This window comes from Momordica charantia, assembly GCF_013281855.1.
Source record: "Momordica charantia cultivar OHB3-1 chromosome 5 unlocalized genomic scaffold, Mcharantia_2.0 BLBB01000005.1, whole genome shotgun sequence".
NCBI classification, from domain to species: Eukaryota; Viridiplantae; Streptophyta; class Magnoliopsida; order Cucurbitales; family Cucurbitaceae; genus Momordica; species Momordica charantia.
The window spans coordinates 14,177,283-14,248,550 of NW_028275163.1; the positions used below are offsets into that span (position 1 = coordinate 14,177,283).

The 71,268-nt window shown below is 40.6% G+C and overlaps 3 protein-coding genes, 1 long non-coding RNA gene and 1 other non-coding gene across 8 annotated transcripts in view; 3 read left to right on the plus strand and 2 right to left on the minus strand.

Annotated features, from left to right (window-relative positions):
• Positions 1–4,734, minus strand: part of LOC111025645 (uncharacterized) — a 6,026-nt gene extending 1,292 nt beyond the window's left edge. Inside the window, exons 1-6 of one of the 4 annotated variants that reach the window (XR_015790708.1) lie at positions 4,551–4,734; positions 3,404–3,620; positions 3,125–3,324; positions 2,005–2,459; positions 92–333; positions 1–5 (exon numbers count right to left, since the gene is read on the minus strand). The exon at positions 1–5 is cut by the window's left edge and continues 968 nt beyond it. This is a non-coding gene — a long non-coding RNA (uncharacterized LOC111025645). Of the gene's footprint in view, positions 6–91; positions 334–1,892; positions 2,460–3,124; positions 3,325–3,403; positions 3,621–4,550 lie in introns of those variants that run through there. The other 3 variants (XR_015790707.1, XR_015790709.1, XR_015790706.1) reach the window with 3 other exon arrangements.
• A 1,292-nt stretch (positions 4,735–6,026) lies between these two features.
• LOC111025644 (protein GAST1) lies at positions 6,027–7,031 on the plus strand. Its single transcript, XM_022303534.2, has 4 exons — positions 6,027–6,185; positions 6,310–6,369; positions 6,480–6,513; positions 6,627–7,031. The coding sequence occupies exons 1-4, from the start codon at positions 6,111–6,113 to the stop codon at positions 6,806–6,808; spliced, it is 351 nt and encodes a 116-aa protein (XP_022159226.1). The 5' UTR covers positions 6,027–6,110; the 3' UTR covers positions 6,809–7,031.
• A 17,843-nt stretch (positions 7,032–24,874) lies between these two features.
• Positions 24,875–37,543, plus strand: LOC148211388 (uncharacterized). Its single transcript, XM_088124400.1, has 9 exons — positions 24,875–25,045; positions 25,850–26,134; positions 29,709–29,827; positions 33,163–33,871; positions 33,908–34,297; positions 34,694–34,946; positions 35,376–36,024; positions 36,160–37,007; positions 37,065–37,543. Exons 1-9 carry the CDS (start codon positions 24,875–24,877, stop codon positions 37,310–37,312), a joined length of 3,672 nt encoding a protein of 1,223 aa, XP_087980526.1. The 3' UTR covers positions 37,313–37,543.
• Positions 37,544–43,472: 5,929 nt separating this feature from the next.
• On the plus strand, positions 43,473–48,690 carry LOC148211389 (uncharacterized). Its single transcript, XM_088124401.1, has 7 exons — positions 43,473–43,543; positions 44,308–45,016; positions 45,053–45,442; positions 45,841–46,093; positions 46,523–47,171; positions 47,307–48,154; positions 48,212–48,690. Exons 1-7 carry the CDS (start codon positions 43,473–43,475, stop codon positions 48,457–48,459), a joined length of 3,168 nt encoding a protein of 1,055 aa, XP_087980527.1. The 3' UTR covers positions 48,460–48,690.
• Positions 48,691–56,616: 7,926 nt separating this feature from the next.
• LOC148211390 (small nucleolar RNA R71) lies at positions 56,617–56,723 on the minus strand. The gene has a single exon (XR_015791165.1). It is a non-coding gene; the product is annotated as a small nucleolar RNA R71 (small nucleolar RNA).
• Positions 56,724–71,268: the final 14,545 nt, after the last annotated feature.

Consider the following 71,268-nt stretch of genomic DNA (forward strand, 5'->3'; position numbering starts at 1 on the left):
GATTCCTGCAGCAAACGAGATCATGTTTCGGGTTAGAAACCACTTAGAAACATTTAAATTTAATCGAAACTTCATTTAGTTGAGTCGTTACCTACTAACTCACACTAAAACCACTTGAGTTAAGAGTGAGTTAAAGCCGAAGAGGTTCAAGCTTCCAAATCCGAGTTCGAATGGCTTAGGGCTTGCTGGTCCGATGCTAAAAAGCGATAGGTAACGCCAATTTTGGTTTGAATAGGAGTGGGTCAACGCCGTACCAATGCCGAAGAGGTTGGGTATCACAAATCTAGCTTCGTTTGGGTGTGGGTCAATGCCAAAAGTCGCCAAAGGGGACGCCTGAAATCAAAACGTGTCGCTGCTGTCAGAGGTCATCGGAGGAGCCAGTGTCATCGGAGAAGAATAAAAAGAAAGGGGTGGCGGTGGGTGGTGGCTAGGGGAGGGGGAAGGAGAAAGAGATGTGGTTTATGGATTCTTTTAGTTTTGTTTTATTTTTTACTTCTTTTCCTTTTTCTTTTCACAAAAAGAATTAAACTAAAAAATAATTACAATGTCAGGAAGGGCTTTATGATCCCATAAATAGGTTTTCTTTTCCTAATCCTTTTCCAATTTGGAGAACCCATAATAAACATCCTAAAAGGATTTATGAACTAATTAAAGGAATATATTAATTTAATTTTAAACCCAATAATAAAATTAAAAAAGAGAAAATTAAATTTCCAAAACTTTGAATTAAGATTTAATTAAAAATCTCTTTCCAAAATTTCAAAATTTAATTTATCTTAACTAAAAGAATTAAACTTAAATTCTAATTTACCAAAAAATTAGAACTCCAATGAGAAGATCCAAGAATTTAAATTATTAGCTTAAGGAAAAATCCAAAGGCTCTATTTAAATCATAAAATAAAAATAACCCAAAAACTCGGTGGCCTTACAGTTAGTCACCCTTGATATTGTAATTTCATTTATGAGTTGGCCCAATTGGAGTATCTGACTTGTTTTGGAATAGTTTGTTTTTATTTTTGGACATTGGTCACAGGAAAGTATGTACGTTTATAATAGGCTTCATTGGGATTGGCATTAAGCATTAGGCATTAGAGTTTAGGATCATTGGCCTTGTGATTTTGTCGTACAAACTATTGATTATGCATTTGAACTTTTGCTTCAGGTGAATTCTACAGTTGTCGCCGCCTCACTGTTTGTTTATGAATCTCTAATTCAATGTCTTGATTTTTGTCATTTTCCTTTTTTACTTAATCTCTCAACCGAAAATATTTGTCCTTTCATTTTATCTTTCGTGTATGGTCGATTTCATTATTTACTTATCGATTTTGTAGGTTGAGATTTTGGTGAAATGCTATTGTTAGTTAATTCAGGAGGGATTTTGAATAATGAGACTAACGTGATTGATGACGCAATCAGTAAAGTAGTGGGTCCTCGTCGTGATTATGTAAGATACTAAGGCTGAATTGCCAGCAGAGGTACGAGAAACCTAGCAAGGTCCCCCATCCATTTGACCCTAATTGTGCAGGGGCAAGATTATACTTGCCTATAAATTTTCGGGTTAAAGGGTGGATGGGTAATCTAACCCCAAATTTGAACGTATTTGAGTAAAATCCCATGTATCCTAAGGGGAATTCTTAACGGTTTCACCCTTCGATGGCTGATGCATCTTGACATTATTCAGAACATTCTACCTGAATCTAAGTTGGTTAAGGAATAGTTCGGTACACTTAGATTCCACACTCGAGGGTTCTCTTGATGAGGATGACACAGCCCCACCCGATGGTTCATCACTACGAAATGAGACATCGATAATACTATTCCTAGCCATTCTACAGGTTCAGAACTTTGGGAAGTTAAAAAGAGGATTGTGCAGAGAGTATAACAGACCTGAGTTGTAGAAAAATGATGGTAAAAGATAGTAAGGAGGAGTTCCTCTTCGGGGAGATTAGTTACACACGAACATACAAGAAGAAGAAGACATTTAAATGAAAGAAGGCGACATACCAAGACCGCATGATCTAAGGCACAATAACAGCCCGATTGAAGTGGAAAGAGTTTAGATGTTCGAAACAACGATAGCCGTCAGATATGCGGCACAGCCAATGACGTATATGTGCTAGAAGAATAATCGTCGCCCCTTTAGACTTCCCCCACCAGTGCTCACAGCAAACACCATTACCCACTGAATGTGCCACATGTCCCAATGTGTCACAATCTCAAGGTTCCACGTGGCGAACAACGATTGCCCTTTATGAAGTTGGGAAATAAATTTCGGAACTCGCGAAGTGGGGCTGATGTTATAAGGGGAAAAACGGACTACCACGTGTCACGACCTGTTGACATCAACAAATCTGCAAGAGATATAGTAGGTCAACCTCGTCCCATCGTTACCGCCATCAGCGCTCAGGAAGGGGGGACTTGACTAAGCGTGGTTAGCTCCCATCGCCGGTGTCTGGCAACTGAAATATATGGAAAGAGTCTCAGACTTCCTTGTCGACTAATTCACATCTACTAACCTATAAGATGATTTGGTAATCCGTTACCTAGATGATTTGGTAATCCGTTACATAGGTATGTTTAGTCCCTTTTGAATATACTATACACATTCTCTAACCAATATTGGTTTAGACATTGAAGTGTTCATCTTTGTCTTGCAGGTCACATGACTCTCACGAAAAGGATAAACCTTATTGCTTTAACACACCTTTCTTTCCACGAACAATAAACATTTGATAAGCACTATATGATTGATAGATTATATCATTAACGGTAAAGTACACTTTTGGTCCCTAATTTTATTTTGAAGGTAGATTTCCATTTAGTTTTTAAATTTTAAAAAACGACACTTGGATCTAACTTATAGAAAAATGGTGGTAAAAGATCCATGGTCTTAACATTCACTAATGGAATGCTGATGTGACATTTTTTTTCTAATTACGTGTGACTTTTTCCCATATTTTATTCCTTTCTCTCTCTTCCCTTATTTTCCCACCATCTGTCTTCCCTCTTCATCCTTATCGGCCTGGTCGCCTGCATCTTTATTTCGTTTTTTCCTTTTTTAATTATGTGTGATTTTTTTCCATTTTTTCTTTTTTTTTCCTCTCTCTTCTTCTATTATCAGTACCTGGGGATGGGTAGATGGTGAAACCAAGCTTGGATTTCTTCCTGTAATCTACCGACAAGTGCTCTAACAACAACGAACCCACAGCAAAACCAATACCACCACCAACAGCATTAAATACTAGAAACCCTTGTATCCCAGTGCAGTTATCAGCCAATTTTCTTACTCGGTCAAGACAGAGATCTACAATTTCCTTTCCAACTCTAAAATAACAAAAATATGTCAAATTAAGTTAACCAAAATAAATTGGAAATTAAGGATCCAATAAGTAACATCCATCACCTGTATAGTCTCTTCGAGCAAAATTATTGGCAGCATCTTCTGGTCCGGATATCAATTGCTCGGGATGAAAGATTTGTCGGTAGGCTCCGGTTCTAACTTCATCATTCACAGTTGGTCCAAATGAACAACTATAGCCGCATACACATGCTTGCTCGACCCGGCGGTCTCGCTAGGGAACATATTAAGAGCGTCGTGTGCAACACCTTTGGATGTATCACTGGAAAAAGAAAACAAAAATTTTCATTTAATAGTTAATCAGCCCAACAAGGAGCAAAATTTTGTAATGCAATTAATTTCGACTCCTAACGAAAGAAAAGAAAACTCTAACAAGAATTACCGCCTTGGATGGACGGTTTACAAACATACAAGTCTTTTGCTTACAAACAAATTGCAGTCAAATACGTGATATCCAATTAGTCATCGAATTGGTTTGGAATAATGCCCCTAAGATAGTAAAAATTGCAGATAGAAACTGTTGGAGAAATATGCATAGAAAACTTAAAGGAACACAAAGTTAAAAATCCGAATCCAATGTAGCGTTGTTTCTTTAAGATAATTTTGTTCCCTCTACGGTGCCCAAGGTTTCATGAACAATTGTCTCCCAGGATAGGACGGATATATCAACCTGTGAATGCAATACTTCACACATAGGACTTAACGAACTCACAGTATTTAAGTATTCGTACAGACGAGAAAGGAGAGAATTTTGAGGGATCAGTTTTCTGTTTTGCAAAACTGAGAAGAACCGCGTATTTATAGACTATTTGTGACCATTCAAATAGTCATATCTTTTCATATAAAATTACATCTTTTGATAGAAGGACATAACCTTTACAAAAACGCACCAGTTCATGAAAAATTGTAATTCTTCAATTTTAACAAAAATAATTTTTATTCAAAAAATTCCAAGAGAAAGAAGTCTATCAGCACCTCTAAGCAATTAGTCTCGGATCTCGAAGTAGGGTCGATAACGTTCAGATGCAATGCAAAGCGGCACACGATATACCCAAATTCAATGGATAAAAGACGAGAAAAACAAAAAGAAAGCAGGTAGGACAGAAGAATCGGAAGCGAGTAAAAGAGGAGGAATGAGATACATAATAGTAGAGAATTAAATGGGGATGGATAAACATTACGGGCATCATACCGTCGGGTTGGATGCCATGTTCGAGGCAATAGGGCTCCCAGCAAGAATTGTCGTGAACCAGGTGGAGAAGGATAAAGAGGAAAGAGAAAGGGAGAGAATATGGGAAGAGAGAAAAAAACGGATACAAAAATGACACATAATTAAAAATAATATAAAAATAATAGATGTTAACTCTAAGAATATAAAATTAATATATGTTAACTCATAAATACCAGGTCAGTAGTACTGGTAGTGTGACTAAGGGATTGTTAACACTAGGGACCTTTTACAACAATTTTTTAAATGTTAGAGACCAAAGCGTCACTATTTGAAATTTAGGGACTAAATAGAAATATAACTTCAAACTCAGAGACTAAAATTGTATTTTACCATATCATTAATACATATAAGTGAGAAACATTTATCAATGTTATAGTATATAGTAATAATACACTATATTAAAGACGTTTATCAATAATATTGTCTACTACTAATAGGCTAAGAGACGTAAATGAACCACGAGGCTAAAAACTAAACAAACTGTGTCTAAACATGCGAAACATATTTAAAAATTGTCATACATGCAAAATAAGAATTCCATAGCTATATCATTTTAATATTAAATATCTTAATAATCGTTGATGTTAAAAATGGTGCAAGTCTAATACAAAGTTGGTGAATATTGTTTTGACACAAAATGTCACGAGAAAGCAACTTGATAGATTTGTAGAGAGCAGACAAAAGAAAGAGAGAGCAATTGAAGGGGCCGTTCACGGGAAGAAATCGCCACTCGCAGCTTGGCTGAGGTCTGCCGATCACTCGCCCTCTCTCTCACACACATTTGCTTATTGCCGGACAAAAACTGATCACGAGATCCCTCAAATACACTCACAAACATCTCTCTTCTCTCTCTTTAGTGGTTTGTTTTGTGTTAGTTTTATGCGTTGGGAATTAGAAAGATGAAAGAAAACATGTGGGTGCACATGCATGTAAGCTGTGGGGGCCTCTCTCCATCGTTTTCAGGCAAACGGAAACCCTTCTTCTTTCACACATGGATGATGTCAATCCCAAACCAACTATTTCAACTACTTAGATCAAGTTTGGCAAACATATATTTTTATTTTTTTTACCTTAATGATTCCATATTGAAAACACGACGCACGACGCGTAACAATGGTTTACAATATAGATGGACCTCATAATTTATTTTATATATTTATTTTAAAGTACATTTATTTAAATTTCAAAACAAATTTGTTAATTTTTAAAATTCCACTTAGATTTTAAAAATGTTTTCAAAATATAGATATAACAAAACAGCAAAAAAATAAGATAAAATTTACAATATCTTATTTGGTGTACAAAAATTCATTCAAGATATTACACTTTATTTTTTAAATGAATCCCATGCACAAGACAAGCTATTATCCTCTGATTCTCAACCGCACAATCTTTTCCGGCCTTCCCTTCTGCCATCCAATATTTAATATATATATATAATTATTCACACTCTTGCTAAATCATCAACACCATTTCTCTCTCCCTCTCTCTCTAGTGGAGCTCCCTGCAGCAGTTATTGCAATGGCGAGGAAGCAAACAATGATGATTTTCTTTCTAGTTATGTTCCTCAATTGGGTTCTCTTAGTACAAAATCATGTAAGCAACTTTCTCCCGACCCACATTCACTACTACCAATTTTTAAACTCCAAACTCATAATCTTAACTTGAAATGGTTATGATGGAATCAAATTGATGGCTTTTGGTTTTGGTGTTGTTCTAGGCCATCAGTGAGGCTCCAACACCACAGCCGCAACCCATTGGCAATCATCCCGGTCCCATGGTACCATCCATTTATTCTTTTTTATTTTATATATTATTATATATTTCAACTTCCCATTCAATTTCAAAACTAAACTGTTCTTTTTATTTTTATATTTTTCCAATTTTCAGCCCGGAGTCACTGAAGGCAGCCTTCAACCTCAAGGTAAAAATTAAAAAAAATCTAGAAGCACTTTTTTTAGATTTAAAAATTTATCCAAGGTTTTGAAAGCGTTTCTTAGAGGTGGATGAGGAAAGAAAGAACTTGTTAATGTGCAGAGTGTGGGCCTCGATGCACAGATAGATGCTCGAAGACAGCGTTCAAGAAGCCATGCATGTTCTTCTGTCAAAAGTGCTGTGCCAAATGCTTGTGTGTGCCTTTTGGGACGTATGGCAACAAGCAGTCTTGCCCTTGCTACAATGACTGGAAGACTAAAAGAGGAGGCCCGAAATGCCCTTGAATTTCACACCCGTCTCTGTTTTCCTAGTTTCAAAATTCAACTACCATTATTAATTGGTTGTAAATTGCTGATCATTCTAATTTATGTGTAATTATTATATTAATTGCATCTTCCATGGATGCCACTTAAAACTTAATTCTAGCTGCAGTTAGTATCTCTAGCTATTTGTCAGTTTGGACAAGGAATGTAAAATTAAGAGTAAATATGGTTGGTTGAGATTTAATCTTGGTTTACACTCAACCTCATCTCAAGATCAATGATCATGTTTCCTTATTTTAAATAAACATTGAAAGTGGAGATTTAAATCTCTGACCTTTTCGTCGATAATATATGTTTGGACATTTAAGTTGCAGTCACATTAATAAGTAGATTTCAATTAATCAAAAGGCCAATATAGGTATCCATTATTTACATATTAGCTAATGTGACAAATGCATGCGTCACTACAAATATGTGAGACTTAGTTACGATAAGTTACTTTGGCAGGTTGAAGATTACTCTTAGGGGCAACTTGATATATGGCAAAAAAAGTTAGGAAAATAAGCAAAATAGCAACAAGATTTGAGTTTTTCAAATATAGCATTTTTTTTTGCAAAAAAAAAACGGAGGCCCATGTTCTAAATTACAAATATACACTTCAGGACCGAACCAACAATAAATTACTTCCGATTGACTTCTGATATACTAATGATTGACAAATATACTCCTCATATATATGTGATATATGTTTGATATACATATGGTATGAACTTGATTTACGTCTTATATAACTATGATATCTACTACTATAGGTGACATAGAATTGATTGAGTTCTGATATACTATTGATTTACTTATGATATAACTATGATTGACAGATATACTCCTAATATATATGTGATATATGTTTCATATATATTTGATATGAAATTGATTTACTTCTGATATAACTATGATATATACTACTATAGGTGATATAGAACTGATTGACTTTTGATATACTATTGATTTACTTATGATATAACTATGATTGACATATATACTTCTGATATATATGTGATATATGTTTGATATACATATGATATCCAATTGATTTACTTCTAATATAACTATGATATCTACTACTATAGGTGATATAGAACTGATTGACTTCTGATATACTATTAATTCACTTCTGATATAACTATGATTGACATATATACTCTTGATATATATGTGATATATGTTCGATATACATATGATATGAAATTGATTTACTTCTGATATAACTATGATATCTACCAATTATTTCGAACATATTACCTCTAATATATGTTTTTTGATATACTAATAATATATGAAATAGTTTTTTTTAGATAAAAGCAATGGTACAAACACGAAAAATGAAATAAAAAAACATCGTCGAAAATGTTGATGTCGTTCATCCCAAAAGACAATATAAACCAACGCCAAAAGTGTTCACTAGTAGAAAGTTGGCCTTCAATGACAGTTAAATTCTGTCATTAACATATTTCATGACAATTATCTAATTGTCATCTATTAAGACATCAAGAAAGAGGAGAAGATGACAGATTTGAAAAATTGTCATCAATGCATTTACAACTACAGTTATACTTTGTCACAAATAGATCTTCCATCACAATTAATAAATGTCATAAAAACTCATTTAATTACAGTTTATAACTATCACTAAAATAATGAAAGATTTTATTCTCCTGTCAATAAAAACTTAATGATGACAATTTATAAATGTCATGAAATATTTTTTAACGACTGCTGATAAACGTCAAGAAAAGCGTAACCGACTATTTATAATTATCACGAAAACTTTTATAGTGATAGTTTTAACGGTCAATATTGGTAGTTTTAACTGCCATAAAATTCTTAATATTGACAATTTTTAACTGTCATTAAAATATTTATAGACAATTTTAACTATCACGAAAATTTTATACATGACAATTAATTAATTCTGGCAGTTTTGTTTTTGTCACAATTTGTTTTTAATAAAGGTTTGTAATGTCAATAAAAGTTTATATATGACAATTTCATAACAGCCATGAAATACATTTTAATAACACTGTACATGTTTAAAAGAAATTCTCTATATCTGTAAATTATAAAATGTAACAAAGTTGCATATAATAAGATCAAAGTCTGATCAAATTTGTACATTATAATATTTTATACAAATACTAAGTCTATGACTACAATAAAAGAATGTCCAACGAACTATATTCACATTATATCAACCTCGTACATGCCGAAAGTACGTCAAAACTCTTCCCTATACATTCTCATTTCTAAAAATGTTGCTCCTGCAAGCTATTCCTTCAACAAAATAACGAACAATTAAGAAAATATTAATATTAACTCTCACATTTTCCTAAAGATTAAATGAAACTTCCGCTTTCCTAGACTGTTGGAATTTATGCTTATGGAACTTATGCTTCTTCTTTTATAGAATTTTAAGAATGACATTGTTAATCTATTTTTGGTTTATGCTACTGGTTCATTTTGATGTTTAAACCTTTAAGTTTTTCGTTGAAGGACTTTGCTGCTGATTTGATGTTGATGTTGATACCCAAGAATGATATTTAAACCTTTTAAGAATGACATTGTTGCTAATTTCAATTTTGATCTTTAACACTTTAAATAAAACTTAATTGTACTATTGATATATGTACGATGTATACTTGATATATCACTGATATATTATTGATATACAGAAAAACCCTAAGTTTCTCTTTACCTCTAATTTCTAATTGATTTCTCATTCACAGTAATTTCGAAAATCACCATTGACGTTCACATTGACGTTCCTTTCAAGTTTTCTTTCTCATTTTCAGTAAATATCAAATTTTTTTCTCATTTTCCATGCATGCCAATATCTACTAATTTCTAATTAATAAAAAAAATACAAGACAAAGGGTTAAAGCAGGTAAAATAGTAATTTACTATTATACAACTGATATAGAACTGATTGACTTCTGATATACTATTGGTTTACTTCTGATATACTAATGTTGTCAGATATACTCCTAATATATATGTGATATATGTTTGATATATAATAACGAATCGATAACTGAAAAGGGTAATTTGGGAATACTGAAAATTTTAAAATCAGGATTTTCAAAAAAACGCTATATCTGAAAATATAAAAAAAGCATGCTATTTTGTTAAATATAGAAAACTTATCTGCTACCCATTACAAATCTCCTTACTTTTATTATAAATAATTTTGGAGGAGAGAAAAGAACTATTAGAATCCCCTCAAGATGATTTTTTATTCTCCTGTGTAGAACAACGTTAATTTGGTTGGGTGTGAGAAGAAACTAATTACAACATTGCCAAAAATAAGACATTTCAAATGGGATTGAATAAGTTAAAAAAAAAAGATGAAGAATAGGATTAAATAGATTGAATACCACTTGTTTATGCAAGAATATGCACAACAACGTATTCCAGATTGCAGCTCGAACTCGGCTTCCGGACCGACCTGAACACTTGCGCGGACCTGCACAAAAAGGTGAGCACTCCGACGATCAAGTCAGTATGGGTTGGATTCTCAGTTTAGTTCGAGGTCCGAAATCATCGTACCTGATCGTGGAGTGAAGTCCTCTACTTATGGGCGGTAGTCCCGCTAATCTCGCGACAGTTACACCCAGTAATCTCGGGACCGACGGTTACGCCCGATAATCACGCCGCTGATAGTAGTTCACATCGGCCCCTACCGAGCTTCCCGGCAGGTCAGACCTGGGCCAGGTTCACCTCGGCCCTCATACTTAGCACTTATCGACGTTAGTGGCGGCCATCTCGGCTACCCGAGCTGGGATGACTCATGAGTCATCTTGGAGCACCAATAGGGGTCCTCCACGTGTCCAGGGTATTTTCTTCCCCAAACATTGGCCCCCTCTCTGCCTGGTCCGATCTCGACCTGGCAGAGAAGTTCATTCGATTTGCTTTGGACGCGTGGCGACTTCCTATTCGTGGGAAAACATAACCGCTGCGGAAGATTTATCGTCGGAAAATTCAAATATTCCGACGCTTCGGATCTTTAGGGAGGATCCTAGCCGTTCGTTGATTACACGTGTACGGCGGGGAAATTGTTCTGACGGGCTATAAATGCCCCCAATCCTTCAGGTCATACCTTACGTTCCCTGAATTCTTGGAGTTCGATCTGAAGGCAGCTCAAACCCTTGGTAGGTCGGTCCCTTCCCTCACTTTCTCTTTCGAACGTAGTTGTCATGTCGTCCTCTTTTAGCAGCAACTTAGGATCCGATGAGGACCTAGCTCGTAGGTTAGAGTCCGAGCTCGAGGAGATAGAAAACTTTAGATTCTCCGATGACGGGGAGGACAGTGACGCCTCCACTTCAGGTCAGGGTTTGGAATACCCTTCTAGGATACCTGAGCACTACCTCGGATCCCTTCGGAGGGGGTTTGCTATCCCTGAGAACATCCTCCTCAGGCTTCTGGAGGAGGGGGAGAGAGCTGACAATCCTCCAGAGGGATGGGTCACTCTTTACTTCAAAATGTTTGAGTACGGCCTCAGACTTCCCCTTCACCCTTTTGTCCAAGAATTTCTCTTCCGGACTGGGTTGGCTCCGGCTCAAGTGGCCCCCAATGGGTGGGGTGTCATTTTCGCTTTGGCCATCCTTTTTTGGCTACGAGCTCCGGGGTGAGGGATCAGGTGTCCCGCATCTCAGCTGCAAGTTTGGACCGCTGCCTAAGGAGGGCGTCCAAATTTGTGAGCGACCCTGGGTCCGTTCTGCAGAGGACCATCGACTACGCCGCCGAGGTAAGACTTGCGTCCCCATTTTTTGCTTAATTTCGCCTAACAGGTAGCTCGGTCTAACCTTTTCCTTGTACCGTCTCTCAGGCGTTCGTTGCTTCCATTCAATCGGCTTTGGCTGTAAAGGCCGAGCTGGATGGGAGGGAAGTTTTGGCAGCGAGGGAGAAAGAGGAGTTCTCTGCTGCCTTGGAGGCTGCTTCCTCCACCATGAAGGATGAGCTGCTGAAGGCTCACTCTGAGGTGGAGATTTTGAAGGCCGAGGTGGAGTCCCAGGCCGAGCTGCTGAAGAAGGAAGAGGACAGGCGCAAGGCCCAACTCCGAGCTGCCCACGCTATCACCAGGGGCTTGGAGAAGGAGAAGTTCCAGCTCCTGAAAGAGAAGGACGACATGCTCCAGGCGCTTGAAGCGAAGGATAAGGAGCTGGAGCATGCGACTGCCGAGCTGGAGACGGCGAAGGAGCGCCTCAGCAATGGAGTACTACTGGAGGAATCGTTTAGGCAACATCCTGACTTCGATGGATTTGCCAAAGACTTGTCTGACGCGGGCTTCAAGTTCCTCATGAAGGGCATTGCTTCCGACATGCCCGACCTTCAGATCGATCTCAACGGTCTGAAAAGGAGGTATGCCGAGAAGTGGGCGTCTGGGCCTGGCGGCACCCCTGGCCCCCAAGCGTTGGTGGATCAGTATGTCAGAGATCTGGACTCTGACTACTCCGATCTTGAAGAGGACCAGGTCGGCACCACATAGGAGGGCGCTCCTCAGGCGGACTCTTAGGCGACCATCCTTCATGAGGCTTTTCTCTGTCTCTCTTCTCTTCCTTTTATTGTTTGTAAGCGTCAGGGCAGAGCTGCAAGGTCTATAAGCCTTGGCTCTGCTCTCCATTAATGAAGAAGCTTTGTTCGAATTTATCTTGGTGTCGGCAACATCTTTCATTTCTTTGCTCTTTCCTTGAACTGCAGCTAATGTCACCTCGCACCTCTTGCTTTTGAGGTCGCGCCTTCAATTAAAATAATTGAAAGTTTGAATTTGAATCTCTTAATGTTCAATGCATTGCACCAACTCTGGATCTGTTAACATCTCACCCTTAACTTAAAAAAAAGGTAAAAAGGCTAAAATCTTAAGTCCGTAGCTATTCTTCATATCGCACCTCGTACCCTCAAGTTCGGAGGCTTGATCATTTTGAACTTTTCACATTGCCCCTTTGCCTTGAAGAAGGTTTGAATTTTAAGTTCGTCAGTGGTTTGGCATCGCACCTTGTACCCTTAGGCTTCAGAGGATTGAATTTGAACCAACTGCTGGAATGTGATCGCGTGGGAGTCTGTGGCCCCCATTTAATTTCTGGTCGAACTCGGAAGCATGAAATTAAATCATCACATTTATTCCGATCATAATTCTTTTGGAACAGTCTTTACAGAGTCATTGAAAATCCTTTTGGCATTTTAAGGATAATAGCGCTTCAGGTGCTCCGCGTTCCACGGGTGCGCGAGGACGTCTCCTTTCAGGTCGGCCAATATGTACGTCCCAGGTCGGACGATGCCCTTGATCTCAAACGGGCCCTCCCAGGCCAGATCAAGGGCACCTACATGCGTTTGGACCCTCCTTAAGACCAGATGTCCGACCTGAAAGGCCCGAGGTCGAACGCGGGCATTGTAATGTCTGGCCATTCTGCCCTGATATTCCGCCAGGCGTAGCTGGGCCATTGCTCTTCGTTCTTCCAACAAGTCGAGGTTGAGGAGCAGCTCTTCCTCATTTGTCGTAGGTTCGTAATGCTCTACTCTGTCAGATGGCATGCCGATCTCAACCGGGACTACAGCTTCGGAGCCGAAGGCCAGGGAGAACGGGGTCTCACCCGTCGACTCTCGTTGGGTGGTCCGGTACGACCATAGAACCTCTGGTAGCTCCTCGGCCCACCTACCTTTCTTGGAGTCCAGTCTAAGTTTGATGCCTCGCTTGATGATCTTGTTGACTGCCTCCACCTGCCCATTTGCTTGCGGATGTGCGGGGGACGAGCTGAGATGACTTATGCTAAGTTTACTGCAAAAGTCTTTGAACTTGGCGTTGTCAAACTGCTTCCCATTGTCTATCACTATGGCCTGCGGTATACCAAAGCGACATATGATATTCGTCCATACGAAGGACGTGACTCTGGATTCCGTTATGTGGGAGAGCGCCTCGGCCTCGGCCCACTTGGTGAAGTAATCCACAGCAACCACAGCGAACTTGGTCTGGCCCTTGCCCAAAGGGAAAGGACCAATGATATCTACCCCCCATTGCACGAATGGCCACGGGGCCGAGATGGGGGTGAGCAGCTCGGGAGGTTGGTGGATTATGGTTCCGTAGCGTTGGCAATTGTCGCAAGTTCTAACGAACTTCTTGGCGTCCTGGCTGAGGGTCGGCCAATAGTATCCTTGTCGGATCACTTTGGCTGACAGCGACCAGGCGCCTGAGTGATTGCCGCACACTCCTTCGTGGATCTCTCTGAGGACGTACAGGCCCTCTTCAGGGGTTAGGCATCTCAATAGAGGCAGGGAAAAGCCACGTCGGTACAATGCACCATCTCGGACGACGAACCGAGCTGCCCGCCGTGCCAACTTTCTGCGCTCCTTGGGATCTTGTGGTGAGTTGCCCCTAATGAAGTCCGCGATCGGGTCCATCCATGAAGATTCTGGAGCGCCGATCTCCATCAGATCTGGCTCTGAGATCGAGGGATTATCTAAGATCTCGACGGGGACCGACCTGGCCAGGCCGGTCTCGTACGCCGATGCTAACTTGGCCAAGGCGTCAGCATTAGAATTTTCTGCTCGCGGAATCCGGCTTACATCGTAAGTTCGAAACTGGGCGAGGTACGATCTGACCTTGCCCAAATATTTCTCCATCCGGGTGTCTTTGGCTTGGTACTCGTCCTTGATCTGGCTCACAACCAGCTGGGAGTCACTGAAGACCTTAACACAAGAGGCCCCCAATGCTCTAGCGATTCGTAGGCCGGCAATAAATGCTTCATACTCAGCCTCGTTGTTAGAAGTCCGGAAGCCGAACCGCAAGGCATGCTCAAATCGCTCGCCCCCTGGTCCGAGCAAGAGGACCCCGGCTCCACACCCCTTCTCATTGGAGGATCCGTCGACATAGATTGTCCAAGGTAGGTTGGACTCGCTCAGCTCGGAAGGTGGTGTGAGCTCGGCTATGAAATCTGCCGCAGCTTGTCCTTTCAACGCAGTTCTGGGTTCGAACTGGATGTCGTACTCACTTAACTCTATTTCCCACTTCATTAGGCGTCTAGAAGCTTCCGGCTTATGGAAGATGCTTTTTAGGGGCAAGTTAGTGAGCACCACCACCGTATGGGCTTGGAAGTATGGTCTGAGCCGTCGGGCCGAGGTGACCAAAGCGAGAGCCAACTTCTCCATCTGAGGGTATCTAGTCTCGGCTTCGGTCATAGCCTTGCTTGTGTAGTAGACCGGGTTTTGCCGCGCTTCCTCTTGCCTGATTAGGACCGAGCTGACGGCACTATCAGACACTGCTAAGTACAATTGGAGCTTGTCCCCCAGCATGGGCTTGGCGAGCAAAGGTGCCGAACAGAGGTAGCTCTTCAATTGCTGAAACGCTTGCTCGCACTCCGCTGTCCATTCAAACGACCCTTTCTTTCGTAGGATTTTGAAGAAAGGAAGGCACTTATCTGTCGATCTTGAAACAAACCGGCTCAGGGCCGCAATCCTGCCATTGAGACACTGAAGCTGCTTCAGCGTCTTCGGTGCCTCCATCTCGGTCACGGCTTTAATCTTTTCGGGGTTGGCCTCGATTCCCCGGTTATTCACCATGAAGCCGAGGAATTTTCCCGAAGAGACTCCAAAGGCACACTTAGTGGGGTTGAGCCTCATTTGATATGCCCTCAGAACCTCGAAGGCTTCGGTCAGATCGGAGAGATGCGATTTAGACTGCTTGCTCTTGACAAGCATGTCGTCCACATACACTTCCATATTCCGGCCGATCTGCTTGGCGAACATTTTGTTCACTATTCTCTGGTAGGTCGCTCCTGCGTTCTTTAACCCGAAGGGCATGACCTTGTAGCAGTACAGACCTTGGTCTGTTATGAAAGCGGTATGACCTTCATCTGGGACATGCATCTTGATTTGGTTGTATCCAGAGTAGGCGTCCATGAAGGTGAGCAGTTCGTGCCTGGCTGTGGCGTCCACGAGCTGATCAATCCTCGGCAGTGGGAAGCAATCTTTCGGGCATGCCTTATTTAAGTTCGTAAAATCTACGCACATTCTCCACTTGCCGTTAGATTTTTTAACTAATACAACATTGGAGAGCCACTCGGGATACGAAATTTCTCTTATGTATTCAGCTTTCAAAAGTTTGTTAACTTCCTCAATAATTACATCACTCCTCTCCTTGTTTATAGGTCTTCTCTTTTGTTTCACAGGTCGGAATGATGGATCTATGCTGAGGTGATGCGTCATAATTCGCGGGTCAATGCCAGGCATGTCCTCATAGGACCACGCAAAGACGTCCGAGTTGGATCTGAGGAAGTGGATTAGCTCCTCCCTGTCGGTGGCCCCCAGCTTGGTTCCTATGCTTACCTGCTTCGCGGGACTAAGCAGAGGAACAAGCTCGAGCTCCTCAGTGGGTGCGGCAAACTCCTTCCTCGGCAGGTCGGCCTGGAACTCGAGCGCCCCATCCCTACCGGCGAGCGTTTCGAGGGCGCAGACCGATGAGCCCTTGAGTGCGGAGGCATAACACTCCCTCGAAGCGGCCTGTTCTCCTCGGACCGTGCCCACGCCATTGGGGGTGGGATACTTCAAAACTTGATGCAGTGTTGAGGGAATGGCCCGAAATGAGTGGACGACGGGTCTCCCAAAGATGGCGTTATAGGCCGATCTACCGTCAATTACCACGAACTCGGCCATTTGAGTGACCCGAGTTCGGTCCTGCCCCAGCGTGACCGGCAAGTCGATGCAACCCTCTGGGATGACCGATTCTCCAGAGAACCCAACCAGCGGTGTCGGGCTTCTCTTCAATTGCGACCTCGTCCATCCCAAGGCGAGGTAGGTCGGTAAGGACATGATGTTAGTGGATGCGCCCCCGTCTACCAACACTCTCCTGACCACCACATGATCAATCAGGGGAGCAATCACAAGTGCATCATTGTGGGGCAGGTGGACCTCCTCCAAGTCTGCACCGTCGAAGGTGATTGGGCAGGTCGGCCCCTGCTCCCCGATGATGCACACCTCGCGCCTGGCTGTACGGGCTAACTCCTTTCTTTTATGTCCGGACTGACCCCCACTTGGCCCTCCAAAAATGGTATTGATGACCGCAGGTCGGTCAGTGCGCCGGGGCGGCGTCCTTGAGCGCTTTCGCTCTTCCTTTTTCTCTGCCGAGCTAGCCCTGGGCTTTCCCACAAATTTCTTGAAGTAGCCATCTTGAATTAGATCCTCAATTTGGCACTTCAACTCCCAGCAGTCTGGCGTGTTATGTCCGTGCTCTCGGTGGAAGCGGCAATACTTGTCCTTGCTGCGCCTCTCCGAGGCTCCCCGAAGCTTCTCAGGACGCTTGAGTAGTTTTTCCATTCCAGATTCCTCGATGTTCGTTAGGATCTCGAAAATTGGAATCGTGGTCAGGGTGAAGCGTTCGTAAGGTCGGCTCCTGGTAGGTCCACTCTCCACCCTTCGATACTCTGCTCGGCCGCTGGAAAAGGATCCCTTGTCCTTGGACTTGGGATCTGCCCTTTCTACATCTTTTCCACTTCTGCCCCGGCCGATCTTTCGTTCAGGTCGGCCGGTTTTGGTTCGGAGGAGCTCCTGTCCATCGATGACTTTCTTCGCCTTCTGAAGCACCTCGGCGAAGGTGGCCGGGGCCTCCTCTCCGAGTTTCACTGTGAGGGCTTTGTCGGCTAGGCCGGTGAGGAAATAGCACATGGCCGAGTCATCGGAGCAGTGTGCGACCTTCAACTGCTCCTCCTGGAATCTGGTGACATATTCCCGCAGCGTCTCACCCTCCTTCTGCCTGATGGTGGCGAGATGTGTTGCTGTCTTTTTGTCATAGTGCCGAGAAGAGAACTGGGCGAGGAACTCCCTTCTCAGCTGAGAGTAGGTCGAGATCGACCTGGCTGGCAGTCTCCGATACCACAATCGCGCGCTGCCAGTAAGCGCGATCTGAAAGGCACGGCATTTGATTGCGTCTGATGCCGCTTGGAAGTCCATGAGGCCTTCAAAGGCCTCAACATAGTCCTTGGGGTCCTTCGTCCCATCATAAGGCTTCACGGTAGGAGCTTTGAACTTCGGAGGGATTGGTGCTTCCAAAACGTCCGAGGTGAAAGGCGATTCTCCCAAGTCGCCATCGTTCAGTGAATCGTCTTTCTGCTCACATTTGGCCTTTAAGGCCTCCACCTGAGCGTCGAGCTCCCTCCTCAGCTGGTCGAACTCCTCCCTTGTGATTATCCCTGCGGGATTGTGAGAGGATTCAGCCTGCTGGTTGGAGCTCCTGTGTGAGCGGGATGGTGACTGCCCTTTTCGGAGAGACGAGCCTCTCTTTCTGTTGAGATGCTCACGGAGGTCTCCCCTCTGGCGAGTGTACCCCTCGCTCTCGTTGTCTTCGGAACGTTCCCCCTCGGCTGGGCCGAGGTGGGAACCCCTTTGCTCGCGTACGTCCACGCACGTTACTCGATTTTCAGATCGGGACCCTGCGCTTGCAGCTAGCATCATTTCGTTATACATTTCCTCCATGGAGCGCATTTGTGTGCGCATTGCCTCCATCTCTCTCTGGAGCGCATCAAAGTTCTCGCTCGTTGGAGCCGGGGCTGGACCCCGGGCGCCCTTCTTAGAGGTCCCACCTCGGCCACGGGTGGCCTTGGACGTCCTCGGGTGTGCAGGCGGTAGGGCAGGCGCGGTGATCCGTGCCGACCTGCGGAGGGGTTCCGTCGCTAGGCCGTCGTGACCTTGCCCCTCTACCGCTGCTGCTCCGACCTCGCTCTGGTGGGCATCGCTGGCAGCCAGAGTCCTTCGGTCTGTCGTATTAGTCGAGTTCGCTGGTTGAACCATGTTCGCTCGCGTGTTGGTTTTAAAGGAATTGGGATGACTTAGATTGTCGTCCCCACAGACGACGCCAAATGTTTATGCAAGAATATGCACAACAACGTATTCCAGATTGCAGCTCGAACTCGGCTTTCGGACTGACCTGAACACTTGCGCGGACCTGCACAAAAAGGTGAGCACTCCGACGATCAAGTCAGTATGGGTCGGATTCCCAGTTTAGTTCGAAGTCCGAAATCATCGTACCTAATCGTGGAGTGAAGTCCTCTACTTATGGGCAGTAGTCCCGCTAATCTCGCGACGGTTACACCCGGTAATCTCGGGACCGACGGTTACGCCTGATAATCACGCCGCTGATAGTAGTTCACATCGGCCCCTACCGAGCTTCCCGGCAGGTCGGACTTGGGCCAGGTTCACCTCGGCCCTCATACTTAGCACTTATCGACGTTAGTGGCGGCCATCTCGGCTACACGAGCTGGGATGACTCATGAGTCATCTTGGAGCACCAATAGGGGTCCTCCACATGTCCAGGGTATTTTCTTCCCCAAACACCACTTTTTCATTTGAAGGATAGTATGACTTTTTAGGAGTGAACAGTCTTTATTACCCTCCTAAAAATTTCCCCCGAGTTGAAACCCTCCCCCTCCCTCCCTTAAATTTGAAAAATCTCTCATGCACGAAGACACCTTTATTTCGGCAATTGAGCTTCCATTTATTCCGACGACTAAAAGCTTCCATTTATTCAAGCGATTGAGGCGATCACAGTGAGTGTTAAATTCAGACGAGTAAGGTGGAAAACTCCGGTGGACACAGCAGGCACTTGACACAACTTTTCAATGTTAACCTACTTTGCTTTAGGGAATGATGGAATCTGCAAAATCTCTTCCTCGCCCGACAGGCGAACTACATTGAACTCCAGTGGACAAGCAATAGTGACGATCTCTATTTAAGTACGTTCTTACTCAGGAACTTAACCGCGACCATTATTTTAGTTTTTTCGACTGTTCTTTCTTTGTTCTTCGTTTTAATTTTAATTTTGTTATTCTTCTAAGCTTTTTTTCTTCTGAATTTTTTTGTTGGTTGTTTGATTTTGCCATTGCAAGATATTGCAAGGAAAAGGAAAAAACATAATGTAAAATAGGGATTTGCCTTCCATATTTTTGTTTTACTTTGACTATTTTGGTTTATTTGGAACATAATTGCTACTATTAGGTGCATTATAATTTGTATTTTGGTGTCTGGACGAGCAGTCTGACCTTGGATTCACTAGGCTTGAAACCAAAGAACTCGACGTCGGTGCGGTGTCCCACCTAGTACACTTCGACGCTCAAGTTAGTAATCGGAGTATAAATAAAAATAAGACACGAGATATTAGAGACAAGTTTTTCACTCACCTGGTGAAGATGATTGCCTTCCTTTTATAGCCTCGAAGGACCGACCAGGAAGGACGATGGTTGGCGGTGGCATGGACGTTGCACGCTGTATGGTAGGATAGAAAGGAGCGTGTTCCTAACAGCGGCAAGGTAGTCCACTATCTGCGCCTTCTGGACATGTCGCCCAGGGCCGAAAGGAATGCGTCAGTCGTACCGACAGTACGCGCCGCCAGTTGTGGCAACGTACGGAACGTAACCATGTACAGTCCTTCATCCCCCCATGAGCAGATGCGTTCTCTGCTCAGCGACATCCTTTCTTAGAAGGTGGTTCTCAGTGGGCCTGCACTTAAGGAAGGACGAACGCATGTCCTGTTCGAATGCTACCCATAACAGTTAGCCTTTTTTTGGTTCCAAGTCACTTTGTAGATTAGTGGGCTGGGCCCAAAAGCGTTTGGGGTCGGATAGGGCGCGTGGGCGTTCCCTTCATATCTCAACGAATCGATTGGTGGGGCCCACAAGTTATTGTGACTGTCTGATCATTCGTCAGCGTGTATGACCGTTTCGATGGGAAGACACGTGCCCGCCACTGTTTCGCGGGCGATCACGTCCCTATTGTGGTTTTTCCAAGCGGTGAAGTCAACGACCATGATCTCCTAGGCCGTTGCGATCCAAAACAGCGCTCAAATATCTTTTTAAATCCATCTGCAGGCGGGGTGATGATTACCCCTCTCCTTTTTTGCGCCTTTGCCTTTTTGCTTCATTTCTAGATTGATTGCTTCCATGGCTCGCTGTCTGTTCGTCCACCACGTTTTGTCACTGGCCACCGAACAAGACCTTTCGAATCTCCGCACCACTTATCGCATCCCCAACTATGTCCTCATGCACCTCCCATTTGCAGATGAAATAATAGACCCCTCCGCTGGGCTGGGTGAGTTTCTACCCGCAGATGTTCTGGAATGGGGTCAGACTTCCCCTCTCCCTTTTTCGCCCAGGCGTTCATGGTTTTCGTCGATGTGGCTCCAGCTCAACTGGCCCTCAATGCTGGGGCGCTTTGATGGCATTGGTCATCCTGTGGCCGGAATTGGACGGGGGAGGGGGGCAAAGAGATGACTCTCTCACTACTGTCCACCATAACAATGATGAAGTCTATAAGAGGCTTCCCCTGGTTCTTCAGCTTGAACTCTCGCTGACGAATGCTTTTCAACGCTCTGAGCTCAAACAAGAACTGAAAGAATCACTGGTTTCTCGTCAGAGGGCAGTGGTTAGTTGGCGATAGCCCGGTGGTCGGACGTGTGTTCGGTTGCTTCAGGGAGCACAATATGTTCTAAAAAAAATACTCTTTTCTTTCTTCTCGGCTGTTATGGCCTTTTGAGCATCTGGTTTCTTTGGTATTATTCCCAGGTTGGACCCCTCCCATCGCCTCTTGGACAGACAACGTTTTGAAGAAAATCCTTGCTATCCCGTGGACTCAAAGAGTCCCTACTCTTATTAGTTGAATGAGAGGTTAGCCGACCATCGCTTGATTGGGAATCCGAATGGCCCAACTAAAGACAATGATGAGTGTCCTGCTTCCCTGGTAGTTCTGACAGGTAGGGATGCTGACTCTTCTCCTTCTTGGTGTTTGGCCATAGTTTTTTACAGATTGATTTTTTTATTTTGCAGATCTTATGAAGCCACCGTCAGTCTTAACCACAAGATGCGAACTCGTAATTCGACCTCTTATTCAGATTGGCCAGGTTTATCTAGGCGGAATGGTCAGCAGCGGAAGCACTGCTTCGACCAACGCTGCGGCTCTTGTCTCTCCAGGCTCATATGCCAAGGTTAATGGGGGAGCCCTTCAGTGGAGATAGTTCTTCGACTGTGGACCAGGTCCCCCCGCTTAAACGTGGTCGTCTGGTAACGTTGGGCGATGCTTCGCCTTCATCTGACCCTCTACCCACGGAGGAACCAACTTTTCGGATTTTGGAGTTGTCGAACCTAGTTCGAGCGATGCAACTTTCCAAGAGCCTTCTACCAACAAGGAGTTACCACTGATGGTAAAGGACGTTCTGGGTTCGAGCAGAAGGGTGACAAGTTCTGAGGATGCAGTGTCGGACGCAGACGAAACCCGCGACGGTCCCGCCTCTAAGAACCCTCGATCGTGTTGGGTGTGTTGCCCTAAACTCGTAGTTTGTATTTATGTAGAAATAAATGTATATTCAATAAATTTTTATTCAATAAATTTGTTGTTGAATTCATAGCATTGCATTCTCTGAAATCCAATAAAGTAAACATCCAAGGTTATTATCATGTAACCAAGGTAGTATATATACTGGGTATATATTTGATATACCGCTGATATACGAGGTATATATTTGATATACCCCTGATATATAAGTGGACAATGTCCCGAGAATAACCTAAAGGGAGTATATGGATAAGGCTGGATAACTTTTCCTGGAAACACTATGGATACGACTCACTTTGTAAATGTTACAGACGACTCGATCCATGTCGTTCGTGTGGAGACATACGAGTGGGGGTAGCCTATACAATGAGTTTGTATATGACCAGACTGCGAAATAGCTAATCTTTAGATGTAACGCCGTTGACTAACAGATTGCTATTTCATAGGATGACCAGACAACTCATTCTTAATCCTAAGTGAGTTATGGACTCCTGCCCGTGAGGGCTCGACCTTTGATCTGTATGGGTGAGAGTGGCCCGAGTTGTCGACTCAATATTCCTACCATCTTCGGGACGAGACCGCGTGGGGACTTGAGAACATAACTTCACAAGATGAAATTCACTCCTCCCCGACCTGAGGGAGTAAATGAGTGTTCTCTTAAATGCTTACTCCGAGACTTGAACAAGGGGCCCCACCCTCTCACTGGCCCGAGAAGAACTTCTGGTTATTGGTCGGACCATAACTGAGTTGTTCATTAGAGGAGCAGTGGTACTTAACGAGCAAGATGTAACACATGGGTAAAACGATAATTTGACCCATCTGTGATTACGAACATTCATGAAGGATTGACTTGTCATTAATGGTCGTATATCCGTGGACAAGAAAACTTTATGTAGTGAGAAGAGTACATCTACGGTCTTTAGTAGAGTGACCTGCAATTAACGAATGTTGATTAACTCGGTTAATGAGTTTGATTGATTAATCTCGTATCGTTGGAGCTTCTGATCTGTAGGTCCATTAGGTTCCCTTGCTAGCTCATAACAGATAAAACGAGGATCAAGTTTGATTTGAATATGTAGGAGATTCATATATATTCAAATCAAAGTTTTTGGAAGAATTTGAACTGTTCAAATTGTTCAAGGGAATATATGTATATTGATACATTATAATATATAGTTAATTCTAAATTAAAACTATATATTATGAGAGATATTATTTGAATCTCATTCAAATAAAAATTAATATGAATAGGATTCATATTAAAGCTATAGGTTAAAAATAATATGCATAAGATGTACATTACGACTACAGGTTATACGAGAGATGCATTTGAATAAGATTCAAATATATGGGTTTAATTAAATATGTGATATTTAATTAAATTTTAAATAATTAATTTTTAATTATTTATTTAATTAATATTAGATTTAATTAATTATTAATTAGATTGATAAATAATAATTAAATTTATTTTATTAATAATTAATTAATTAATTAATAATTATTATATTAATTATTAATTAAAAACTCCCCTGTAAAATTGTAGGATAGTGGGAAGTTGTGACGGGGGAGTTACCCCACGTCACATTTGCTTAAACTGTACATAATAGTTCTGTACAGAGGTTATTCCCCTGTAAGAGCAAGGATACTCTCTCAATAAAGCTCTCTCTCTCAATTCTCCCTTAAGTTCCAAGCCGATTGCTCCCACAAGTATGATCTCGGTACCCAGAGGATAGCACGGAAGACCATTTGGTGGTGTTCGTTGGTTAATCCATTGAAGAAAAGTTCTTCAAATGTAAACAACTTTTCCCCTGTATTTCATCTTTGAACCTTTGATTTTGTTTCTCAAAATTAATGAACAAAGATCCGCTTCCGCTCCAGGATTCACATCCATCAGATCGGTGGTTCCTTCTCGTCTACGCGAGAAGGATGTCACGTAGTCTTGCTTCAATGCCTCGAAGGAGACGACCTTTCTGAACCCTTATCTGCTCGTGGGTGATATCCGAGTATCCGACCAGGAGATGGCTTAACGCTGCTTCGACCATGGGCTCGTTCCTCGACCTTTCCATGTCGTGTAGGAGTGCCGAGATGGGGCTTTTGACGTAGTTGAAGTGAGACATTCTTATCTTCCTTTTTTTTTTATAATTATTCATGTTCCAACCTAATGCCCTCTATAGGTTACTTCGGCCAGTTAGCCGGTCGTTTTCATGCCCTATCCCTAGCCCTGTGGGATGAGCTGGCGACTAGGGGGGTTTGGGAGTAGGAGCATCAAGCAGAGGTACAGTGCCTCCAAGCTTTGCTGAGTGCAGCTGACTGATCCACCCTTACTCACGTTGAGGCCGAACAACTTCAGGCGGAGAAACGCATTGCCCAAGAGGATGCATCCTGGGCAGAGCAGAGAGCTACTGGCTAGTGTATTGAGTTAGACCACGTCCAACGCCGAGTAGCTTCTGTTGAGGCCCACATTGGTGAGTTGGAGGAGGATGTCCGATCTCGCATGGCTGAAGCGATTGAGGCAGAGTCTCATGCTTAGAAGGCTGAAGTAGCACGTATGAAGGCCAAAGAGGACCTTTAGATGGAACGAGTGGAGGCGACCTCTCGGGATAGTCGGATCTCAAACTTGGAGGAGCGTCTTAATGAAAATGAGGATAAATTGCTTAAAGCCGAAGAGGGGTAAGCACTAGTGGCGGCCGATTTGTCTTTGAGCAAAGAGGCTGAAAAGACAGTATGGATTCCCTACACCAAGAATCCGACAAGGTTTTTAGCCTCGAAGTTGCTCTAACTGAAACTAAGGTCATCTTTCACGACATGGAGCTTCTAGAATCTCACTTTCATGGGACGGAGGGCTTCCGGGCTTTCAAGCAAGAGCTTCAACGTACAGGGCTCGACTTTGCCCAGGTTCGCTTGCAAGATCGATGTCCTGAAGAATGAGGACGCGTTCTTGATGCCTTCGAGTGCTTCTGGCTGATGCCTGATAGTTGTGAGTATGAGGAACATATCCAGCACCTTCTTTCTCAGGGGTACAACTACCTTGAGGCTTTGGATGCAGTGACTCTTCTATTTGTGGCTCCTTCTCCTTCTTCACCCTACTAGGATTGTTGTCTTTCGCTTTCTTCTACTATTTATATTTTCCTTTTGTGTGTGGGGCCTTATGTCTGTTACTTTTAATCTCTACTTGTTTTTGCTATGAAATATAAGACCAACTTTATTTGATATCACTACTATCTTGCGATGTCTCCAATGGTCCCTTCCCTCAAGTGATTTTCCTACCCTCCTTGGAAGGGAAGTCACTGTTTCTTCTTGGAGACTTACACAGTGTGTTTGCTGAATGGTTGCAAATATGTCAGAGTGGGAGCCTTATTCGACGACTCCACTCGGGAAAATGCCTTTGAACATTAGTTCTCCATAGGCCTACTCACGGTCGAGTGGTGCCAAGTGGGCTATCCGAACTCGGGAGGAGCCTTGGAACCTAAAGTGTTCCTGGAAAGGCAGGAATTCATCCCAGTGGGAGCCCTATTCGACTGCTCCACTTGAGAACTGCCTTGGAACATCAATTTTCTAGAGGCCTGCTGGCGGCCGGGTGGTGCCACGTGGGCTATTCGAATTAGGAGCTAGCCGTGGAACTTATAGTATTCCTGGAATGGCAGGAATGAATCCGAGTAGGAGCCCTATTCGATTGCTCCACTTGGGAAACTGCCTTAGAACATCAATTTTCTAGAGGCCTGCTTGCAGCCGAGTGGTGCCACGTGGGCTATCAGGACTCAGGCTCAGTTGTGGAACTTAGACGGTTCTTGGAAAAGCATGAATGCGTCCGAGTGGGAGCCCTATTCTTCTGCTACACTTGAGAAAATGCCTTGGAACATCAGTTCTCCAGAGGCTTGCTTGCAGCTGAGTGGTGCCACGTGGGTTATCCGAACTCGGGGGCAGCCTTGGAAGTTAGAGGTGTTCCGTCAGGCTTGCGGTAGCATGGTGCTCCACATTGATTTCGTACGTACCAGTGTACTTATTACCGTATATGGGGAGGCAAAGGATCGTCCTTGGGCTCCGTTCCCACAATCGTCACCGTCTTTGAATACCTTTTGTCATTATGTTGCGTGCACTTCGAGGCGTCCCTAGTAGGGCCATGATAACTCTAAAATAGAGAGTGGTTTATGAGCCAAACTAAGGGCATTTGCGTGTGTAAATGTGAGATTAAAGTTAATTAAGCTGTAAGAATGTGAGAATTTCCTGAAAGAACCTTGAATGCATGGTTAGGTATAGATTCATCCAAATTCTCGAGTGAATGCTAAACTATGGATGTTTGATATAGGAAAGAGCATGGTGCATTCGGAGCAGTTGAGGCGCTAGCAAGTTAACGCAGTGTTGCAAAAGCTGAGATAGGAAATGTTGAAATTAAGAGCATGCAAGTGCTTTGGAGGCTACAAAGTGAAGGCTACATCAGTAACTCGATTAAGCAACCTTTTTATTACCGCGTCCGTACAACGTCCGTACAGTATATGCATAAGGTTTCGCGAGTGCCCTAAATTAAAGACTTGGTACATAAGGAAAAAGACACAGAAGCGGCAAAGAGGGGAGGACAGACAGATTGACTGAAGGGATGTGAATCCCGGAGCGGAAGTGTACCGTTGTTCGTGAAATTTGGGAAACAAAATCCAAATGTGCAAGATGAAAATACAGAGGGAAACCATTACCTTTGAAGAACGTTTCTTCAACTTTTTCCCAACGAACACCACCCAAAAATCTTCCTTGCTATCCTCTTGGGTTTCGAGAACCGTGCTTGTGGGAGAACCTCGTTTGGAATGAGAGGGAGTATAGAGAGAGCTTGAGAGAGATGGGAGTTCTCTTTTTTTTCTATTCTGTTGTTCTGTTTTTGTAGAACGTTTCTATAAATATTTCCCAGAAAAAACAGTGATGTGGGGAGTTACCCCACGTCACTTAACTCCCCACTCCCCTACAATAATGCAAGGGAGTTAATAATTAATATTAATTAATTAATATTAATATAATTAATATATTAAATAATTATTAATCAAATTAATAATTAATTAATTAAATGTAATATTAAATAATTAACAATTAATTATTTAACATTTAATTAAATATCTCGTATTTAATTAAACCATATTCTCTCTTGTATAACCTATAGATTTAATGTACATCTTATGTGCATTAATTTTTAACCTATAGTTTTAATATGAATCATATTCATATTAATTTTATTTGAATCTCATTCAAATAATTTCTCTCATAATATATAGTTTTAATTTAAATTAACTATATATTATAATGTACCAATATACATATAATCCCTTAAGAAATTTGAATATTTCAAATTCTTCCAAAAACTTGATCCTCGTTTTACCCGTTATGAGCTAGCAAGAGGACCTAATGGACCTACAGATCCGAAGCTCTATCAATACGAGATTAATCGGTCAAACTCATTGACTGAGTTAATCAACATTCGTTAATTACGGGTCACTCCACTAAAGACCCGCAGTTGCACTCTTCTCACTGTAGAATGTTTTCGTGTCCATGGATATACGACCATTAATGACGAGTCAATCCTTCACGAGTGCTCGTAACTCAAGTTGGATCAAACTACCGTTTAACCCCTGAGTTACATCTTTCTCCTTAAATACCACTGCTCCTCTAATGAACAACCCGGTTATGGTCCGACCAATAACCGGAAGTTCCTCTTGGGCCAATGAGAGGGTGGGGCCCCTTGTTCAAGTCCCGGAGTCAGTATTTAAGAGAGCACTCATCTACTCCCTTAATGTAACCACCCAGAAATCTCGCGCACCTCTAGGTCACATGAACTACCCAACTAATCAGTTTTAGCCCCGATTACAACTTGCCAACTTCCTTTGAACATAAACTTATAAAATCAAGCTACAAACCTCATCAAATTAACGATAAACCAATCTCAAAAAATGCAACAACGTTCGTGAACTACTTCACGAGGCAAGTTTATTATTCAATCTAAATGATTCTAAGCAAATGGGATAAAGCTCAAATAGGCACCTAACCCGAGGCATAACTAACAACAAGGAAAAATCTCCCAATTAGTCAAAGGTACATAATCCGTTTATTGGCCACAACATAAGGCCCTAACAAAAGAATTAGACTAAATAAGAAAAACTAAGCAGCCTATAGTCCTCATTTGTCAGGTCTCCCCCGTCCCATCAACAAGGGCACCCTCGAGTCCTTCACCTGAAACAATCATTGTAGAAGAGGGGGGTGAGTATATAAAATATACTCTGTAAGTAGCCCTCATCAAGCACACACACACATCACGCTCAAAAACCATAAAGAAAACATACATCGTCATGCTCAAAACATAAGGGAAACATACATCGTCATGCTCTATCATTACAGTATGCGAACAACTATAGACATGCTCCACAATGACATCATACATTCAATCATAAATGTGTTCTATATAACCCGATGCTAACCACAATCGTAAACAAATCAACTACAGTTCACATGGCGCCCTAGCGCTTCAGACAACTCTAAGTTCATCTCATCCATCCAAGGTTTCCAAGACTGTTCTGTTGGTAGTGTCGGCCCTTGACCATTTATACCCAGAGCCCCGACACTAGTGCATCGACTGATGTGAACCAAGGAAGCACCATTGTCATGCCTCAAGGACCCATAACGAGATCAAGAGCCAAGAAGCTACAACAAGCTTTACTTTCTCATGTTCAATACTTGGTGAGCTCGGCTAGGGATGATCAAGAGAGAGATGGAACTTTTCAAGTCAATATCTTCCAAGTAGAGCTTAAGGGAGGCGTTGCATTAAATGAACTCTAAGTTCATTTAAAGGAGCTGAAGTTGAAGTGGAGTTTAACTCAAGTTGCATTCAATAAAGCCAAGTTCGATTCAAGGAACTCAAGTTGCATTAAATGAACTTAAGTGCACCTCAAGCTTCATTTATTGCAAGTCATCCATCAATTAATGGAACTACACTTCAAACTACTTCAAGTGAAGCTTCATTTATAATTGGGAGGTTACAAAGACTTTGAAGGGTGATCAAGACTTCAATTCTCGGATTTAAACCTCTTTTTATTATATTTTCAGTTTTAAACATTTCATTTATATGTTTTAAGTTACATTTTAGCTAGTGGATGTTAGGCCATCATGTAATTGGGAGTTACAACCTTTCAAATGCCTTTAGGTTACTTTTAGGGTTGTTTTGGAGGCTATAAATAGCCTAGCTTGTTACCTTTGAAAGACAGATTTTGATGATTGAATGAAGTTGCTATTTTGCTTCAAAAAGCCTAGAGCTTGTTTTTCTTTGCAATTCTTAAGTGTTAGATTTGCATGCTAGAATCATTCAAGTAGTCTTGATCAAGCTATTTGTGGAGTGGTTCGAATTTTGAGTTTAGAAACAAGTTTTCTCTACTCTTGATATTGATCATCAAGGTAAATCCGTTCTAACTTCTTCCTTGGGTCGACATCATCTCGATTTGGGGTTTTAGCATTTGTGATCTAGGGGTTTGCATAACCATAAGGGTTCTTAGATCCAATTGGCTATTGTTTTCTTATCATTTGGTATCAGAGCTTAGATCGAGGGCGAGGCCGAGGAAGAGGCTACCATAATCTCCAACGGAGAGCTCCACGGGAGGGTGCTCAAGTTGACCGAAACTTGGGCAATATCAAATTGAAGCTTCCAAAGTTCTATTGTCCAATCCATTTGTCAATATAAGTCAAATCTTATAGCATTGTTGCATAAGGACCCTTAGTATCAAGCTCACATATTTTATCCTAGTCTTTCTACTTTTCTAAGATTTTTGCAGGAAGTTCCAACTTTTCAATTCAAGCATGATCGAATACAAGAAACAAAGGAAGCTATAAATGAGCCAAGAAGAGTTATCCTATAATCTTCTCATGATCTTGAGATTGTCTTACAAGGTAAGTATAAAATAGATCTTGATTTTGAAGATACTAACTTGCTTCCTTATTGTGTAGGTAACCATGAACAAAAGAAACCTAAAGTGAAAGGCATTGTGGAAAAGTATTTGTCTAAGAAGTCGCATAAAGAATTCCATGGCCGAGAACGCAGAATTGTATGTTGGAGAATGCAAATGCAAAGTACCAAGTGGAGGAAAAATAAATCCGAGCACATTTTCAACAAACCAAGTGATTGGGTTTGGAAGCACTTTTGGAAGGAACGAAGAATTTGTCCAAGTCCAAACATAAGAAGACTAAGAAGGATGATATTACATGAAGACTTCAAGATTGCACTTCAAGGAAGTCAAAAAGTGGTGTTAACTCAAAGAAGGCAAACAAGAAAGGGCCATAGAAATTTTCAAGAAGAAAGAAGTGACATGTCCAACGAAGAAAATCATAAATCTTCAAGCTCCAATATACAACTCACAAGGTAAGGAACAAGTTGTTAAGGCTTATCATTGGACTAACTTGATTCGTTTTGATGAAGGAAATGAAAACCTTGATTTGAGGACAAATCCTTTTAAAGAAAGGGGGGATGATACGAATCCATTTGTGACCAATTACATATATCAAAGGAGCAATTATTACAAGAAAGGCAAGGAAGATTCAAGAGGCTTTCACACTGCACCTTCAAAAGCTTGTTAATGCACAAGAACCAACAAAGAGTTTTGAGCCCGAATTTATTCATAATGTTACTTCAATGAGTCAAGAAGAGAATGGAGCAAAGATGGCACGGGAAAAGTTGTCTATTTTGAGAGATGGCACGGAGAACAAAAAAGTGTGCAGATTCGTGAACAGGTGCCTTTGCAGATTGCACCTCTTTGGAGTTTGTGAAGTCAAAAGTTGTCAAACCATATCCAAATGTGAAGCGCCTCCTACAGCACATAGATAAGACCATTTGAAGCATGACTACGTTTTCTGATCCGCATTTAAGTGTCTAGAATGATGTGCAATCAAGTTTTAATTTGCATGTCTTATTTTCTACAATTTGCATTAAGTAGTATTTTGAAAAACTTTTGGTGTTCTTATGTTGAACGACCATTTGACCTATTTAAAGGCTTGTAATGCTCTTGTTATGGATAACTTAAGATTAAAACATATTGAAATTCAAGAACTTTTGTTCCTTAACACTTTTGGTGTTGCTTCTTTCAAATCTTGCTTTAGGTTTGATGTTAAACCGATTCATTGGATTAGTCTCGATCAAGCTAATTCTGGAGTGAGTTGTCTTAGGATCTAGGAGTGACCATCGTAGATTCTAAGTCCGATCTAAGAGTGATTCATCTTCTAACCTTACTCTTGGTTGGAATCATTCGGTAAGTTAGTCGTTTTTGTGAATGTTTGCAAGGATCCTAGAAGGACCTCTAGCTTTGTAAACACGAGCAACCTTGGCGCTTATCATTTGGTATCAGAGCATTGGTCGACATCCTTTGGCCGGTTCTAGAGGTGAAATATCTTTACTTTATTTAATTTTATTTTTCTGTTATTTTCCTTTTTCGAAAGTAGTTTCTTACAAAGTGTAACAAGACATAACTTGTCTTGAAATTCTTGTATTTTGCTCTCGGATCATTAGCAAAAAAAAATTAGAAGCAAAAGAAAAAAAAAGGAAAAAAAAAACAGAACCAAAAGAAAGAAAAAACAGTAGCAAAAAGAAACAAAAACAGTAGCAAAAAGAAAGAAAACCGTAGAAAAAAAAAGAAAGCATTCGAAGATCCGAGGCACACGAAATGTTCTTTTCATTATGTTGTGTTTTGTTTAAATTATCAAGTTGTTTATCCTAAGATTGAGTTTCTGTAGTCTTAGTTTGTGAGAGTTGATCATTGAATTAGTTATATCAAGCTTTAAGCAAGATTGCACCAAAATTTAAGCCAACCCTTATATCTTTGACCTAGTACCAAAAGCCTACCCTTGAGTGATAAACACGAGTGTCCTTGAGTGAAATCTTGGTGAGAAGAGTGGTAAGGTTCTTATTATCATTATTATTGTTTCTAACAAAATGGCACAGGATGGAGTACCACAAGTACCGCAAGATCCTAACATGGTGATTCTTCAAGCAATTCAAGGAATGATGGAAATGATGATGGAAGATAGACAAGAAAGGAGAGCGCAACAACAAAGAGAAGAACGAGCCATACAAGAAGATGATGCGTTTGACCTTGCTGAACAAGAAAGACAAGTTGGAGGAAGAAGAAATGGGAGAGGAAGAGGACGAAATAACTTTGCCAACGTCATGCAACCTAGAAGATTGGAAAGATTAAATGAAAATAGGGATGGCGGAGTTAAACTAAAAATTCCACCATTTAGTGGAACGGCGGACCCCGATGCTTACTTGCGATGGGAAAGGAAGATAGAACGTGTATTTCATTGCTCTACATATAGTGAAAATAAGAAGATGAGACTTGTCATTGCCGAATTCATTAATCATGCTAATGAATGGTATCAACATCTCAAATCCGAGAAAAGAAGGAAAGATGAGGATCAAATAGAAACTTGGGAAAAACTCAAAGAAGCCATGAGAATGAGGTATGCTCCCAAACATTATAAAAATGATTTGAAAACTAAACTGCAAGCTTTGAGGCAGGGAACAAAAAGTGTTGATGAGTATTATCAAGAGATGGTGATTTTAATGGAAAAAGCACACATTCGAGAAGAAGAGGAAGAAACCATGTCTAGATTCCTTGGAGGTTTGAATCTGGAAATTGTTCATCATATTGATAGAAATCCACCACCTTACTTGGAAGATTAAAACATATTGAAATTCAAGAACTTTTGTTCCTTAACACTTTTGGTGTTGCTTCTTTCAAATCTTGCTGTAGGTTTGATGTTAAACCGATTCATTGGATTAGTCTCGATCAAGCTAATTCTGGAGTGAGTCGTCTTAGGATCTAAGAGTGACCATCGTAGATTCTAAGTCCGATCTAAGAGTGATTCATCTTCTAACCTTACTCTTGGTTGGAATCATTCGGTAAGTTAGTCGTTTTTGTGAATGTTTGCAAGGATCCTAGAAGGACCTCTAGCTTTGTAAACACGAGCAACCTTGGCGCTTATCAGTATGTATTTGACTGCCATAATTTTAGCGAAGAAAAGAAGGTAAAACTATGTATTGCTCAATTTAAAGATTATGCAATAACATGGTGGGACAAATTGATGTCAAGTAGGAGACGAAATCTTGAGGCGCCAATCGATTCATGGTATGAATTCAAGGAGTTGATGAGAAGGCGGTTTGTTCCTAGACATTTCCAAAGGGACACGGCGCAAAAGCTACAAGTGTTGAGACAAGGTAGCAAGTCTGTGGAGGACTATTACAAGGAGATGGATTTGTTGATGGATCGACTTGATCTTGAAGAGGATATGGAGAATCTCATGGCACGATTTCTGAATGGCTTAAACAAGGAGATTGCTGATAAGGTTGATCTACAACCTTACTATAACATAGAGGAGATGTTGCATATTGCCATAAAGATCGAGAAGCAACTCCAACGAAAGTCCCAAAGATATTCTACTAAACCTTCTTCAAGTACTTCTACATGGAAAAGGGATAGTAAGCATGCTGAATATAAGTCTAAGACCCGAGAGTTAAGTGAGAAACCTAAGGATAAGGGAGAGACTTCTTATAAGGGGAAAGAAAAGGTTGATGAGACTAAAGAAAGAAATAGAGACATTAAGTGTTGGAAATGTCAAGGGGTTGGTCACTATAGTAGAGATTGCCCTAATAGGAGAACTATGGTCCTTAGGGAGGGAGAGTTGGTGACGGACGATGAGGAGGAAGATGAGGTAATAGAGAAAGAAAATGAGGATTGTGATAGTGAGGAGTATAGTGAAGAGGACCCTACACATATGTCCTTAGTCACTAGGAGAGCTTTAAGCACCCAAGTTAAGGAGGATAGCTTAGACCAAAGAGAGAATTTATTTCACACTAGGTGCCTTGTTCAATCTGTACCTTGTAGTATGGTGATCAACAACGGTAGTTGCACCAATGTTGTGAGTTCAATTCTGGTCAAGAGACTTAATTTAGAGACTAAACCACATCCTAGACCGTATAAGCTTCAATGGTTGAGTGATTGTGGGGAGGTAAGGGTGAATAAGCAAGTTCTTGTTTCTTTTACTATTGGAGAATATGTTGATGATGTTTTGTGTGATGTTGTACCTATGCATGTCGGGGATATATTGTTGGGTAGACCTTGGCAATTTGACCGTCGGGTAATGTATGATGGGAATGCCAATCGCTATTCTTTTACTCATCATGGAAGAAAAACTACTCTTGTACCTTTGTCACCAAAAGATGTGCATGTTGATCAATGCAAACTTGAAAAGAAGAGGCAAGAGGCTGATGCAAAAGCAAAAAGTGAAAAAGAAACAAAAGAAAATGAGTTGAGAGAAAAAAAAAGTTTGAGTGAAAAGCAAGGTAGTAGCAATCAGCCTAGTGGGAAAAATGAGAGAAAAGCCAAAACGGTGAGCTTGTATGCTAGTTCAAGTGAGGTTAGGAATGTTTTAATGGCGAAACGGACTGTTCTTGTACTTTTGTACAAAGGATCTTGTTTCCTTACTAACGAGCTTAACCCTTCTTTGCCTAGTGTTTTTGTTGCCCTTTTGCAGGAATTTGAGGAATTATTTCCCGAGGAGATGCCAAGTGGATTGCCACCACTTAGGGGGATCGAGCACAAGATTGACTTCATTCCGGGAGCAACCATTCCAAACCGTCCAGCTTATAGGACTAATCCTAGCGAGGCCGAAGAGATACAAAGGCAAGTGAATGACCTCCTTGCCAAAGGGTATGTACGCGAGAGTTTGAGTCCATGTTCTGTTCCGGTTATTCTTGTACCTAAGAAAGATGGGTCATGGCGTATGTGTGTTGATTGTAGGGCTATAAACAAGATAACTATTAAGTATAGGCATCCAATTCCTAGATTAGATGATATGCTTGATGAGTGGCATGGATGTAGTCTCTTTACTAAGATTGATTTGAAATCGGGTTATCATCAAATTCGCATGCATATTGGGGATGAATGAAAAACTGCTTTCAAAACTAAGTATGGTCTTTATGAATGGTTAGTTATGCCTTTTGGATTGACTAATGCACCTAGTACACTCATGAGGTTAATGAATCATGTCTTGCGTGAATACTTAGGGAAGTTTGTGGTTGTATATTTTGATGATATTCTTGTTTACTCTAAGTCATTAAATGAGCATGTTAAGCATGTACGTTCTGTTTTGAATACTTTAAAAAAGGAGTGTTTGTATGCAAACTTAAAGAAATGTAGCTTTTGTATGGAAAAAGTTAACTTTCTTGGTTTTGTAGTTTCATCTAAAGGTGTTGAGGTTGATGAGGAAAAGGTAAAGGCTATAAGGAATTGGCCTACACCTAAAAGTGTAAGTGAGGTAAGAAGTTTTCATGGACTTGCGGGTTTCTATCGTAGGTTCATAAAAGACTTTAGTACAATTGCTTCGCCTTTGAATGAACTTGTTAAGAAACATGTTACTTTTGTGTGGGGAGAGGACCAAGAACGTGCTTTTACCACTTTGATAGAAAAATTGAGTTCCGCTCCACTACTTGCATTGCCTAATTTTGACTTAACTTTTGAAATTGAATGTGATGCTAGTGGGGTAGGTATAGGTGCTGTTTTAATGCAAAATCAAAGACCTTTAATGTTCTTTAGTGAGAAGTTGAATGGTGCTTCTTTGAAGTATCCCACTTATGACAAAGAACTTTATGCTTTGGTTCGTGCATTACAAACATGGCAACATTATCTTTGGCCTAAAGAGTTTGTTATCCATACTGATCATGAAAGTTTAAAACACTTGAGAGGTCAAGATAAGCTCAATCGTCGTCATGCTAAGTGGGTGGAGTTCATTGAGACATTTCCTTATGTCATTAAGTATAAACAAGGTAAAGAGAATGTGGTTGCTGATGCTTTGTCTCGAAGGTATGTTCTTTTTAACACTTTGAATGCTAAACTACTTGGATTTGAGCATATTAAAACCTTGTACCATGATGATCCTTCTTTTGGTTCTATTTTTGATTCTCTTGAAAATGGTATTGTTTTGGATGGGTACAACTTGTTTGATGGATTTCTTTTGAGGAAAGGTAAGTTGTGCATTCCAAATTGCTCTATTCGTGAATTGCTTGTTAAAGAAGCTCATGGAGGAGGATTAATGGGGCATTTTGGAGTAGCAAAAACATGTGACATGCTTTCTGAACATTTTTATTGGCCTAGGATGAGACATGACGTTCATAAAGTTTGTGAGCATTGCATTTCATGTAGGCAAGCTAAATCTAGACTTAAACCGAATGGCTTATATTCTCCTTTGCCCGTTCCAATTGCTCCTTGGTTGGATATATCAATGGACTTTGTCTTAGGTTTACCAAGGACTAGGAAAGGTAGAGATAGTATATTTGTGGTTGTTGATAGATTTAGTAAAATGGCTCATTTTATTCCATGTCACAAAACTGATGATGCTAAAAACATTGCGGATTTGTTCTTTAGAGAGATTGTTCGATTGCATGGCATTCCTTACAGCATTGTTAGTGATCGGGATGTAAAATTCTTGAGTCATTTTTGGCGTGTCTTATGGGGAAAGTTAGGTACTAAGCTAGTCTATTCTACTACATGTCACCCTCAAACGGATGGTCAAACTGAGGTAGTAAATAGAACATTGATTACTATGCTTAGGGCTGTTATTGATAAAAATATCAAATCTTGGGAGGATTGTTTGCCATTTGTTGAATTTGCTTACAAAATTAATAAGGGACGAAGGCATTTTATATTCAACCCAGGAGATTGGGTGTGGGTGCACTTTCGGAGGGAGAGATTTCCCGTCCAACGACATTCTAAGCTCAATCCTAGAGGAGATGGTCCATTTCAAGTTCTCGAGCACATCAACGCCAATGCTTATAAAATTGATTTACCAAGTGAGTATGGTGTTAGTGCAACCTTTAATGTTGCTGATTTGAGTCCTTTTGATGTAGGTGATGGCTATGATTTGAGGACGAATCCTTCTCAAGAGAGGGAGGATGATGTGAACCAAGGAAGCACCATTGTCATGCCTCAAGGACCCATAACGAGATCAAGAGCCAAGAAGCTACAACAAGCTTTACTTTCTCATGTTCAATACTTGGTGAGCTCGGCTAGGGATGATCAAGAGAGAGATGGAACTTTTCAAGTCAATATCTTCCAAGTAGAGCTTAAGGGAGTCGTTGCATTAAATGAACTCTAAGTTCATTTAAAGGAGCTGAAGTTGAAGTGGAGTTTAACTCAAGTTGCATTCAATAAAGCCAAGTTCAATTCAAGGAACTCAAGTTGCATTAAATGAACTTAAGTGCATCTCAAGCTTCATTTATTGCAAGTCATCCATCAATTAATGGAACTACACTTCAAACTACTTCAAGTGAAGCTTCATTTATAATTGGGAGGTTACAAAGACTTTGAAGGGTGACCAAGACTTCAATTCTCGAATTTAAACATCTTTTTATTATATTTTCAGTTTTAAACATTTCATTTATATGTTTTAAGTTACATTTTAGCTAGTGGATGTTATGGCCATCATGTAATTGAGAGTTACAACCTTTCAAATGCCTTTAGGTTACTTTTAGGGTTGTTTTGGAGGCTATAAATAGCGTAGCTTGTTTCCTTTGAAAGACAGATTTTGATGATTGAATGAAGTTGCTATTTTGCTTCAAAAAGCCTAGAGCTTGTTTTTCTTTGCAATTCTTGAGTGTTAGATTTGCATGCTAGAATCATTCAAGTAGTCTTGATCAAGCTATTTGTGGAGTGGTTCGAATCTTGAGTTTAGAAACAAGTTTTCTCTACTCTTGATATTGATCATCAAGGTAAATCTGTTCTAACTTCTTCCTTGGGTTGACATCATCTCGATTTGGGGGTTTTAGCATTTGTGATCTAGGGGTTTGCATAACCATAAGGGTTCTTAGATCCAATTGGCTATTGTTTTCTTATCATCGACCCTCGACCATTTATACTCGAGACCTCGACGTCTTTTCAATCTATTGGCTTAATAGTTCCCCAAGTCTAACTCCTCGAATCGTATCGACCCTTACCGTTTATCCCCAAGACCCGACACTCATCTACAGAGGCTTGGCGTTCAACCTTGCCATTTATCCCCAAGGCTTGAACTGTGCATCGATCCTCGACCATTTATACCCGAGGCCACGATGTCTTACAATCTATTGGCCCTTGACCATTTATACCCAAGGCCCCAATAGTTCTCCTTTCGAAATACTCCTCGCATCGACCCCCGACCATTTATACCCGAGGCCCTGACACTCACCCATTCACTTCGTAACTGTCTGATAAGCACCAAGGTTGCTCGTGTTTACAAAGCTAGAGGTCCTTCTAGGATCCTTGCAAACATTCACAAAAACGACTAATGCTGTAAGGAATTAGCTTGATGAATCACTCTTAGATCGGACTTAGAATCTACGATAGACACTCCTAGATCCTAAGACGACTCACTCCAGAATTAGCTTGATCGAGACTAATCCAATGAATCGGTTTAACATCAAACCTAAAGCAAGATTTGAAAGAAGCAACACCAAAAGTGTTAAGGAACAAAAGTTCTTGAATTTCAATATGTTTTAATCTTAAGTTATCCATAACAAAAGCATTACAAGCCTTTAAATAGGCCAAATGGTCGTTCAACATAAGAACACCAAAAGTTTTTCAAAATACTACTTAATGCAAATTGTAGAAAATAAGACATGCAAATTAAAACTTGATTGCACATCATTCTAGACATTTAAATGAGGATCAGAAAACGTAGTCATGCTTCAAACGGTCTTATCTATGTGCTGTAGGAGGCGCTTCACATTTGGATATGGTTTGACAACTTTTGACTTCACAAACTCCAAAGAGGTGCAATCTGCAAAGGCACCTGTTCACGAATCTGCACACTTTTTTTGTCCTCCGTGCCATCTCTCAAAATAGACAACTTTTCCCGTACCATCTTTGCTCCATTCTCTTCTTGACTCATTGAAGTAACATTATGAATAAATTCGGGATCAAAACTCTTGGTTGGTTCTTGTGCATTAACAAGCTTTTGAAGGTGCAGTGTGAAAGCCTCTTGAATCTTCCTTGCCTTTCTTGTAATAATTGCTCCTTTGATATATGTAATTGGTCACAAATGGATTCGTATCATCCCCCCTTTCTTTAAAAGGATTTGTCCTCAAATCAAGGTTTTCATTTCCTTCATCAAAACGAATCAAGTTAGTCCAATGATAAGCCTTAACAACTTGTTCCTTACCTTGTGAGTTGTATATTGGAGCTTGAAGATTTATGATTTTCTTCGTTGGACATGTCACTTCTTTCTTCTTGAAAATTTCTATGGCCCTTTCTTGTCTGCCTTCTTTGAGTTAACACCACTTTTTGACTTCCTTGAAGTGCAATCTTGAAGTCTTCATGTAATATCATCCTTCTTAGTCTTCTTATGTTTGGACTTGGACAAATTCTTCGTTCCTTCCAAAAGTGCTTCCAAACCCAATCACTTGGTTTGTTGAAATTGTGCTCGAATTTATTTTTCCTCCACTTGGTACTTTGCATTTGCATTCTCCAACATAACATTCTGCTTTCTCGACCATGGAATTCTTTATATAAATTCTTGGATAAGTAGTTTTCCACAATGCCTTTCACCTTAGGTTTCTTATGTCCATGGTTACCTACACAATAAGGAAGCAAGTTAGTATCTTTAAAATGAAGATATTTTATACTTACCTTGTAAGACAATCTCAAGATCATGAGAAGATGATAGGATAACTCTTCTTGGCTCCTTTATAGCTTCCTTTGTTTCTTGTATTCGATCATGCTTGAATTGAAAAGTTGGAACTTCCTGCAAAAATCTTAGAAAAGTAGAAAGACTAGGATAAAATATGTGAGCTTGATAGTAAGGGTTCAATACTTGGTGAGCTCGGCTAGGGATGATCAAGAGAGAGATGGAACTTTTCAAGTCAATATCTTCCAAGTAGAGCTTAAGGGAGGCGTTGCATTAAATGAACTCTAAGTTCATTTAAAGGAGCTGAAGTTGAAGTGGAGTTTAACTCAAGTTGCATTCAATAAAGCCAAGTTCGATTCAAGGAACTCAAGTTGCATTAAATGAACTTAAGTGCACATCAAGCTTCATTTATTGCAAGTCATCCATCAATTAATGGAACTACACTTCAAACTACTTCAAGTGAAGCTTCATTTATAATTGGGAGGTTACAAAGACTTTGAAGGGTGATCAAGACTTCAATTCTCGGATTTAAACCTCTTTTTATTATATTTTCAGTTTTAAACATTTCATTTATATGTTTTAAGTTACATTTTAGCTAGTGGATGTTAGGCCATCATGTAATTGGGAGTTACAACCTTTCAAATGCCTTTAGGTTACTTTTAGGGTTGTTTTGGAGGCTATAAATAGCCTAGCTTGTTACCTTTGAAAGACAGATTTTGATGATTGAATGAAGTTGCTATTTTGCTTCAAAAAGCCTAGAGCTTGTTTTTCTTTGCAATTCTTAAGTGTTAGATTTGCATGCTAGAATCATTCAAGTAGTCTTGATCAAGCTATTTGTGGAGTGGTTCGAATTTTGAGTTTAGAAACAAGTTTTCTCTACTCTTGATATTGATCATCAAGGTAAATCCGTTCTAACTTCTTCCTTGGGTCGACATCATCTCGATTTGGGGGTTTTAGCATTTGTGATCTAGGGGTTTGCATAACCATAAGGGTTCTTAGATCCAATTGGCTATTGTTTTCTTATCATTTGGTATCAGAGCTTAGATCGAGGGCGAGGCCGAGGAAGAGGCTACCATAATCTCCAACGGAGAGCTCCACGGGAGGGTGCTCAAGTTGACCGAAACTTGGGCAATATCAAATTGAAGCTTCCAAAGTTCTATTGTCCAATCCATTTGTCAATATAAGTCAAATCTTATAGCATTGTTGCATAAGGACCCTTAGTATCAAGCTCACATATTTTATCCTAGTCTTTCTACTTTTCTAAGATTTTTGCAGGAAGTTCCAACTTTTCAATTCAAGCATGATCGAATACAAGAAACAAAGGAAGCTATAAATGAGCCAAGAAGAGTTATCCTATAATCTTCTCATGAACTTGAGATTGTCTTACAAGGTAAGTATAAAATAGATCTTGATTTTGAAGATACTAACTTGCTTCCTTATTGTGTAGGTAACCATGAACAAAAGAAACCTAAAGTGAAAGGCATTGTGGAAAAGTATTTGTCTAAGAAGTCGCATAAAGAATTCCATGGCCGAGAACGCAGAATTGTATGTTGGAGAATGCAAATGCAAAGTACCAAGTGGAGGAAAAATAAATCCGAGCACATTTTCAACAAACCAAGTGATTGGGTTTGGAAGCACTTTTGGAAGGAACGAAGAATTTGTCCAAGTCCAAACATAAGAAGACTAAGAAGGATGATATTACATGAAGACTTCAAGATTGCACTTCAAGGAAGTCAAAAAGTGGTGTTAACTCAAAGAAGGCAAACAAGAAAGGGCCATAGAAATTTTCAAGAAGAAAGAAGTGACATGTCCAACGAAGAAAATCATAAATCTTCAAGCTCCAATATACAACTCACAAGGTAAGGAACAAGTTGTTAAGGCTTATCATTGGACTAACTTGATTCGTTTTGATGAAGGAAATGAAAACCTTGATTTGAGGACAAATCCTTTTAAAGAAAGGGGGGATGATACGAATCCATTTGTGACCAATTACATATATCAAAGGAGCAATTATTACAAGAAAGGCAAGGAAGATTCAAGAGGCTTTCACACTGCACCTTCAAAAGCTTGTTAATGCACAAGAACCAACAAAGAGTTTTGAGCCCGAATTTATTCATAATGTTACTTCAATGAGTCAAGAAGAGAATGGAGCAAAGATGGCACGGGAAAAGTTGTCTATTTTGAGAGATGGCACGGAGAACAAAAAAAGTGTGCAGATTCGTGAACAGGTGCCTTTGCAGATTGCACCTCTTTGGAGTTTGTGAAGTCAAAAGTTGTCAAACCATATCCAAATGTGAAGCGCCTCCTACAGCACATAGATAAGACCATTTGAAGCATGACTACGTTTTCTGATCCGCATTTAAGTGTCTAGAATGATGTGCAATCAAGTTTTAATTTGCATGTCTTATTTTCTACAATTTGCATTAAGTAGTATTTTGAAAAACTTTTGGTGTTCTTATGTTGAACGACCATTTGACCTATTTAAAGGCTTGTAATGCTCTTGTTATGGATAACTTAAGATTAAAACATATTGAAATTCAAGAACTTTTGTTCCTTAACACTTTTGGTGTTGCTTCTTTCAAATCTTGCTTTAGGTTTGATGTTAAACCGATTCATTGGATTAGTCTCGATCAAGCTAATTCTGGAGTGAGTTGTCTTAGGATCTAGGAGTGACCATCGTAGATTCTAAGTCCGATCTAAGAGTGATTCATCTTCTAACCTTACTCTTGGTTGGAATCATTCGGTAAGTTAGTCGTTTTTGTGAATGTTTGCAAGGATCCTAGAAGGACCTCTAGCTTTGTAAACACGAGCAACCTTGGCGCTTATCATTTGGTATCAGAGCATTGGTCGACATCCTTTGGCCGGTTCTAGAGGTGAAATATCTTTACTTTATTTAATTTTATTTTTCTGTTATTTTCCTTTTTCGAAAGTAGTTTCTTACAAAGTGTAACAAGACATAACTTGTCTTGAAATTCTTGTATTTTGCTCTCGGATCATTAGCAAAAAAAATTAGAAGCAAAAGAAAAAAAAAGGAAAAAAAAAAAAGACCAAAAGAAAGAAAAAACAGTAGCAAAAAGAAACAAAAACAGTAGCAAAAAGAAAGAAAACCGTAGAAAAAAAAAGAAAGCATTCGAAGATCCGAGGCACACGAAATGTTCTTTTCATTATGTTGTGTTTTGTTTAAATTATCAAGTTGTTTATCCTAAGATTGAGTTTCTGTAGTCTTAGTTTGTGAGAGTTGATCATTGAATTAGTTATATCAAGCTTTAAGCAAGATTGCACCAAAATTTAAGCCAACCCTTATATCTTTGACCTAGTACCAAAAGCCTACCCTTGAGTGATAAACACGAGTGTCCTTGAGTGAAATCTTGGTGAGAAGAGTGGTAAGGTTCTTATTATCATTATTATTGTTTCTAACAAAATGGCACAGGATGGAGTACCACAAGTACCGCAAGATCCTAACATGGTGATTCTTCAAGCAATTCAAGGAATGATGGAAATGATGATGGAAGATAGACAAGAAAGGAGAGCGCAACAACAAAGAGAAGAACGAGCCATACAAGAAGATGATGCGTTTGACCTTGCTGAACAAGAAAGACAAGTTGGAGGAAGAAGAAATGGGAGAGGAAGAGGACGAAATAACTTTGCCAACGTCATGCAACCTAGAAGATTGGAAAGATTAAATGAAAATAGGGATGGCGGAGTTAAACTAAAAATTCCACCATTTAGTGGAACGGCGGACCCCGATGCTTACTTGCGATGGGAAAGGAAGATAGAACGTGTATTTCATTGCTCTACATATAGTGAAAATAAGAAGATGAGACTTGTCATTGCCGAATTCATTAATCATGCTAATGAATGGTATCAACATCTCAAATCCGAGAAAAGAAGGAAAGATGAGGATCAAATAGAAACTTGGGAAAAACTCAAAGAAGCCATGAGAATGAGGTATGCTCCCAAACATTATAAAAATGATTTGAAAACTAAACTGCAAGCTTTGAGGCAGGGAACAAAAAGTGTTGATGAGTATTATCAAGAGATGGTGATTTTAATGGAAAAAGCACACATTCGAGAAGAAGAGGAAGAAACCATGTCTAGATTCCTTGGAGGTTTGAATCTGGAAATTGTTCATCATATTGATAGAAATCCACCACCTTACTTGGAAGATTAAAACATATTGAAATTCAAGAACTTTTGTTCCTTAACACTTTTGGTGTTGCTTCTTTCAAATCTTGCTGTAGGTTTGATGTTAAACCGATTCATTGGATTAGTCTCGATCAAGCTAATTCTGGAGTGAGTCGTCTTAGGATCTAAGAGTGACCATCGTAGATTCTAAGTCCGATCTAAGAGTGATTCATCTTCTAACCTTACTCTTGGTTGGAATCATTCGGTAAGTTAGTCGTTTTTGTGAATGTTTGCAAGGATCCTAGAAGGACCTCTAGCTTTGTAAACACGAGCAACCTTGGCGCTTATCAGTATGTATTTGACTGCCATAATTTTAGCGAAGAAAAGAAGGTAAAACTATGTATTGCTCAATTTAAAGATTATGCAATAACATGGTGGGACAAATTGATGTCAAGTAGGAGACGAAATCTTGAGGCGCCAATCGATTCATGGTATGAATTCAAGGAGTTGATGAGAAGGCGGTTTGTTCCTAGACATTTCCAAAGGGACACGGCGCAAAAGCTACAAGTGTTGAGACAAGGTAGCAAGTCCGTGGAGGACTATTACAAGGAGATGGATTTGTTGATGGATCGACTTGATCTTGAAGAGGATATGGAGAATCTCATGGCACGATTTCTGAATGGCTTAAACAAGGAGATTGCTGATAAGGTTGATCTACAACCTTACTATAACATAGAGGAGATGTTGCATATTGCCATAAAGATCGAGAAGCAACTCCAACGAAAGTCCCAAAGATATTCTACTAAACCTTCTTCAAGTACTTCTACATGGAAAAGGGATAGTAAGCATGCTGAATATAAGTCTAAGACCCGAGAGTTAAGTGAGAAACCTAAGGATAAGGGAGAGACTTCTTATAAGGGGAAAGAAAAGGTTGATGAGACTAAAGAAAGAAATAGAGACATTAAGTGTTGGAAATGTCAAGGGGTTGGTCACTATAGTAGAGATTGCCCTAATAGGAGAACTATGGTCCTTAGGGAGGGAGAGTTGGTGACGGACGATGAGGAGGAAGATGAGGTAATAGAGAAAGAAAATGAGGATTGTGATAGTGAGGAGTATAGTGAAGAGGACCCTACACATATGTCCTTAGTCACTAGGAGAGCTTTAAGCACCCAAGTTAAGGAGGATAGCTTAGACCAAAGAGAGAATTTATTTCACACTAGGTGCCTTGTTCAATCTGTACCTTGTAGTATGGTGATCAACAACGGTAGTTGCACCAATGTTGTGAGTTCAATTCTGGTCAAGAGACTTAATTTAGAGACTAAACCACATCCTAGACCGTATAAGCTTCAATGGTTGAGTGATTGTGGGGAGGTAAGGGTGAATAAGCAAGTTCTTGTTTCTTTTACTATTGGAGAATATGTTGATGATGTTTTGTGTGATGTTGTACCTATGCATGTCGGGGATATATTGTTGGGTAGACCTTGGCAATTTGACCGTCGGGTAATGTATGATGGGAATGCCAATCGCTATTCTTTTACTCATCATGGAAGAAAAAAACTACTCTTGTACCTTTGTCACCAAAAGATGTGCATGTTGATCAATGCAAACTTGAAAAGAAGAGGCAAGAGGCTGATGCAAAAGCAAAAAGTGAAAAAGAAACAAAAGAAAATGAGTTGAGAGAAAAAAAAAGTTTGAGTGAAAAGCAAGGGAGTAGCAATCAGCCTAGTGGGAAAAATGAGAGAAAAGCCAAAACGGTGAGCTTGTATGCTAGTTCAAGTGAGGTTAGGAATGTTTTAATGGCGAAACGGACTGTTCTTGTACTTTTGTACAAAGGATCTTGTTTCCTTACTAACGAGCTTAACCCTTCTTTGCCTAGTGTTTTTGTTGCCCTTTTGCAGGAATTTGAGGAATTATTTCCCGAGGAGATGCCAAGTGGATTGCCACCACTTAGGGGGATCGAGCACAAGATTGACTTCATTCCGGGAGCAACCATTCCAAACCGTCCAGCTTATAGGACTAATCCTAGCGAGGCCGAAGAGATACAAAGGCAAGTGAATGACCTCCTTGCCAAAGGGTATGTACGCGAGAGTTTGAGTCCATGTTCTGTTCCGGTTATTCTTGTACCTAAGAAAGATGGGTCATGGCGTATGTGTGTTGATTGTAGGGCTATAAACAAGATAACTATTAAGTATAGGCATCCAATTCCTAGATTAGATGATATGCTTGATGAGTGGCATGGATGTAGTCTCTTTACTAAGATTGATTTGAAATCGGGTTATCATCAAATTCGCATGCATATTGGGGATGAATGAAAAACTGCTTTCAAAACTAAGTATGGTCTTTATGAATGGTTAGTTATGCCTTTTGGATTGACTAATGCACCTAGTACACTCATGAGGTTAATGAATCATGTCTTGCGTGAATACTTAGGGAAGTTTGTGGTTGTATATTTTGATGATATTCTTGTTTACTCTAAGTCATTAAATGAGCATGTTAAGCATGTACGTTCTGTTTTGAATACTTTAAAAAAGGAGTGTTTGTATGCAAACTTAAAGAAATGTAGCTTTTGTATGGAAAAAGTTAACTTTCTTGGTTTTGTAGTTTCATCTAAAGGTGTTGAGGTTGATGAGGAAAAGGTAAAGGCTATAAGGAATTGGCCTACACCTAAAAGTGTAAGTGAGGTAAGAAGTTTTCATGGACTTGCGGGTTTCTATCGTAGGTTCATAAAAGACTTTAGTACAATTGCTTCGCCTTTGAATGAACTTGTTAAGAAACATGTTACTTTTGTGTGGGGAGAGGACCAAGAACGTGCTTTTACCACTTTGATAGAAAAATTGAGTTCCGCTCCACTACTTGCATTGCCTAATTTTGACTTAACTTTTGAAATTGAATGTGATGCTAGTGGGGTAGGTATAGGTGCTGTTTTAATGCAAAATCAAAGACCTTTAATGTTCTTTAGTGAGAAGTTGAATGGTGCTTCTTTGAAGTATCCCACTTATGACAAAGAACTTTATGCTTTGGTTCGTGCATTACAAACATGGCAACATTATCTTTGGCCTAAAGAGTTTGTTATCCATACTGATCATGAAAGTTTAAAACACTTGAGAGGTCAAGATAAGCTCAATCGTCGTCATGCTAAGTGGGTGGAGTTCATTGAGACATTTCCTTATGTCATTAAGTATAAACAAGGTAAAGAGAATGTGGTTGCTGATGCTTTGTCTCGAAGGTATGTTCTTTTTAACACTTTGAATGCTAAACTACTTGGATTTGAGCATATTAAAACCTTGTACCATGATGATCCTTCTTTTGGTTCTATTTTTGATTCTCTTGAAAATGGTATTGTTTTGGATGGGTACAACTTGTTTGATGGATTTCTTTTGAGGAAAGGTAAGTTGTGCATTCCAAATTGCTCTATTCGTGAATTGCTTGTTAAAGAAGCTCATGGAGGAGGATTAATGGGGCATTTTGGAGTAGCAAAAACATGTGACATGCTTTCTGAACATTTTTATTGGCCTAGGATGAGACATGACGTTCATAAAGTTTGTGAGCATTGCATTTCATGTAGGCAAGCTAAATCTAGACTTAAACCGAATGGCTTATATTCTCCTTTGCCCGTTCCAATTGCTCCTTGGTTGGATATATCAATGGACTTTGTCTTAGGTTTACCAAGGACTAGGAAAGGTAGAGATAGTATATTTGTGGTTGTTGATAGATTTAGTAAAATGGCTCATTTTATTCCATGTCACAAAACTGATGATGCTAAAAACATTGCGGATTTGTTCTTTAGAGAGATTGTTCGATTGCATGGCATTCCTTACAGCATTGTTAGTGATCGGGATGTAAAATTCTTGAGTCATTTTTGGCGTGTCTTATGGGGAAAGTTAGGTACTAAGCTAGTCTATTCTACTACATGTCACCCTCAAACGGATGGTCAAACTGAGGTAGTAAATAGAACATTGATTACTATGCTTAGGGCTGTTATTGATAAAAATATCAAATCTTGGGAGGATTGTTTGCCATTTGTTGAATTTGCTTACAAAATTAATAAGGGACGAAGGCATTTTATATTCAACCCAGGAGATTGGGTGTGGGTGCACTTTCGGAGGGAGAGATTTCCCGTCCAACGACATTCTAAGCTCAATCCTAGAGGAGATGGTCCATTTCAAGTTCTCGAGCACATCAACGCCAATGCTTATAAAATTGATTTACCAAGTGAGTATGGTGTTAGTGCAACCTTTAATGTTGCTGATTTGAGTCCTTTTGATGTAGGTGATGGCTATGATTTGAGGACGAATCCTTCTCAAGAGAGGGAGGATGATGTGAACCAAGGAAGCACCATTGTCATGCCTCAAGGACCCATAACGAGATCAAGAGCCAAGAAGCTACAACAAGCTTTACTTTCTCATGTTCAATACTTGGTGAGCTCGGCTAGGGATGATCAAGAGAGAGATGGAACTTTTCAAGTCAATATCTTCCAAGTAGAGCTTAAGGGAGTCGTTGCATTAAATGAACTCTAAGTTCATTTAAAGGAGCTGAAGTTGAAGTGGAGTTTAACTCAAGTTGCATTCAATAAAGCCAAGTTCAATTCAAGGAACTCAAGTTGCATTAAATGAACTTAAGTGCATCTCAAGCTTCATTTATTGCAAGTCATCCATCAATTAATGGAACTACACTTCAAACTACTTCAAGTGAAGCTTCATTTATAATTGGGAGGTTACAAAGACTTTGAAGGGTGACCAAGACTTCAATTCTCGAATTTAAACATCTTTTTATTATATTTTCAGTTTTAAACATTTCATTTATATGTTTTAAGTTACATTTTAGCTAGTGGATGTTATGGCCATCATGTAATTGAGAGTTACAACCTTTCAAATGCCTTTAGGTTACTTTTAGGGTTGTTTTGGAGGCTATAAATAGCGTAGCTTGTTTCCTTTGAAAGACAGATTTTGATGATTGAATGAAGTTGCTATTTTGCTTCAAAAAGCCTAGAGCTTGTTTTTCTTTGCAATTCTTGAGTGTTAGATTTGCATGCTAGAATCATTCAAGTAGTCTTGATCAAGCTATTTGTGGAGTGGTTCGAATCTTGAGTTTAGAAACAAGTTTTCTCTACTCTTGATATTGATCATCAAGGTAAATCTGTTCTAACTTCTTCCTTGGGTTGACATCATCTCGATTTGGGGGTTTTAGCATTTGTGATCTAGGGGTTTGCATAACCATAAGGGTTCTTAGATCCAATTGGCTATTGTTTTCTTATCATCGACCCTCGACCATTTATACTCGAGACCTCGACGTCTTTTCAATCTATTGGCTTAATAGTTCCCCAAGTCTAACTCCTCGAATCGTATCGACCCTTACCGTTTATCCCCAAGACCCGACACTCATCTACAGAGGCTTGGCGTTCAACCTTGCCATTTATCCCCAAGGCTTGAACTGTGCATCGATCCTCGACCATTTATACCCGAGGCCACGATGTCTTACAATCTATTGGCCCTTGACCATTTATACCCAAGGCCCCAATAGTTCTCCTTTCGAAATACTCCTCGCATCGACCCCCGACCATTTATACCCGAGGCCCTGACACTCACCCATTCACTTCGTAACTGTCTGATAAGCACCAAGGTTGCTCGTGTTTACAAAGCTAGAGGTCCTTCTAGGATCCTTGCAAACATTCACAAAAACGACTAATGCTGTAAGGAATTAGCTTGATGAATCACTCTTAGATCGGACTTAGAATCTACGATAGACACTCCTAGATCCTAAGACGACTCACTCCAGAATTAGCTTGATCGAGACTAATCCAATGAATCGGTTTAACATCAAACCTAAAGCAAGATTTGAAAGAAGCAACACCAAAAGTGTTAAGGAACAAAAGTTCTTGAATTTCAATATGTTTTAATCTTAAGTTATCCATAACAAAAGCATTACAAGCCTTTAAATAGGCCAAATGGTCGTTCAACATAAGAACACCAAAAGTTTTTCAAAATACTACTTAATGCAAATTGTAGAAAATAAGACATGCAAATTAAAACTTGATTGCACATCATTCTAGACATTTAAATGAGGATCAGAAAACGTAGTCATGCTTCAAACGGTCTTATCTATGTGCTGTAGGAGGCGCTTCACATTTGGATATGGTTTGACAACTTTTGACTTCACAAACTCCAAAGAGGTGCAATCTGCAAAGGCACCTGTTCACGAATCTGCACACTTTTTTTGTCCTCCGTGCCATCTCTCAAAATAGACAACTTTTCCCGTACCATCTTTGCTCCATTCTCTTCTTGACTCATTGAAGTAACATTATGAATAAATTCGGGATCAAAACTCTTGGTTGGTTCTTGTGCATTAACAAGCTTTTGAAGGTGCAGTGTGAAAGCCTCTTGAATCTTCCTTGCCTTTCTTGTAATAATTGCTCCTTTGATATATGTAATTGGTCACAAATGGATTCGTATCATCCCCCCTTTCTTTAAAAGGATTTGTCCTCAAATCAAGGTTTTCATTTCCTTCATCAAAACGAATCAAGTTAGTCCAATGATAAGCCTTAACAACTTGTTCCTTACCTTGTGAGTTGTATATTGGAGCTTGAAGATTTATGATTTTCTTCGTTGGACATGTCACTTCTTTCTTCTTGAAAATTTCTATGGCCCTTTCTTGTCTGCCTTCTTTGAGTTAACACCACTTTTTGACTTCCTTGAAGTGCAATCTTGAAGTCTTCATGTAATATCATCCTTCTTAGTCTTCTTATGTTTGGACTTGGACAAATTCTTCGTTCCTTCCAAAAGTGCTTCCAAACCCAATCACTTGGTTTGTTGAAATTGTGCTCGAATTTATTTTTCCTCCACTTGGTACTTTGCATTTGCATTCTCCAACATAACATTCTGCTTTCTCGACCATGGAATTCTTTATATAAATTCTTGGATAAGTAGTTTTCCACAATGCCTTTCACCTTAGGTTTCTTATGTCCATGGTTACCTACACAATAAGGAAGCAAGTTAGTATCTTTAAAATGAAGATATTTTATACTTACCTTGTAAGACAATCTCAAGATCATGAGAAGATGATAGGATAACTCTTCTTGGCTCCTTTATAGCTTCCTTTGTTTCTTGTATTCGATCATGCTTGAATTGAAAAGTTGGAACTTCCTGCAAAAATCTTAGAAAAGTAGAAAGACTAGGATAAAATATGTGAGCTTGATAGTAAGGGTCCTTATACAACAATGCTATAAGATTTGACTTATATTGACAAGTGGATTGGATCTTGCTATTTTCCTCTTCTTTCTCCTTTGAATTCCTTTCTCTTAACTCTTCTCTTTCTCTCTTTTCTTTGAACTCACTTTTATCAAAATCAGAATCTTTGCGATCATGTTCAATAAATTCATCAACATGTGCTTTAGAATCTTCCTCAAATTTTGCATCATATTTCTCACAAGCATCATTTGAATCAACAACACCATTTCTTATCACCATGACTTCTTTATTGACACATTCTTTGCTCATGTGTCCAAACCCTTTGCACTTCCAACATGTAAGAGAATTAGTCTTCTCCCTTACCTCCTTTGGAACTTCATTGTTTTTGGCATTGGAGCTCTCGGCCTTCACTCTTTTGACAGCACCAAACTTCCCTTTTGGTTGCATGAATTCATTCCATTTGGAATGCTCCTCTTCTTTCCTCAGTTGATCTTCAATTTTGATAGCATGGTGATACATATCTTCCAAGTAAGGTGGTGGATTTCTATCAATATGATGAACAATTTCCAGATTCAAACCTCCAAGGAATCTAGACATGGTTTCTTCCTCTTCTTCTCGAATGTGTGCGTTTTCCATTAAAATCACCATCTCTTGATAATACTCATCAACACTTTTTGTTCCCTGCCTCAAAGCTTGCAGTTTAGTTTTCAAATCATTTTTATAATGTTTGGGAGCATACCTCATTCTCATGGCTTCTTTGAGTTTTTCCCAAGTTTCTATTTGATCCTCATCTTTCCTTCTTTTCTCGGATTTGAGATGTTGATACCAATCATTAGCATGATTAATGAATTCGGCAATGACAAGTCTCATCTTCTTATTTTCACTATATGTAGAGCAATGAAATACACGTTCTATCTTCCTTTCCCATCGCAAGTAAGCATCGGGGTCCGCCGTTCCACTAAATGGTGGAATTTTGAGTTTAGCTCCACCATCTCTCTTTTCATTTACTCTTTCCCATCTCCTCGGTTGCATAATGTTCGCAAAGTTATTCCTTCCTCTACTCCCAACTTGTTCTTTTTGTACATCGAAGTCAAACATACCTTCATCTTCCTGTAAGACTCGTTCTTCTCTTCGTTGTTGCACCCTTCTTTCCTGCCTATCTTCCATCATCATTTCCACCATACCTTGAATTGATTGAAGAATAGCCATAGTAGGATCTTGCGGTACTCCCTGTGACATTTTGTTAGAAAAATAAAATAACAAAATAAGGACCTTTCCACTCCTCTCACTAGGATTTCACTCAAGGACACTCGTGTTTATCACTCGAGGGTAGGCTTTTGGTACTACGTCAAAGATGTAAGGGTTGGCTTAAATTTTGGTGCAATCTTGCTTAAAGCTTGATATAACTAATTCAATGATCAACTCTCACAAACTAAGACTATAGAAACTCAATCTTAGGATAAACAACTTGATAATTTAAACAAAACACAACATAATGAAAAGAACTTTTCATGTGCCTCGGATCTTCGAATGCTTTTTTTTTGTGCTACTGTTTTCTTTCTTTTGCTACTGATTTTTGTTTCTTTTGCTTCTGTTTTTTTTTCTCTTTTGCTTCTATTTTTTTTTTTTGCTAATAATCCGAGAGCAAAAATACAAGAATTTGAAGGCAAGTTGTAGTATGTCTTGTTACACATTGTAAGAACTACTTTCGAAAAAAGAAAAAATGACAGAATATAAAATTAGACAAAGTAAAGATATTTCACCTCTAGAGCCGGCCAAAGGATGTCGACCAATGCTCTGATACCAAATGATAAGCGCCAAGGTTGCTCGTGTTTACAAAACTAGAGGTCCTTCTAGGATCCTTGCAAACATTCACAAAAACGACTAACTTACCGAATGATTCCAACCAAGAGTAAGGTTAGAAGATGAATCACTCTTAGATCGGACTTAGAATCTACGATGGTCACTCCTAGATCCTAAGACAACTCACTCCAGAATTAGCTTGATCGAGACTAATCCAATGAATCGGTTTAACATCAAACCTAAAGCAAGATTTCAAAGAAGCAACACCAAAAGTGTTAAGGAATAAAAGTTCTTGAATTTCAATATGTTTTAATCTTAAGTTATCCATAACAAGAGCATTACAAGCCTTTAAATAGGCCAAATGGTCGTTCAACATAAGAACACCAAAAGTTTTTCAAAATACTACTTAATGCAAATTGTAGAAAATAAGACATGCAAATTAAAACTTGATTGCACATCATTCTAGACACTTAAATGCGGATCAGAAAACGTAGTCATGCTTCAAATGGTCTTATCTATGTGCTGTAGGAGGCGCTTCACATTTGGATATGGTTTGACAACTTTTGACTTCACAAACTTCAAAGAGGTGCAATCTGCAAAGGCACCTGTTCACGAATCTGCACACTTTTTTTGTCCTCCGTGCCATCTCTCAAAATAGACAACTTTTCCCGTGCCATCTTTGCTCCATTCTCTTCTTGACTCATTGAAGTAACATTATGAATAAATTCGGGCTCAAAACTCTTTGTTGGTTCTTGTGCATTAACAAGCTTTTGAAGGTGCAGTGTGAAAGCCTCTTGAATCTTCCATGCCTTTCTTGTAATAATTGCTCCTTTGATATATGTAATTGGTCACAAATGGATTCGTATCACAAAGACTTCCACATAATCCTTTGGGTCCTTAGACCTGTCATAGGGCTTCATGGCGGGCGTCTTGAACTTTGGAGGAATGGGGGCCTCCAAAATGTCCAAGGTGAATGGCGATTCGTCCATCTCTCCGTTATCAAAAGGATTTTCTTTCCTTTCGCACTTCGCCCTAAACGTCTCGACCTGTTCGTCAAACTTGTTTTTCATCAAGTTGAATTCCTCCCTCGTTATGACGGCCTCCGGTGCCAACGGAGTGTACTTCGACTGGGCTTTGAAGTCAGAATTTGAGTATTTTTGGGAACACGATGGGGAGATCCCAGGGCTTCGTGAGGCTTTCCTCTTCTTGTCGACGAGGTGCTTCCTGAGATCATGATCTCTCAGGCTATAGTCAACTCTCAAACTATCAGCGATGGGCTCGTGATCGTCGTGATGAAGGGGTGGATGTTGGTCTTCCCCTCCTGATTACGCTTGTTTACATGCGTAAAAAGAAGGTTTTAGATGCTGTTTTTACTATGTTTCAGCTTTGTTTCGGATTTTTCTCGATCGTTTGAGTTCCAATTCATGCAAAATTCATATACTATGGTTTGTGGATGGCTTATATTGTATTTATGACATTTTAGGACCATTTGGGAGTGCAAATTAATCAAAAGAAGCAAAAAGACGAAAAAGTTACATGAGAGGCGCCAGGCGCCTGGGGTGCCTGCAGAAAAACAGTTTTTCTTCCAACTTTGCCCTTAATGAAACGCGTCTTCCAATGCGTTTTGGTGGTTCCAACCGATGCATACGTGTAGAAGAAGTGTTCCACTATCAGTTTGAGCACGATTTGGTCAGTCAAAAGAGTTGGAAATGGGTGATTCACCATCGTTTTAGGACCTACCTAACCAATTCTGCACAGCTATAAATTCCAGCAACTTCTCCACCAAATTCATCAAGCCTTGCTTCCTTCTCTTGATCATTTTTAGTGTTTCTTTGTTGCTTTCTAAGTACTTTTGAGTTGCTTTCATTAGTTGCTTTTGGTTTTTAAATCCCGAGTACTTTACATTCTTTTATTGAGCTTTGTTTCGTTTCCATTTGTACTTAGTTATTTTCTACTTATTCAAATATATAAAAATCTAGCACTTTGCTTATTCTCTCTTTGCCTTTACTTTATTTTTAGTTAAGAGAGTTGTGTTTTTGGAGGAAAGAGCACGTGACACTCCCCCTTGCTTGAAAGAGAAGGGCGAAGCTCTCAATCCCGATAAAAACTCTCCGTTAGTTAACTTTTGTTTTTCACACATGCATTCCACATTCAACCATTTTACTTGCTGTATTTTCTTCAATATGTCTTTCTAAATTCCCGTCTCTAGCCCGGTTATGGATAGTTAGCCTTTTATGTCTAAAAAGGGTTGCTAAGAAGTAGTGTTTTTCCTTTCCATTCATTGCTCAACATGTTTTCCCAAAAAGTTAGGATTTAGAGAAGGCCACTGTAAGTCTTAACAAGTCAATACCGAAAAGGTTGCTTATTTGCATTGTTGAGTGGTTAAACCGAGGAGAGGAGCGCCTTAGACATAAGGGTTCCGCTCAAGTAGCCTAGACATAGGACCTTAACCCGAGGTTGCGACTATTTCCATCCTAAAACTAAGATATATCTCATAATAGACATATTAGGGAATGTCTTAGGACTTTGAACTTGCTTAGACATAAGTAAAGTGAGAAGCGTAGTCGTTAGTTTCTAAAGTAAAATGCATATTATCCTTAGCATGTCCTTGATTCTTTGTTGGCTAACTTGAAGTAAATCGGGCTAGGTCTTATCATTCTAAGTCCAAATCCCAAATCCAAACCATTATTTGTGACCACTTCCCATTTTACAAGAATCACTCATTCCAACATTCACTATTCTTTAAAACTTTAGAGTTTGGAAATTGTTTAGAAGTCCTTGAGGATCGATACTTGGATACTCCATCCATTTTATATTACTCTGACAGGTGTGCGCTTGCATCTATATAATTGTTACCACGCTTAGCGCGTGCGTTCAGCATAAACGCCCAGTCAAGTTTTTGGCGCCGTTGCCGGGGACTTTAGTTTTAAAATTATTTTCAAATTCTTTTAGTTTTTATTTTTGTGAATTGTTGTTGGGTGTAATTTCCATCCACCGTTTTTGTTCTATATTTTTGGTCGTTTATCTCACAAGGGTAAGTTAAAGTGCATGAGCACAAGATCTTTTCTTCTACCCCTTGACCCTGAGATTGAGCGGACCCTTCGAAAAACTCGAAAGGAGCAAAGACTTCGAAAACAACTAGAAAAGCAAAAAGAGAGAGAAGGTGAAATCAGTCCTGAAAGTGAGGTAGAGAGTACGAGCACATCAATGGCAGATATTCCACCTCGTGATCCGGTTGATCCACCTGCTGTTAACGGTAATATGAGGGATCATGCGAGAAATGATGAATTCAACCATATCCAGATGGCGGACAACAGAGACGTGGCAATGCGAGAATATGCCGCCACGGCTTTTCAGAACTTTGATTCAGGGATAGTCAACCCTATTCCAGCCCACGCAAACTTTGAGCTTAAACCAATGATGTTCCAAATGTTGCAGACAATTGGACATTTTGGAGGGTAGGAACATGAGGATCCACATGATCATCTGAAATCATTCATTCAAATTGCAAATGCATTTCGATTACCTGGTATAACAGACGATGCTCTGAGACTAACACTTTTTCCATTTTCTTTGAAGGACCAAGCTAGAGCATGGCTCAATGCATTTCCACCGGGATCCATCACCACATGGGGGTCGTTAGTGGAGAAGTTCTTAACAAAATTCTTCCCACCTACTCGCCACGCTGATATCAGAGAGGAGATCATCTCCTTTAGACAGTATGATCGTGAACCTGTTCACGAGGCGTGGGAGAGATTTAAAGAACTAATCAGGAAATGTCCGAACCATGGCTTGCCGGCATGCATCCAGATAGAACATTTCTTTAGAGGTTTAGATCATCCTACTAAGATGATGCTAAACAATGCTGCCAACGGAGCCTTTACAAAGAAGACATTCAACGAGATAGTTGACATCCTAAATGACTTAGCTTCACATAACGAACTATGGTGTTCGCAAAGATCTAGGGCAGCACCAAAGAAGCAAGATCCAGCTGGAGTTTTGGCTCTGGACATTGCGACCTCGATGCAAAAAGAGATGGTTACAATGAACCAGAGGCTAAAAGAGATGGCATTGGGAATAAAAAATCCATTAGCCACGCCGATACAACCTGTGCAGTCGGATTATTGCACTCCTGCCCCTGTTTGCCAAGTCAACGATCTCATTTGTTCATTTTGCAGTGAAAACCATATTTATGATAATTGTCCACATAACCCTGCTTCTATTTTTTATGTAGGACATGGGAACAATAGGAACTTTAACCCATATTCGAACACCTACAACCCAGGTTGGAGGCACCACCCTAATTTCTCATGGGGAGGTCAAGGAGGTTCGAGCGGTTTTAATCAAGGGTAGAGCCAACAGAACAAGCAGCCCTATGTTCCACCTACACAGCAATACATCCCACCACCGCAACAGCAGTACAATCAGAGAACACAGACTCCACCAGTTCAAAATAACAACTCAAATCTTGAGAATATGATGAAGAAGTACATGGCCCGAACCGACGCAGTGATACAATCCCAAGCGGCATCAATGAGGAATTTCGAGACCCAATTGGGACAGCTCGCCAATGAATTGAAGAATAGACCACAAGGTTCTTTTCCAGGCCATACTGAATTACCAAAACGAGAAGGGAAAGAACAGTGCAAAGCTGTCACCCTCAGGAGTGGACTGGCATATGATGGACCAACAATGCCAACAACAGATGTACAGGTTCCGTCCACTGAACCAATTGTAAAGATACCAGAAAATCCAACAACACCAGAAAAAGAGAATATTAGAAAAGGTAATGAGGACACCCCGAGTGTTCCTCCACAGGTACAGCCTTCTTTTACCCCTACTCCCCCGTTTCCACAAAGATTAGTTAAGAAAAATAATGATTCCCAGTTTAGAAAATTTTTAGATATTTTAAAACAACTGCATATAAATATACCATTAGTAGATGCTCTAGAACAGATGCCAAATTATGCTAAGTTTTTGAAAGATATAGTTTCTAGGAAGAAAAAAATAGGAGAGCATGAACTGGTAGCCATGACAAAATGTAGTAGTGAAGCTGTAAGCAGCCCGCTACCCATGAAATGTAATGATCCTGGCAGTTTTACCATTCCATGTTCCATAGGAGGAAAAAACTTAGGTAGGGCATTATGTGATCTAGGCGCTAGCATTAATCTTATGCCATTATCAGTTTTCAAATCTTTAGGCATAGGAGAAGCTAGACCTAGTACGGTTACCCTCCAACTAGCAGATAGATCTATCATAAGACCTGAGGGAAAGATAGAAGATGTTTTAGTCCAGGTGGACAAATTCATTTTCCCTGCGGACTTTATCATTCTAGATTGCGAGGCAGACTTAGACGTTCCCATTATTTTGGGAAGACCATTTCTAGCCACTGGGGATACAGTTTTTAATGTGAGGAAGGGAGAAATTACAATGAGGGTAAATAATGAAGAAGTTAAATTTAACGTTCTAGACGCCATGAAATTACCAGGAGACTTTGAAGAGTGCTCTGCTATAAATAGCTTGAATCCTATTATGTTTGATGAGTTTTATGACTCGTTAGTTACAGAGATTGAAGAAGAGCTTGATAAGATAGCAGAAGGACCAGAAGATGTGGCTAATCCTATTGAAAAAATACAAAAAGAAGAATGCAAGTCGTTACTTCCGTCCATAGTGGAACCACCCACGTTGGAGCAGAAGTGATATGAACCAAGGAGCTACCGTTGTTATGCCTCATGGACCGATTACAAGATCGAGAGCTAGGAAACTTCAACAAGCTTTGCTACTTCGTGTCCAAGCGTTCCTGAACTCGACAAGAGAAATAAAGGAAGATGTGCAAGAAGTTAGAACTATGCACTTCAATTTGGTGCAAGTTATGCATTTTTAAGTGTTTTTATGGCAAGTTAAAGTCCACTTGGTCAAGGTCAAAGTCAACTCCATCAAGACAAGTCAAAGTCAACTCATTCAATTCAAAAACCAAGTCAAACACTCACATCCCTCATTATGGACGGGATTGCAATTATTTTGGTTGGCTTTCCATGTTCTTAACCTTTTCATTTGCTTGTCTTTTCATTTCTCGTAAGTTATGTCTTTTCATTTACAAGTCTTTTCATTTCTTGTAAGTTACAAGTCTTTTCATTTGCTTAAGACTTTTCATATGACTTGTTAGGATGGCTATATATAGCCTTGAGATGTCTTGTTGTAACACAATTTGAAGTTGAATGAAAAGTGAGTTTTCTCATTAGCTTGGTTGAGAGATTTATCTCCCATTTCTTGTGCAATTTCTTGTGTCTTTAGAATTTGCATCTTAGGATCATTCAAGCGGTGTTGATCATACCTCTTGTGGAGTGATTCGAATCACGAGTTTAGAAACAAGTTTTCTCTACTCTTGATATTGATCATCAAGGTAATCCGTTCTAAAACTTTTCCTTGGGTTGATTCCATACTTGTTTTCGGGGTTTTTGGGATTGAGTTCTTTGGGTCTTGTTTGTTAGCAAGGTTCTTAGATCCAACTCTCAAGGGTTTCTTAACAAGAAGCCATTGCCGTCGCATTTGAAATATGCGTATCTAGGGGATAACGACACTTTACCAGTTATTATAGCTTCCAATTTATCACCTACTAATGAATATTCTTTATTGCAGATTTTGGAGAAGCACAAAAAGGCCATTGGATGGACGATAGCAGATATCCGAGGGATAAGCCCGGCCTTTTGCATGCACAAAATTCTATTGGAAGAAGATGCTAAGAACTCTATTGAGAGTCAAAGGCGGTTGAACCCGAAGATGAAAGAGGTTGTAAGGAAAGAAATTCTCAAATGGCTTGACGCCGGTGTTATATACCCAATATCCGACAGCAGCTGGGTAAGCCCAGTACAGTGTGTACCAAAGAAAGGGGGTATAACCGTGGTGGCCAACAAGGAGAATGAGCTCATCTCAACCCGAACTGTGAGCGGGTGGAGAGTTTGCATTGATTATCGCAAACTCAACAAGGTAACAAAGAAAGACCATTTTCCTCTCCCGTTTATTGACCAGATGCTCGACCGTCTGTCAGGTAAGGAGTTCTATTGTTTTCTAGATGGATATTCGGGTTATAATCAAATTACTATTGCTCCAGAAGACCAGGAGAAGACAACATTTACGTGTCCGTATGGTACGTTCGCTTTTAGGCGAATGCCCTTTGGACTATGCAATGCACCCGCGACTTTTCAGAGGTGTATGATGGCCATCTTCTCTGACATGGTAGAAAATATTCTAGAAGTTTTTATGGATGACTTTTCTGTTTTTGGAAATTCTTTTGACGCATGTTTAGTTAATTTAGAGAGAGTATTGGAGAGATGTGAACAAACAAACCTAGTCCTAAATTGGGAGAAGTGTCATTTCATGGTACAAGAGGGTATTGTTTTGGGTCACAAAATTTCCAAGCAAGGAATAGAGGTAGACCACGCTAAGATAGACATCATTTCAAAGCTACCTCCTCCTACAAATGTCAAAGGGATTAAAAGTTTTTTAGGGCATGGGGGATTTTACCGCCGCTTTATAAAAGACTTTGCTAAAATTTCTAAACCCTTGTGTCAATTGTTAGAACATGATAGACCATTTGTTTTTGATGATGACTGTTTAAAATCATTTGAAATGTTGAAAGTTGCTCTAAGTTCAGCTCCTATAATTATCGAACCTAATTGGGATTTACCTTTTGAGCTCATGTGTGATGCCAGTGATTATGCAATAGGAGCTATGTTAGGACAACGTAAAAACAAGATCTTGCATCCTGTGTATTATGCTAGTAAGACTCTGACCGGTGCACAACTCAATTACACTACTACTGAAAAGGAACTGTTAGCAGTTGTGTTCGCCTTTGATAAGTTTAGGTCTTACTTGATAGGCACAAAAGTCATTGTTTTTACCGACCATTCTGCTTTAAAATATTTATTTGCTAAAAAAGATGCTAAACCACGTTTGATACGGTGGATTTTGTTACTTCAAGAGTTTGATATTGAAGTTAGGGACAGGAAGGGTACTGAAAACCAAGTTGCTGATCACCTGTCTAGATTGGAATCCCCGCTCTGTGATGATGGAACTGTTATACGTGAACAGTTTATTGACGAGCAACTCTTGCGAGTTGATTCAGTTCCGTGGTATGCCGATATAGCAAATTATTTGGTAAGTCGAATAGTTCCTTATGAGTTCAACAAGCAACAGGTAAAGAAATTTTTAAATGAAGTTCGATGTTATCGTTGGGATGAGCCTTTTTTATATAAGCTAGGACCTGACAATATCTTACGCAGGTGTGTCGCAGAAGAAGAGCACGAGGCGATATTAGACGCTTGTCATATGTCTCCATATGGAGGACATTTTGCAGGACACAAAACCGCAGCCAAAGTTTTGCAAAGTGGGTTCTTTTGGCCCACTCTGTTCAAAGATGCACATAAGTTTGCCCAGGTTTGTGACAAATGCCAACGGATAGGTAATATATCTAAACGCCACGAAATGCCTCAAACCCCGATCCTGGAGATTGAAATATTTGATGTGTGGGGTATAGATTTTATGGGTCCATTTCCATCTTCTAATGGTAAGCTTTATATATTGTTAGCAGTAGATTATGTTTCGAAATGGATAGAAGCCATTGCAACTGCTACCAATGATTCCAAAGTTGTCATTCGTTTTCTGCAAAAGCACATTTTTACGCGTTATGGAACCCCGCGTTGTCTGATAAGCGATGGGGGGGCTCATTTTGTGAATAGGTCTATGCAAAAGTTGCTGACTAAATACAATGTGCGTCATAGGGTTGCAACAGCATATCATCCTCAGTCGAATGGGTTAGCCGAAATATCTAATAGGGAGATAAAAAACATTTTAGAAAAAACTGTAAATCTTAACCGTAGGGATTGGTCTTTTAAGCTTGATGATTCACTTTGGGCATATAGGACAGCATTTAAGACTCCCCTCGGCATGTCCCCCTATAGGCTAGTTTTTGGAAAAGCATGTCATTTGCCTCTTGAGCTAGAATATAAAGCATTTTGGGCTACTAAGAAATTAAATTTTGATTTGTTGGCTGCAGGTGAAGCGAGGAAGTTACAATTGTTGGAATTAGAAGAACACAGGCACTTTTCTTATGAGAATGCTAAGTTGTTTAAGGAAAAAACTAAACAGTGGCATGATAGGCGTCTTCGGCCGAACAATCTTCAAGAAGGTGATCTGGTTCTGTTATTCAACTCTAGGTTGAAACTTTTCCCTGGAAAACTTAAGTCTAGATGGTCTGGTCCCTTTCAAATTTTTAAAGTCTACCCATATGGGGCAGCGGATCTAGTTGATTCTAAGGGAAATGTTTTTAAAGTAAATGGGCAGAGACTTAAGCCGTATTTTGGAGAACCAGTGGATAGAGGAAAAACCTCTATTCAACTTTCAGGTCAATAAATTTTTGCGAAAAATGTTTTTTCCTTCTTATTCGTTTTTTAAAGAACAAAAGTAAAGGAAGGAAGTCTTTGTATCTTGTATTTTCTTTTTGTTTAATTATAAAGTTTTTCTTATTAAGAGAATGTTTGTGAAAACGTTGAAAAAAAAAAGAAAAAAAGAAAACGTTGAAAAAAAAAAGAATTATGCAGGCGCCTGGCGCCTGCCCTGTTTTTCCAGCATTTCGAAAACTCTCAGGTTCGAGAAGTCGTGCAACATATCTACAACTTAAGGGCTTCATTGGATTTTGCGGTTTTACCTTCATGGCCTCCAGCGCTAGCTGCTATCCTTGGTCATCCATCTCCCAGTGCTGACACTGATCCTAGTCCACAACCTCCGACTTCATGAAGGGGAGGTTCCTTCTTTGCTATTTTTTGTGTTTTCTTCTTTTGGTTAATGACGTAGTTTGCATATTCTAGCATTACTACGCATGTTTTTTTTGTATTGATTATGTTTCGAGCTCAGTTGAAGCATGAATAAATTAGTATCGTTTATCTTCTGATCACTTAAAGTATGCCTTCACTTAACCTTAGTTTAGCTTTTCACATGCCTATTTTGAAGCATCTGTGCTGTGCATGTGATTTCATGTCGATGATGATTATAAGAGATTGTTGAGTTTTCTGTTCTATGCCTGACTAAGCTTGGAGCTATTTCCTTTGTTTATGTGATAAACTCATTTTCTTTTATGTCTTTTTGATCTTTACAAACTTTAAGCTTTTTCTTTGCCCCTATATAGGAAGTCCTTGTCCTTTTTACTGTTAAGCCTTTTTCATCCAATGCAAAAGTCTTTTCCCAGTGAGGACACTGTCTCTCTTAAGTTTGGGGGGGACAGTCGTTGTGTGAGTCGTTGTTTCAGAAAGATAAAGTGTTATTTATATTTGAAAAATCATGCTATTTTCTTTTGAAAAAGAGTCAGTTGGAAAAACAAATGCTATTACAAAAAGAAAGTGTTGAAAAGCACTTAGCTTAAAAACCGAGAAAGAAAAAGAAGAAAAAAAAAAGAAAAGAAAAAAAAGACAAAAGTTGCAAAAGAGTAAAAAAGAGTCTTTGTCAAAGAAAATAAGAGTGGGGAAAAGACTTGTGTTAGAAAGAAAAAACAATGAGAGTTAAAGAAAATGTATTTATGATTTCTGAGTCCTACTGTAGACACCCATTTAGTTTTAGGTTGGGTGTTGACTTTGAAAATAGCAGTAAGGATGGTGATAAGTGACTTCGTGTTTCTCATTGTCGTCGTTTTATGACCTAGCTGTTAGTTTCAAAGTCTTTCTACGAGTAGCTGTGGTTGAAACCGATGTTAGTGTGTGGAAACCTCAGGGGCTAGTAGCCGGTCTTTCAGATGTAAAAGTCTTAGTGTAAGGAGGGAGTGTGCAGATTCCTTAGGGGTATTTGAAAACGTTTTCTGTTTTTGAAAGAGAAAAAAGATTTTGAAAGAAAAAGTTTTTATCATTTCAAACTTGGTTTATAGTGACTAAGTTTACAAAGGCAATAGAATGGTAGGCTTTGACATCTTTTCCTTGAGACAATTTATGATTGAACATCTCGGTTGCTTTTGCTTTTCCTTGTCCATGTGTTAGAAAGCTGATTAAAGTTGCTAAGTTTTGCTTGAGGACAAGCAAAAAGTTAAGTTTGGGGGTGTGATTACGCTTGTTTACATGCGTAAAAAGAAGGTTTTAGATGCTGTTTTTACAATGTTTCAGCTTTGTTTCGGATTTTTCTCGATCGTTTGAGTTCCAATTCATGCAAAATTCATATATTATGGTTTGTGGATGGCTTATATTGTATTTATGACATTTTAGGACCATTTGAGAGTGCAAATTAATCAAAAGAAGCAAAAAGACGAAAAAGTATCATGGGAGGCGCCAGGCGCCTGGGGTGCCTGCAGAAAAACAGTTTTTCTTCCAACTTTGCCCTTAATGAAACGCGTCTTCCAATGCGTTTTGGTGGTTCCAACCGATGCATACGTGTAGAAGAAGTGTTCCACTATCAGTTTGAGCACGATTTGGTCAGTCAAAAGAGTTGGAAATGGGTGATTCACCATCGTTTTAGGACCTACCTAACCAATTCTGCACAGCTATAAATTCCAGCAACTTCTCCACCAAATTCATCAAGCCTTGCTTCCTTCTCTTGATCATTTTTAGTGTTTCTTTGTTGCTTCCTAAGTACTTTTGAGTTGCTTTCATTAGTTACTTTTGGTTTTTAAATCCCGAGCACTTTACATTCTTTTATTGAGCTTGTTTTGTTTCCATTTGTACTTAGTCATTTTTCTACTTATTCAAATATATAAAAATCTAGCACTTTGCTTATTCTCTCTTTGCCTTTACTTTATTTTCAGTTAAGAGAGTTGTGTTTTTGGAGGAAAGAGCACGTGACACTCTCCCTTGCTTGAAAGAGAAGGGCGAAGCTCTCAATCCCGATAAAAACTCTCCATTAGTTAACTTTTGTTTTTCACACATGCATTCCACATTCAACCATTTTACTTGCTGTATTTTCTTCAATATGTCTTTCTAAATTCCCGTCTCTAGCCTGGTTATGGATAGTTAGCCTTTTATGTCTAAAAAGGGTTGCTAAGAAGTAGTGTTTTTTGCTTTCCATTCATTGCTCAACATGTTTTCCCAAAAAGTTAGGATTTAGAGAAGGCCACTGTAAGTCTTAACAAGTCAATACTGAAAAGGTTGCTTATTTGCATTGTTGAGTGGTTAAACCGAGGAGAGGAGCGCCTTAGACATAAGGGTTCCGCTTAAGTAGCCTAGACATAGGACCTTAACCCGAGGTTGCGACTATTTCCATCCTAAAACTAAGATATCTCTCATAATAGACATATTAGGGAATGTCTTAGAACTTTGAACTTGCTTAGACATAAGTCAAGTGAGAAGCGTAGTCGTTGGTTTCTAAAGTAAAATGCATATTGTCCTTAGCATGTCCTTGATTCTTTGATGGCTAACTTGAAGTAATTCGGGCTAGGTTTTATTATTATAAGTCCAAATCCCAAATCCAAAACCATTATTTGTGACCACTTCCCATTTTACAAGAATCACTCATTTCAACATTCACTATTCTTTAAAACTTCAGAGTTTGGAAATTATTTAGAAGTCCTTGAGGATCGATACTTGGATACTCCATCCATTTTATATTACTCTGACAGGTGTGCGCTTGCATCTATATAATTGTTACCACGCTTAGTGCGTGCGTTCAGCATAAACACCGTTAGTTGGATTCGCGGGAGAATTCGTCACCCTAAAGGGTTGCATTGATCTTTCCATCACTATCAGCCAAGGTAACACCCAAGTCACTCAGATGACCGAGTTCGTGGTGATAGATGGCAGGTTAGCCTACAATGCCATTTTCGGACGACCTATTATCCACTCACTTCGGGCCATCCCGTCGACTGTGCACCAAGTTATGAAGTATTCTACGATCAACGGAGTCGACATGATCCGAGGAGAGCAAAAAACGTCCCAAGAGTGCTATACACCTGCACTTAAAGGGTCGGCAGTTAGCGCTTTGGAAGAGCAATCAAATCTTCTAAGTTCAGCAACTCAGACTTCCGAAAACGAGCTGCCTAAAACCAACCAACGGGAGGTGGCGGCACTAACTGAAGAGTTTGAGCTTGTCCCTTTGCTTAGCCCAGAAAAACAAGTAAGCATAGGCACCAAGCTGGGGGCCGCGGACAGGGAAGAACTCATCTCCTTCCTCAGGGAGAACTCGGACGTGTTTGCATGGTCTCATGAGGACATGCCAGGTATAGACTCAAAGATCATGGTTCATCACCTCAACATCGACCCATCATTCCGACCTGTTAAGCAAAAAAAAAGACCTGTAAATAGGGAAATGCGTGATGTAATTGTTGAGGAAGTAAACAAACTTTTAAAAGCTGAATATATAAAGGAAATTCTGTATCCTGAGTGGCTCTCTAATGTTGTCCTGGTTAAAAAGTCTAACGGAAAGTGGAGAATGTGTGTAGACTTCACCAATCTTAACAAAGCATGCCCAAAAGATTGTTTCCCACTGTCGAGGATCGACCAGCTCGTGGACGCCACGACCAGAAATGAGCTGCTCACCTTCATGGATGCCTACTTTAGATACAACCAGATAAAAATGCATGAGCCAGATCAAGTCCACACCTCTTTCATAAACGATCAAGGCCTATACTGTTATAAGGTCATGCCCTTCGGGCTAAAGAACGTAGGGGCGACTTATCAAAGGATGGTGAATAAAATGTTTGCCAACCAGATCGGATGTAATATGAAAGTGTATGTGGACGACATGCTTGTTAAAAGCAGGCAGTCTAGGTCGCACCTGGCCGACCTGACTGAAACCTTCAAAGTACTTCGGAAGTACCAAATGAAGTTAAATCCTGCCAAGTGGTGCCTTTGGAGTCTCATCTGGTAAATTCCTAATGTTTGTGGTTAATAATCGTGGCATTGAGGCTAACCCAGAAAAGATAAAGGCCATTCTCGAGATGCAAGCACCGAGGACGCTTAAGTAGCTATAGTGCCTTAATGGGAAAATTGTCGCCCTCAACCGGTTCGTCTCCAGGTCTACCGACAAGTGTATCCCTTTCTTCAAAGTGTTAAGAACGAAGGGGTCATTCGAATGGACAGATGAGTGTGAGGCACCTTTTGAAAAATTCAAAAGTTACCTATGCTCGGCACTGTTGCTCGCAAAGCCCATGTCAGGGGATAAACTACATTTATACTTGGTCGTGTCAGACAACACTGCCAGCTCAGCCCTGATCAAACAAGATGGAGTACGGCAGAGTCCTGTCTATTACACGAGTAAGACCATGACCGAGGCCGAGACAAGGTATCCCCAAATGGAGAAATTTGCCCTCGCCTTAGTCACTGCGGCACAGAGACTAAGGCTGTACTTTCAAGCCCATACCGTGACCGTGCTCACAAACTTGCCCCTGAAGCAGGTTTTTCATAAGCCAGAGATGTCCGGACGATTAATGAAATGGGTTGTGGAGCTAAGTGAGTACGACGTCGAGTTCGAGCCTCAAACGGCTGTAAAGGGACAGGTCATTGCGGACTTCATAGCCGAACTCACTCCTCCACCAACTCAAACCGCCTCGTCCGAACAGCCGTGGATGGGTCTTCGAATGAGAAAAGGTGTGGCGCAGGTGTGCTTCTCCTCGCCCCGGATGGCATGCGTTTTGAATATGTTCTGCGCTTCAACTTTCGTAGCTCAAAAAATGAGGGCAAGTATGAAGCCCTGTTGGCCGGACTGCGCATGGCAAAAGGCCTGGGGGCCACCCACCTTCTGATTTTCAGTGATTTGCAACTGATAGTGAATCAGATTAAGGAAAGTATCAAACAAATGATTCTCGGATGGAGAAGTATTTGGGAAAGGTCAGATCGAACCTTGCTTACTTCCAGGCCTACGAAATCAGACAAATCCCGAGGTCACAAAATTCCAACGCTGAGCCTTAGCCAAATTAGAGTCTGCTTACGAGACCGACTTAGCTAGGTTGGTCCTAGTGGAAATATTGGACAATCCTTCTATTTTGGAGCCAGACATGATGGAAGTCGACTCCCGCCTTCCGTCATAAATGGATCCGATCAAGGACGTCCTAGAGGGTAAAGTCTCGACAGACCCAAGGGAAGCCAAAAAATTGACAAGAAAATCAGCTCGATACTTGTTCCGAGATGGAATACTGTACCGGCTCGGCTTTTCCTTAGCTCTCTTTAAATGTATTTCCAAAGATGATGGAAAATATGTTCTTAGGGAGGTTCACGAAGGTGTCTGCGGTAACCACTCAAGGGCCAGGTCTTTATCAGCAAAGGTCATTCGTCAAGGTTACTACTGGCCCACGATAGACCGAGATGCAAAGGAGTATGTGAAAGCATGTGACAATTGCCAGCGCTTTGTAAATCTCGTCCACCAACCTCTTGAGCTGCTGACTTCGATCTCAGCACCGTGGCCCTTTGCGCAAGGGAGGTTAACCTTATCGGACCTTTCCCATTGGGCAAGGGGCAGACCAAGTATGCAGTTGTTGGTGTAGATTACTTCACCAAATGGGTCGAGGCCGAATCACTATCGACAATCACAGAGGCTAGAGTCACAACCTTTATTTGGACAAACGTAGTCTGCTGTTTCGGTATACCCAATGCTATTGTGACTGACAATGGTAAGCAGTTTGATAACGCCAAGTTCAAAGACTTCTGTCGCAAACTAAAAATTAGTCACCTCTACTCGTCTCCAGCTCACCCTAAGGATAATGGGCAAGTGGAGGCTGTCAACAAGATCATTAAGCGTCGCCTTAAGCTACGACTTGACGCCAGGAAAGGACGGTGGGCCGAAGAGCTACTTGAAGTACTCTGGTCCTACCGAACTACGCCTCAGGAGTCCACTAGCGAAACTCCCGGCCTTCAGGTCTGAGGCCATAGTGCTTGTAGAAATTGAGATGCCAACAGAAAGAGTAGACTACTACGAGCAAGCTAAGAACGAGGAGGAGCTACTTCTCAACCTCGACCTCATCGATGAAAAAAGGGGAAGCAGCCCAGCTACGTTTGGCCGAATACCAAAATCGAATGTCAAGGCACTACAACTCGAGAGTCCGGGCTCGGAGTTTCCAAGTCGGACACCTAGTCCTTCGTAAGGTGCAGAGGCATGTTAAGGCGTTAGAACCAAGTTGGGATGGGCCATTCGAAGTCAAGGGCATAGTCCGACCTGGGACGTATATGCTTGCCAATCTCGAAGGAAAGTTACTTTTGCATCCGTGGAATGCAGAGCATTTGAAGAGATATTACCCTTGAAATGTTAAAATGGTCCAAAAACGAGTTGGACTTGTAAAAATTTTCAAGGACTCCATGTTATTTAATTTCATGTCTCCTAAGGGTGCGAGTTCGATGTGAAATTAAATGGGGGCCAGAGGTGGATTGATTAAAACTTAGGAAAAATTCGAGCCTCTAGAACTTACGAGTTCGAGGTCAGATGTGGATTAAGACAAAAATTCAAAACCTTTAGAACTTACGGGTTCGAGATAAGATGTGAATTTAGACTTAAAGAATACAAAGCCTTGAAAGATTCATAGATACGAAGTACGAGGTAAAATAAGGTAGGCAAATTCGGAAGCTAAAGTGACAGATTCAAAAGGCAGTCTAGAAAGACGATATTGTATTAATAAGATGAAGTTTCGGCCGAGGTGTATAGACCTCGCGACCAAGTACGAAAATGAAAAAGTTAAAAATAACACAAGAAAGCTGAGAAAGATAGGGGAGCCTCAGCTACTTCCGAGGTGTAACCCTAACTCGACTTGGGACCCGAGGATGTCAACTTCCTGAGGGTCTACCATCCCAACCTCTTGGGACGAGTTCCTACCGGCAATAGGAAGGAGAGCCCCATCAACTTCCTAGGAAGAAGGGTCCACATTATCTTCCTCGTCAAACTTGGCATCAGAATCAAGCTCATTCAGGCATTGATCTACGAGGTGCTAGGGGCTAAGGGTCCCTGGGGCCCGAAGCCCATGTTTCAGCATACCTGAGCTTGATAGGCTCAAGGTCGAGCTCAGGAGCTACCTCCTTGACTCCCTTCATCAGGAACTTAAAGCCCGCGTCACTAATGTCTTTGGCGAATCCGTCGAAGTCGGGGTGTTGGTGAAAAGTTTCCTCTAGGAGAACCCCATTACTAAGTTTGGACTCAGCGAGCTCAAGCTTAGCCCTTAGTTCTGCCATCTCGGAGTCGCAACTCTGAAGCTTGCCTTCCAGGTCTTCTCGGAGGTACGTGAGTTCGTCATTTTCCTTCATCAGCACGAATTTCTCCTTCTCAAGGCACTTGGCTACGACATGGGCGCCCCTCAGATTCTCCAGGTGCTGAGTAGCTTCTGATTGAGCACTCTTGAGTTCGGCTTTGTCAACCTTAGAGGTGGATTTCCACACCTGAGCCTCTGCACGAGCCTCCTTGAATTCCTCTTCCAAGGCAGCAGCATCCTCCAAGGCAGATGAGGAGGCCTCCCGCTCCTTCACAGTGAGAAGGTCCCGCCCCTCCAGCTCGGCCTTCACCATAATGGCAGTCTAGCAGGCCGCAGTGTGAGCCTGTGAGTAGGAACAATGGTAACTGAGGCGTTAGTAGAAAGTTAATAGCGAAAAAGCAAGGAACCTCGGCAGTAAAATCCAACAGTCGTTGGATAGCAGACCTAGGAGCACTGATAAACTTGGAAAGCCTCATCCAGCAGCGGTCGAGGCAGGAGCTCGACATCTCCATTGCCTTCTCCTTCACCCCAACACTAGATGGCTCGACCCTGAACCTCATCTCGATGTCAAAGGTGCCGCCCATCCTGGCCTCAGGGTCGTCGACCAAGTCCCCAAAAGGACTGACTCGTACCTCAGCACGCATTTCCCGCACCTCGTCCTCGGAGTGTTGGGTCTTGCACTTCTTCTTCTTGGACTTTTTTGGGGAAGTCTTCCTCCGAATCTCCCTAAGGGGAGGAACTTCGAGGATCTCTTGATTCTGAGAGGTTCCAGCCGCAGTCTCTTCCTACGTCGAAACGGCTACCTGTCCGACCTCAACCACCTCCACCTCGGTGGGACGGTCAGCAACAACAGGGCTAGGTGCCTCTTTCCTCTTACAAGCATGCCCGGCGCATGGGCGTTTGCGCCGAACGTCCTGGGAAAGGCCGCAAACCATGGCTGCGAGAAAAGTAACCATTAGTCAAACACAAAATGAAGAGCACCCAATGTAAAGTATAAGAACATCCATAAAAGGCAACCAACCTAGTTTAGAGTTCGGTCTTTGAGCCTAAGACGAAGATAAGAGGGGGTTGTAATCAAGCAGCTCTAAGGCAAGGAGAAGCTTGTCTGTTATGAGGGTGCTGATCTGCTTGCCGCTCTTGAACTTGCCTTTGAAAAATTTCAGGGTGTTGAAGGTCGGCTTGGAAGGCTGGGAAATTGGCCG

Excerpts from the sequence above, each read along its gene's own strand:
- LOC111025644 (XM_022303534.2), top strand. The coding sequence starts at position 6,111 with ATGGCGAGGAAGCAAACAATGATGATTTTCTTTCTAGTTATGTTCCTC. Across the intron at positions 6,186-6,309 it reads TTCTCTTAGTACAAAATCAT|GCCATCAGTGAGGCTCCAAC; the intron begins GTAAGCAACTTT and ends GTGTTGTTCTAG. Across the intron at positions 6,370-6,479 it reads GCAATCATCCCGGTCCCATG|CCCGGAGTCACTGAAGGCAG; the intron begins GTACCATCCATT and ends TCCAATTTTCAG.
- LOC148211388 (XM_088124400.1), top strand. The coding sequence starts at position 24,875 with ATGGATTCCCTACACCAAGAATCCGACAAGGTTTTTAGCCTCGAAGTT. Across the intron at positions 34,298-34,693 it reads CTTGGCAATTTGACCGTCGG|GAATTTGAGGAATTATTTCC; the intron begins GTAATGTATGAT and ends GCCCTTTTGCAG. Across the intron at positions 36,025-36,159 it reads GATGCTTTGTCTCGAAGGTA|TGATGGATTTCTTTTGAGGA; the intron begins TGTTCTTTTTAA and ends GTACAACTTGTT.
- LOC148211389 (XM_088124401.1), top strand. The coding sequence starts at position 43,473 with ATGCAACCTAGAAGATTGGAAAGATTAAATGAAAATAGGGATGGCGGA. Across the intron at positions 43,544-44,307 it reads AAACTAAAAATTCCACCATT|CCATAATTTTAGCGAAGAAA; the intron begins TAGTGGAACGGC and ends TGTATTTGACTG. Across the intron at positions 47,172-47,306 it reads GATGCTTTGTCTCGAAGGTA|TGATGGATTTCTTTTGAGGA; the intron begins TGTTCTTTTTAA and ends GTACAACTTGTT.